At 44.4% G+C, this 72,089-nt stretch overlaps 1 long non-coding RNA gene across 3 annotated transcripts; it reads left to right on the top strand.

Annotated features, from left to right (window-relative positions):
* Window positions 1–55,019: 55,019 nt before the first annotated feature.
* LOC121486154 lies at window positions 55,020–66,014 on the top strand. 3 transcript variants are annotated; one of them, XR_005986556.1, is made up of 5 exons: window positions 55,020–55,139; window positions 59,501–59,563; window positions 64,217–64,278; window positions 65,461–65,675; window positions 65,769–66,014. It is a non-coding gene; the product is annotated as an uncharacterized LOC121486154 (long non-coding RNA). The 3 variants fall into 3 exon arrangements; XR_005986557.1 differs by having other exon boundaries at window positions 65,464–66,014; XR_005986555.1 differs by having other exon boundaries at window positions 65,461–66,014.
* Window positions 66,015–72,089: the final 6,075 nt, after the last annotated feature.

Raw genomic sequence — 72,089 nt, 5'->3', positions numbered from 1 at the left:
GGAACAGGCAGGGGGCAGGCATGAGGAAGGACCGGTATACCCGTGCCCGGGATACCTGCCCCTGGTGCTTTCATGTTTTCATGAAGCTTGTAAGCCGAGACTGACTTTTCATTTTTCTCCTTACTCTCAACGAGGCTTCCCTACCCTTAATACATTGTTCTCTCCAAGATACATCCTTCAAGGGCTAGAGTCTTGAGTGAGCATGTAATGAGAGCTGGCAGATTGGCTTCCCAAGATCGAAAATGCTTTGGAAGATGTTCAATCTTGGGCAACATTGCAGGAAGGAAGCTATCTGGATTTAGCAGAGCTGGATTCAAGTCTTTGTCCTACTTCGTCTTAAAAATTAACATACTTTATTTTTTACAGTAGTTTCAGGTTCACAGCAAAAGTGGGCAGAAGGGACAGAGATCACCCGTGTACTCTATGCATGAACAGCTTCCTCCACTGTGGACATCCCCCACCAGCGTGGTGCACTTGTTGTGACTGGTGAACCTACATCAACACGGCATTATCACTCAAGTCCATAAAAGACTGAAGAATTCACTGTTGTTGTTGCACATTGTTCAGGTTTGGACAAATGGATAACGTCTTGTATCCATCACTGACGGAGCATAAACGGTAATTTCACTGCCCTAAAAATCCTCTACAGTCCACCTGTTCATCCCTAAGTCTTCTCCAACCTCTGGCAAGTACTGACCTTATTGTTGCCTCCATACTCTTTGCCTTTTCCAGAATGTCCTATGTTCCAATGGCCTTACGTTTTTATGATGAGGCCGAACCATGTGCAATTGGCATTTAATATAGGTCAATGTTGGCAATTTCGTGCGGCTTCATCTAATAGTTGGGGGGATGCTGGATGTGTCACTGGGCATGTCCGGTGCCCTCCTGCCTGTGTCCGTGGGTCCCGCTGTGGAATCAAGCCCCTCCTGCCACCCCAGCACCCCTACTCGGTCCCCAGGTCCGGTGGTGTTTACCTCTGAAATCTCTGGAGCTGCGTTTGCTTTCTCCGTCTTCCTCATGTTGCCTCTGTCCAGACCCTCATCCTGTTCTGGTTGAGCTCTTGCAAACACCCCTGAGTGGCTTCCATGCCTCCTGCCACAAGCCGCGGTAATGTTTACGACCTAGCTCCAGACCAAGGTAGATCCCCGACGGATTATTCTGTGCTTGACAACTTCAACTTCATCGCCTTGCCGCCTTGCCCCTGCCCGCGACTCAAGGCTTCAGGGCGCGGCGGCGGGGCCACCAGCAGGGTCTTTCGATCAGGACCCTCCTTACAGCTCCTGCTCTGCCCCCTCGCGTCCGTCTGCAGATCTGGGCACTCAGACCCCACACCCTCCCCGCCTCCGCCACGCTCAGGGCCCTTAGGCACATTCTGCTGTCCCTGTCCTGACGCCCTGCCGTTTCTTCCCTTCAGCCTGAAAACAACCCTATTCATCACCCAGGGCTCAGCTCATCCCTCCTTGCGCTCCGCGCCCGGCCCGGGGCTCTCAGCATTTCTGCTGTCTGGGGGACTCCACCCTGTTCTTGGCCCTGAGCCAGGAGGGGGCTACTGTCTGGTTCACCTCCGCGCTCCCAGGACAAACACCCGTGATGCCTCCATAAGCAAGCCCCACGTGGACACGGGGAGCGCGCGGGTACCTGAGCGCGGAGGCAGGGGCCGCTTCCTCCTGAAGCAGAATTACAATGCCTGGACATCTGCTCTTCTCAAAGCCCCACCGTTTCAGACAACAGTCTTGGGGTTGGATTCTGAGAGTGTCACGTTAGACCAGGTCCGGTTAGCGAGCTGAACGCCTCAGGATCCCACGCGCCCTCGCTCCCAGCGGCGGAAGTGCGTGCCCGTGCGTACCCGCGTGCGCATGCGTGTGCGTGCCCTGCGTACCCGCGTGCCCGTGCGTGCCCGTGCGCGCGCATGCGCGTGTGGGGGGCGTGGCTGACGCGTAACCAGAGCTCCCGCTGGGCGGGTCAGCAGAGGCCCGGCGCTGGTACCGTGATGGCCGTTCCGTCCGCGCCATTCGGTGCTGCCTCCGATCCACTGTGGACCCCGCGCCCTCAGACCCAAAGCTGGCGGAGGAGTGAAAATGAGAAAGACATCAGATGGTCTGATTCGTCTGGTGACGGTGGAGTGGAGTGGACATCTCGAACGTCCTGCCGTCTTTCTCCCCGACCACAGTTTCTTCTGTTCTCCTCGGACATCTGGGAGCGGTCCCTAGAAACTACCACCTCTGCGCCTCGACCTATTTCCCCGGTCGTCGGGGCATTAAGGACTACGGGTCACCACACGGGCCAAAAGAGCCTCCCTCTGCTTTTGCTCGGAGGTGAGTGCGCGGACAAATGGGCTGACCTAAGCGCATGCGTGGTCGGCATCTCCCGCAGCAGCGGGACAGCGCCCCGTCGCGTGGGTTCGCAGCGACCGGAGACTCCGCGGGGGCTGAGGCCCTCGTGCGCCTGCGCCTCGTGCACCGCGTGCGCAGTGCTGTGGTGGAGCCCGGCTGGGATGTGGTCGGCAGGGCTTCCCGGCAGCGTGGGCTGGGGGGCGTCAGAGGAAGGCGGGGTCTAGACTCTGCCAGCGAGCGGGGCTCTTCCCAGCACGCCGGGCGCAGAGGCCTCAGCAGGCCGCCACCCTGCGACGGGATTCCAGTTTGTCGCTAACTTGGGGGACTCGGAGATGGTTACTTTTTATTTTTTTAAGAGGTTTTATTTATTCATGAGAGACACACATAGAGGTTTTTTTTTTTTTTTAATGTGTTGAAAATTTTATTAACGTTTAGTTTAAAAAGCTTTACACCCGTGCCAAGCCAATTCATAGAAGGTTCTCAAAGAAATTACCCATTAGGGTTTGGTCCTTTGTTTAGAAGTCGTGGGTCCTTGGTATTTTTTTGTTAAGCGGTTTAAGAATTCATTATCTTGGTCCAGGGCTGGTAATACTGCACCACTTTCTTCTTCCTCACAAAAATGGTTCTCGATAATGTTCAAAGCAGTCAGGGCAACCTGAGGATTCTCATGAAGTTGCAAAGCCTCAATTTTATCAATGCCACCAATTTCTTCTATCAGAAGACACAGATTTTCCTTCTCTGAAAGCTTCTCTGCTGCCTGGAGGATAAAAGAGATAACATCAAGGATGATGATAGCAATTTTGGTGTCTTGGACGGTAAGCAGATTCACCAGTGGCTCCAGGACTCCAGAGTGGACAAGGTGGATCAACTGGTCTGTGGTGCCTCCAGTTGTGAAGTCAGCCACGGTCCAAACAGCCTCTTTCTGGACTTTAAACTCTCCATTTTTTAGCAGAGCCACCAAGGGAGGCAGCATGCTGCAAGCGATCAGCCGCTGGATGTGTTGTCAGGCAGAGGGAGAAGCAGACTCCATGCAGGGAGCCGACATGGGACTCGATCCCGGGACCCCGTGATCACGCCCTGGACCAAAGGCAGACGCTCAACCACTGAGCCGCCCAGGTGCCCCAGATTATTTCTTTTTAAAATTTTGTCTTCACATGTTTGTAGGCTGTGTACAAGCTTATTTTTGGAGTCTTCACCCTATAATAAGTAAAAACGTGCCTATCTCCCACAGTAAAACACAACGCCCAGCACATCCTCACTCTTTCCTTCCCAACACGCAAATGAAAAGTTTTGTTTTATAGAATTCCATTTCTGATGTTGGATTTCATGTACATTTTTGTTAGAGCAATCTAAGTTGTTTCAAGGCAACCTAGCTGAGGTAGGTTGAGCCTTGCAAGGCATGTATAGCTAACAGTGGAGAAGAAAAGCACAAAAGTGGATGTTAGGGACTGAATTGCGTCCCCATGACCTTTAAGTGTTGAAGCTCTAGCCCCCAGTATGACTATCTCTGGGGATGGGGCTTTACAGGAGAAAATTAGAGTTAAATGAGGTGGTGAGGGTGAAGCCCTAATCCAACAGGACTGTGTCCTTCTAAGAAGAGGAAGAGACACCGGTGTGCTTTCTCTTTATGCACAGGCAAAGGAAAGGCTGTGTGAGAAGATGGCCACCTGCTCGCCAGGGAGAGAGGCCTCAGGAGAAACCAAACCTGTTAGCACCTTGATCTTGGCCTTCCAGCCAAAAGACCCTACAATGTAAGCCCTCCTGTATGCAATGTTTTGTGACAATAGCCCTGGCAGCCTGATACTGTTGAGTATTTTATGATCTTCTCTTGCTCTATGTTGATGGAAAGTGCTCTATGAACATTTTCTTATCTGATCCTGGGAGATAGTTCATTGAAATGGCAAAACTTTTTAAAGGGACCAAATGGAGAGACCTATTTCCAAGGATGCTTAAGACTTGCTGACTCGGCTAAACCTAGCAGACATGTCAGCTTGGAAGCAGCCTCCTCTGCTGTGAGCTCTTGCCTCCCGGGGAACAGCCACTTGGAGTTTTCTAGGCTGGAGGGTTCCCAGGTGTGCCTGATTTACCTGTGTGCCAATGTATCTGTGCACTGATGTACCTGCGGAGTGTTACTTTGTGCTGGTGGACCGGCCACATATGTATCTTCTGCTCTGATGGAGTGATTGTGGAGCTTCCCCAGCTACTTAATTCCTGCCTGTCATTGGTTTGGCATTTGAAAGTGAAATCGCAGACCTGGATGCTGGCCAGGCTTTGGAGCTTGCTCTCCCCATGTCTACCTTTCAGTTTATGTACCTGTTTGCTTACTTGTAAGTTGAAGTGCACCCTGCTGCATTTCACAAATAATCCAGCAAATCCTTGAGATTTATTTTAAGGATTGATTAGAAAAGTCAATGTTGTACACGAAGGATTAAAACAAGAAATATTTGGAATCTGCTTATGTATCTGTTATCTCAAAGCCAAGTCTTGATTCCTCCAAAAATATACTGCCACAAGCAAAAAAGACTATACACATTGTATAGTCTATATCATGGGAAGAACGCGGGGCTGGCCCTCAGAAGACCTAGATCCTGATCTGAATCTTGCTGCTTACCGATGGTGTCACCTCGAGTTAGAGAACCTTCTCAGGCCTTGGGTTGTGCTTGCTTGCTTTCTTTCTTTCTTTCTTTCTTTCTTTCTTTCTTTTTCTTTCTTTCTTTCTTTCTTTCTTCTTTCTCTTTCTTTCTTTCTTTCTTTCTTTCTTTCTTTCTTTCTTTCGTGAAACCATATAAAATAAATTTACCATCTTAACCATTTTAAAGTGTATAAGGTAGTAGTATCGCCTAGATGTATATTGTTGTGCAACAAATCTCTAGACCTTTCCATCTTGCAAAACTGAAGCTCTGTTCCTATTGAACACAAATCTCTACCCCCACTTCCCACCAGCCTCTGACAGACACTGTTCTACTTTTTTTTTTTTTTAAAGAGAGCTGGGTGGCAGGAGTAGAGAGATGGGGGAGATAGAGAATATCAAGCAGGCTCCACACCCAGTGCAGAGCCTAATGTGGGTCTCCATCTCTTGACTCTGGTATCATGACCTGAGCTGAAACCAAGAGTTGGATGCTTAACTGACTGAGCCACCCAGGCACCCCTCTACTTTTTCTGTTTCTAAGATTTTGACTGTTTGATGTTTTTTGGGTTTTGTTTCTGTTCATTTTCACACTCTTAACAATACCCATACACAAAAAAGAAAACCTCATTTTAACCTTTTCAGCTTCCAATCTATGAGGCTATGTTGTGTCAAGCCCTGAGAAACTGCTTTGAAAACTGGATAGCGCTTGGAATGCCAGGTATTATAGGAAATCAATAATCTTGATGTAAATCTGGCATTTGGCTTAATAAGTCTAACCATCTGGTTATTTTCAAATGTCCAGAATTTTGATGGTGTGCATACCGTAACAATTATGAGTAGAGCTACAAAAACTCATTGAAAAGCTATATTGTTCAGAAACCTTTTGGGTTTAAATACAGATGAGTTAATGCTGAGTGGGTAGTTATTACCTGGGTTAGTTCGTTGTCTCAGAGTATCCAAGTTCTGCCCTCAGGACGGTGTGGTTGAATCCTGCCATCCCTTCCCACAGCCAACTGGTTCCCAAGGACAAATGAGGATGTGCCTGTGTGGATGCAGGGAGAAAATGGGACAAATTTGAGAAATGGGACAACTTCCAGGTCTTTTTATAGTTCATTCTTTAAAATTCTGTTTTTTGTGTTTTGTAAAATACACAGTATATTGATACTTGGGTCCATGTAAGTAATTTATAAACAAATAAATACACATGCATTGAAGTGCATGTTCTTTTTTGTTTGCTTGGTTAGTTTGCTTTAAATTAAGGGCAGGCAGGTATAAAATGATTCAATCAGTAACTTACCTCTAATGTCAATCATTCAGGATTCTCTAGAAACAATAGAAGAGATACTCATTTATATATTTATAATTATTATATATTTATATAATTATATAAATAGTATATACATACATACACATATATAGGAAGAGATTTACTTTTTATTTTAAGAAATTGGCTTATGCAATTGTGAGGGCTGGCAAGTTTGAAATCTGTAGGGCAGGTTGAAAATTCAGGCAGGATTTCTTTCTTTTTTTTTCAGAGATAGAGGGAGAGAGTGCCCAAGTAAGGGGGGAGGGGCAGAAAGAGAGGGAGAGAGAAAGAATCGTAAGCAGGCTCCCTACCTAGTGTGGAGCTCCGCGTGGGGCTCCATCTCTCTGCCCTGAGCCCAAGTCAAGAATCGGACACTAACCAACTGAACTACCCAGACCCTCCAGCAGGCAGGATTTCTATGTTAACAGTACTGAAGCAGAATTTCTTCTCCAGGAAACCTTAGTTTTGCCACCAAGGCCTTCAACTGATTAGATGAGGCCCACCCACGATATCCAAGGTAATCCCCCTTACTTTAAGTCACCTTAATGTAGATGCTAACCACATGGACATGCTACCCTTACAGCAAAACCTAGGTTAGTGTCTGATTATAGAACTGGATACTGCAGCCTAGCCCAGTTGACCCATCACACTATCCTAATGCCAGGTTTCTTTTGATCTGGCACCAGTCTGTCCCTGCTCTAAATCCCCTCTGTGCCATTTCCAGATTCAGTTTACTACAGCACATCTCTCCTCTGCTTGATGTCAGTTATTGCTAGATGAAGGCCACATCCTTGGACTGGCAGCATTTGCTGTTCTGTAGACTATTGCACGGCCAACCCCTGCCTCCACTCCTAGCTTTTTGTTATGATGAACCATCTCATTCATATAATTCCTGCTCCCTAATACCTCTCACCCCATCCACCATCACACCTGGGTTTTGCTGACAGTGAGCCCTCTTGCGCATGACTAGGGGCATATCTCCCCCTTCCAGGTCAGCCTATCAAGATCCTGCTCCTTGGTCAACATGTCCAGTGTCCAACTCATTACCTTACCTCAAAATGTGTGTCTTTTATGCTATTTCTGGGGCCCAGCTAATGTATTCCTTCCCCGTGCATGGGCTAGGAATTTCAAATAAAAATTTAATAGATGGCAGACTGAGGGAAGATATTTCCAAAGCCAAAACAGTCGAGGGAATAATTTCTAGAATATACAAAGAAATCCATCAAACCAACGCACAAAGATAAGGAAAGCCAATAGAAAAATGGTCCAAAGATATCCCAAGGCAATTCACAGAAGAGGAAGCCCTTGTAGGCATCAAGTCTATGAACAAACGCTCATCAAGCTCACCACTAATCAAATAAGCAAAAATTAGAACAACACTGCAATACCACTTTATAACCATCCAGATGGCAAAAGTCAGAAAGGTAGGTCATACCTAATGTTAGGTAGGATATGAGTAATTTTGTGTCTTTCCTTGTCTCCACCCATCCCTCTGTGGGCTTGGGATTCATGAGACAACTTCACTGAGGCTTGTCTCTGAGCTCATACCTGCAAATCTAATGCATTTTTAGACATCGTTACTTTAAAATTCCATTGGTTTATTAAACACAACATGTTCAAAGCAGGACTTGAGCTGTGCTTCTCCAAACGTGATTCTTCTCCTCTGTTTGTAAAGGGCCACCTGTCACCCGCACATTTGCCTAAATCATTCCAATTCCTAATTCCTTCCTCCCCATTGTCCCTCATCTGTCACAAACTCCTTTATGTGAAGTTCACCACTTCAGTATATTTGACATCTGTCTCCCACATCCCATCCTTTCCAAATGCTACTCTAGCTCATCGTCATCTCTCACCTGGATTACTAAAATTGTTTCTGGTTTATTTCCCCTGCCTACAATCTTGCTAACTGATGTCATAATGAATGCTTTCTAGTTGACAACCACTTGGACATAGGACTGAGTAAGATGGACTCTCTGACCTCAAGGAATTCAAGGGAGGGAAGGACAGGAAGGACAAATACGCAAATCATTGCAATCCCCTTCCTGCCTCTGAGAAGCTTGTGGTGACAGAGAGGGTGACCTGTATTTACTATGGGAGCAAAGAGGAAGTGGACCCAGTGCTAGGGACAGCCCATCCTTTATAAGCCAGGCATCTGATCTTCCTAAAATGCAAGTCTGATTGTATGCCTCTGGCGTTAACACTCTCTCAGAAAGACAATTATCATATGGTTTCACTCATATGTGGAATACAAGAAACAGCACAGAGGATAAGAGGGGAAGGCGGGGAAAACTGAATAGAAAGTAATTAGAGAGGGAGACAAACAATGAAAGACTTAACTCTAGGAAACAAACTGAGGGTTGCTGGAGGACAGGTGTTGGGGGAGGGTAACTGAGTGATGGGCATTAAAGAGAGCACACTATGTGACGAGCACTGGGTGTTTTGTTGTTAAGATTTTATTTATTCATGAGAGAGACACACACACACAGAGGCAGAGGCAGAGACACAAGTAGAGGGAGAAGCAGGCTCCCTGCAGGGACCCCGATGCCGGACTCCACCCTGGGGCTCCAGGATCATGCCCTGGGCCAAAGGCAGATGCCCAACCGCTGAGCCATCCAGGCATCCCAGCACTGGGTGTTGTATGCAACTGATGAATTATTGAACTCTACATCTGAAACTAAGGATGTACTATAGGTTGGCTAATTGAATTCAAATTAACAAAAGAAAACAAAACAAAACACTCTCCCAAGGCTTTCTGCTGCTTCTAGGATGAAATCCTCAATGTGGTGTAAATCCACGCATGGGCAATCTTTGCCTACTTTCCAGCTCCTTTATGAACTCTCTGGCTGTGACAAACTATTCACATCACACACATAAACCATCCTTTCTTTTGCTACTTGGTGGGCCAACCTGTAGCACCCACCATAATTTGAGTAGTAATTTGGGTTGGTGAAAATTAGCTACGGTTCTGAAGAAGTTGCATATCAAATATCCATAGTCTCCCCCATCACTCCCGTGCTTAAAGATGAACAGCAATCATCCAACGGACATTATGTTCATCATATACAGGCAACGTGCGATGCATTCTGCTCAGCATTGTCGGGAGGCAAAGAGGAGTGACCATACTTAACCAGCTGCTCTCCTGCGTCCTTAACTCTACATGCCATCCTTGCTATGTACACAGCCAACCCCTGTCCCCATCCCAATGCTGATGTCCTAATGCAGACATACCCCCTGATTTAGCTTGGCATGATGTGTGGCATGGCCCAGGTACTCAATAAGTGTGCTAAGTTAATGAGAAATAGTTCTTGTTTCCTAGAAACTCATAATTCTCTATGGATTATGAAGTCAAGTACAAATTTTCCAGCAAAAATTTCAAACCCCAGGATGCCTGGATGGCTCAGTGGTTGAGCTTCTGCCTTCAGCTCAGGTCATAGTCCCGGGGTCCTGGGATCGAGTCCTGCATCAGGCTTCCCGCAGGGAGCCTGCTTCTCCCTCTGCCTGTGTCTCTGCCTCTCTTCTCTCTGTGTGTCTCTCATGGATAAATAAATAAAATCTTTTAAAAATAATTCAAACACTTCTAGACATAGTCCCCACCTTACCTCATCATCTTCTCTGCTTTGCTAACACAGATCTGTGTCAGCCAGCCCGATTCTTGATTATCATCAAATAGACCATGCTTATTCATTTATTTCAAAAGTGCTCATTGAGACGAATATTGAAGATGTATGTTGAGAACCTACCACATGCCAGGCCCAGGTCTAGATGCTCAGGATAAAATAATGAGAAATAATGAGAAAATCAGACATGATTCCTGCCCTACTGGCATGCATAGAACGAGAAGGAAGCTAACCTTAAGTAAATAATAATTCACATTGGGAAAGCTCTAAGCAGACAGCCCTATGAGAGAGCGTAATGGGGTTGTTCAGGCCGATCCCCTCTCTGGGATATTTACTGCCTCCTCTCTGCCCCCCTTAATACCACATCTCTCTTATCCATTTAAGCCCACAGCTCACTTAGGGGAAGTCTTCCCAGATTCCAACACCCCCCTTGACGTTTAACATGTGCATCCCCAGACAGGGGCAGGCCCTTCTGGCCAGCAAAGCTGCACTGAGCACCTGCCCTGGTGTCTGAGCCACAGTCATGGTAGAGTGCGGGCACTGGGCCTACAGTAATCCCATCATACAGGTGTTTCCCCAGTGTCAGAACCAGGCTCATAGGCCTACGGTGCAATTTCTGGGATCTAATGCACTTTCATATACTAAGGCAGCCCAGCCGAGCTGATTGCACAGCTTCTGCCCCCTTGCACCCCCGCTGACTTGTCCCTACCCCCAACCCACCTGTGTGTTGTCATGACTAATCTTTCTCTTCCCACCAATCTCAGCCTGAAGGGTTCCAGTTAACTTATATTTTACTCATTTGTAATGGTTTAAGTGTTCCTTGCTGATACTTAGGACAGGTCTCTCAATCTCCAAAGCCTAGCAGACCCCACCTGGGAATAGATCTGTTGGTTGGGTCTCTTTGGTAAGGCAGTGGGAAATTTTTCCATAACAACCAGTGTGCTAGGCCATCACAAACAAATATTTGGGAGCTGTAGGTGGAGGGGTCAGGAGGAAATTCGTGTTTGGGATACTATATATCACACTGCACATTGATCATTTCTAATTTTTATTTTTACTTTTTGACAGAGAGAGAGAGCATGAGCAGGGACAGGGCCAGAGGGAGAGGTAGAGAGAATCTTAAGTAGGCTCCACATCCAGCATGGAGCCCAATGTGGAGCTTGATTTCATGACCCCCCTGAGATCATGACTTGAGCTGAAATCAAGGGTAGGATGCTTAACCGACTCAGCCACCCAGGCACCCCTAATTATTTCTGATTTTAAGAATTCCTACAAGATAATATAATTATGTCCATTTTTACAGATGAGGGAAATTAGGACAGAGAAAAGAACAATAGTTTGGCTAAGTGCTAATTCTTGGAGGACGGTCATATATTTAGGCAAGTGATTTTGACACAGTAAAGGTTTGCGCAGAGTGAGAGTGCCCTGATTTGAGATTCCATCAGAAGCATTTGGAGGACTTATTCAACCACAGGATACTGGGCCCCACCCCAAGAGGTTCTGATTCAGTAGCCTAAGAATTTACATTTCCAGCAAGTTCTCTGCTGCTGCAGCTCCGGGGACCACACTTTGAGAACCACTGCTAAGAAACATGCTGTGAGTGCAGAGGAGACAGAAACTGCACTGCTTTGGGGGCATTTCAGGAGAGGCCTTGGCTTGGGCTGTGAAGGGTGTATGGGAGGCCACCAACCCACCCACACATCATCAAGCCCAACAGATGCAAGGCAAGCTCAGGTGCAGTGAGCAGTCCAACGGGCCATGCGTTAACTGGGACAGATCTGCAGAGCTTGCCCTGGCAGATGAGGAGCCTGGCAAGCCAGCTTGGGGCCAGACAGGGAGCCGTGCTAAGTTTGGACTTCATCCTCTGGGTACTGGGTTTTTAATCAGAAGAGTAATGCAATTCCCTTTGCCTAATTGTGCTCTAATTGTTCATTTATTAAAGATAAAAAGGCATTAATCATTAAGTGTGCCAAGTAATGCTAAGGGTAGAAAAATCTCACAGTCTGGAAGAGTCATACCCGCACGTGGAACCTTCCTGGCCCTTTGCAACAGCAGTGCACGCATGATCTCGCAGGCCTGATCTCACTCCCAGCAAACAGTTCTTGCAATGGATGCTCCCGCTATCCCATTTGAGGGATGGGGAAATCGAGGTTTACGGAGGCAAAGGCACACTACCTGAAGTGGCTGAGTAGGGATGCAGGTTTAAGTTTAAAGGATTGGTTTTGCCATTTCAACTCCAGTTTTCCATCCAGCATCCTTGAGGCTAAGGACTGTGTCTCTAAGTTCCCTTTCATCCCCAAACTTGTTGCACCTGATCCAGAGCTGCCCCCGCAGTGCTCGGGAAGGGTAGCCTGAGCTGGCCAGACAATCCTGCCCCCCACCGCCGGCCCCCCCACCGCAGGTGCCCTGACCTCCTCTCACAAAGGCACCAGGCAGGCAGGAGCTACAGCTTGTTATCGGGAGGATCTGTGGTCTTCAGAGTGCGGGAATGTCATCCCGAGGGGACAGGCAGGATCTATCACTGTCAAACCCGAAGGCCCTTTTTTATTCTTGCAAACTCAGGGTTTTTCAGATCTTTGAGGCTGATCAGAGATAGAGCACTACAATAGCGGACTTAAATCTCGGCAAGCGGGGAGGCGAGGCAAAGAGAGGTACCACGCTTAAAATAAAGTACACTGACTCTTTTTGGGAAGATAAAACATAACTCCTGGTGCACGCCACACAATAAAAGCCCTTGGAGAACAGAGAAGATCTTTGTCAGGGATTGTATCTCATTTAGCACCATTGTTTCACCGTGTTCCTTTCGGAGTGGAAGCGATTCATCTTGCTTTTGTTTCACCGCTGCCTTTTATTTTTCCCTTTCACAGAAATCTCTCTTCCATTAGCGGGCGAGCGCCTTTCCTTTCCCTGCTCTCCACAAACAGGACTTTCATCCTCAACGTGTTTATGCTCTGCTCTCGCAGGCCAATTCAATGATTTTCCTCCCCCATTTTGTCAAGGAGAGACTCAGACAATACAGACAAACCTGCTGTGAAGTGGGTTTGAAAAAATATTGTAATAATTCCATTCTTTGGTGTGTGTGTGTGTGTGTGTGTGTGTGCACGTGCACATGCGTGCGTGAAGCTACAAATACCAGAATCATTTATTCACTCAGGAGGCAATTGCAAGGATCTGCTAGCTGCTTTGCATGCATGAGGACAGCAAGTAACTGCTACACAAGGTAGTGACCGCACCAGGTGTGCAGCGAAAGAAGAGGCTACACAAAAAGAGGTTAATTGAAGGTGCAGGAGCTGAGGAGCAAACCAACCCCATGAGAGATGTCTCGGGGGCAAATGCAGATGCTCTGTTCTCTGTATTTGGAGACAGAAGGATACAATTCGTAGAAACATGTATACATCATTGTGCACTTTAGCAGAAGGCTTTCTGATACAACGGACTGAAATAACATGCACCTTATCACGTTATCTCCTTTGTCTCCAAGTAGCGTTGAGTAGGTAGGGTATGGGGAACCGGGGTTCATGGCCATTGAATGATGTTCAGAAATCTGCATTGCTCAGAAGCGCCAGAGCATGATTTCAATCTCAGATCTTTAGACAACGAAGGAGACTAGCCGGACTATGGACCTAGGCTGGCAGGTCAGTCTAGATTATCTCAGTGAAAAGTGAATGACATTTCCTGTATTTGAACTCTTCTAGAAGTTCCTTCCTAGTCCCTGACTCCTTCCCAGCCATCCACAGGGAATGCCTGGGCATCTGAGGGCCTCCTGGCGCGGACTCCGTGTTAAAGCAGCTTGGCAAGCCATGGCCTCCCACCCTCGGGGCTAAGTGGCATTGGGACAAAGCTGTTTGCTGCATTATGCTGAAAGATGGGGTGCTGCCAGCGTGCCGGGGAAGTGTGGGGCCACGTCTCCAATCAGAGGTGTCCAGGAAGCTCATCTGGCTCTCTCTGTTCAGGTCTCTTGGGCTGCCAACTTCCAGAACCTCAGGTAGAAAGTAGAGGGAAGCTATGTATCCTAGCAATGGTCTCCCCAAACCTGCCACACCTTCCCTTCCTCCTCTGGGCTTCCGGGTGCCACGCTCATCCGGTCTTCCTCCTTTCCTCCTGTACCTGTGTGTGCCTGATGTGTTCTTTCCTTTACCTCTGGACCTGCAGATCTCATTCCCCTGTGTTTTTGTCTAAGAATTTTACAGTTTTAGCTCTTACATCTTTGCCTTTGATCCAGTTTGAATTAAGTTTTGTACATGGTGTAAGGCAAGGGTCTAACATCCTTCTTTGACTTGTGAACATTCCATCTTCCCAGCACCATAAGTTACATAAACGTTTTCCCGTTGGATGGTCTTGGTATCATGTTGAAAACCATTTGCCCATCATGAGGGTTGATTTCTGGGCTTTCTATTCGTTTCCATTAGTCTCTATGTCTGTCTTTACCACCCATACATGTTTTTCACCCCTAGAAGATAAATTTCTTGAGGGCAGGTGTTAGGCCAGGCGTCCTGCAGCCCAGTCCCTGGTTCAGCGGGGGCTCAGCGAATTTCTGGCTGTGGTATGTGCCCTTTCTTCCATCCTACATGCATGGCTCCTACTCGGCCTATACCAGGCACACAACCCTCCCTGGGCAGCCACCTTTTCCTTTGACCTTGGGTCAGAGGGGCTCCCTCCTCTTGGTTTCTCCCAAAGTGATTCCCATATCTGCTGGGCTCATTTAACTGTATCTTGTCCCATTCTGATTCTACTTATAATTGGTGATTTCTTTTTTTTTTTTAATTTTTTTTATTTTTATTTATTTATGATAGTCACACAGAGAGAGAGAGAGAGAGGCAGAGACACAGGCAGAGGGAGAAGCAGGCTCCATGCACCGGGAGCCCGACGTGGGATTCGATCCCAGGTCTCCAGGATCGCGCCCTGGGCCAAAGGCAGGCGCTAAACCGCTGCGCCACCCAGGGATCCCTAATTGGTGATTTCTTTATTTGTTGTTCTTTTTTCCAGGTGTCATCTGCAGCCAACGTGTGTGGTGGCCACTGACATACCACTGCACATGTGTTCCTGTCCTCCTCAGAGCCAGGTACTGCAGTCCCTCCTGGACCCCTGTAGGGGAGGCACACCCACCTGCCTTCTGGAGTGGCCCTGCCTAACTTGAACTCCTGCATCTCAAGTGCAAGTGAAGACCAAGGACAGCTAAGTTTTGCTCTGCTCCGGCCTTGTGCGAGCTGCATCTAAAGGCCATCCTGGTTTTTGTTTTTGTTTCCAGTCTCATAAATAAGGCCTCGGTAATGGCAGGAAGGGAATCCAGAGGGCAGGAACACAGCATTACATCATCACATTACCTCCAGTGATGCATTTTCAAGGCCAACAAACTCAATTAGCTTGTTGGTAATAGCTGTACCAGCAGTGGGACTCCTACAGCCATTTGCTGGGTTCTGCGGAAGGGCACAGGACACAAACAACAGTGTGGCTCACCCTGCAGCGCCACCAGCAAAGCTCTGCCTCGGTGCCAAATGCAGATCACGTTAAATCATCCTTAACTGCTACTTGCAGATGTCTTTGGATTCACTTATATTTTGAGAAATAAAAGGCTGTTTGTTAACTGTGTCCTCATGATCTGGTACAGCCCTAATTCTTGGTCAACTTTGCCTTCTTCCTGTAAACCACCAGCCCCGAGACCCAGGGAGATTCTACAAGTCACTATGGAAATTGAGCAAGTGCCCTTACTCTGTCACTACGTCCATAGATTCATCATTCTCCGACACGTCAAAGACTCAGCCAAGCTTGCCTCTTGAGTAAGTTAGAGAAGGCAGAGAATTCTCACTCAGGAAGAGCAAGGAGGAAGGGCCCTTAGGATTCCTGAGGAGTCAAAATAATGTGATATTTTAGCCACAGCATCCTGAGGATGCGAATGTTTCGGTGGAACAGTCCTGAGGCTCTAACTGGTCTAACGCTGTAATTGTACAGATGGGAAACCAGCAAAGGAGGCTAAGTGATGCCCTTAGGCCACATGGCTGGTTAGCAGCCATGCAGAATTACTATAAATAGGACCACCACGCATGTGCTCACAGAAGGAATGGGCTTGCAAAGCCCCTTCAGGGGGAACTCTGTCCCCCTGAGATGAGTTGGATTTCAAAGCTATGCACAGTGGGTCTGCAGGAGCTCTTGACGTGATGCTTGGCTTTGGTCTGTAAATTCAAAAAGCCCTCTGGTTGGTGAACCTTACACTTTTAACACTGAGCTCCTTGTGCGTGGTGACAAGTTGCAGCATAGCTATCTCACATTAAATTGGAGGCATCAAACTTTCGCTGCAGGAAGGTGAAAACTGTACTTCTCTCAAAGCAGTCTGGGATCTCCGGGGCATCTTTTGCCCTAGGATTGGTTTCCCACCCCTCTTTTAGAAACAAGAAGAGCTGATCCAAGGCCCCACCTTCCAACCACAGCCGCTTCCGTGGAGAACTCATATAGAACACACGGGGGGGGGGGGGGGGGCGGCGCTCAGCACTATGTTCTCAATGCCTCATAAATCATGCATTTCCTTAAGAAGGATTTTAAGGGGGAGGAGGAATCCGCTGGGTAGAGCTTTCTCCTTCTTCCCTCGGGCGGACTAGCAATTGCTGTGTGTCTTGCACATCTTTTATCTATTTATGGCTCAGAGAAGCCACCAGAATGGGGATGCTGGTGACGTGTAACTCCCAAGGAGAAATCAGTCCAATTCATGAAGATTCCCCTTGTGCCCCCAGGATGTAGACATATTGTAGGATGCACTTTTGGGGGGGCTTGACTAAAATGTTGGCCAGGTTAGCAGACATGCCAAACAATAAAGGCAGTCACAATGCTTTTGCAGCCCTAGAACTCAGAATATTCCCCTGGATTTAGTGGAGCTCACATGGGTGTTGTGTCCTCCCTTATGCCTCCCTCCCTTCTTCCCTCTCTCTTTATCTTCACGACGAGGCCCCACGTGGTCCCCAGCAACACAGCAAATCAGGAGGCAGGCATGGGATCACATCTGGGCCGTCACTTGAAAGTTGAGTGACCTCACATACATTATAGGACCGCTCTGCCTTTCACAGATGAGAGATAACAACAGGATGGAGAAAAGATGGAATAAGATAATAGAGACAGAGTTCCTGAGGCAGCACATAACAGATTGTCGACTTTCTTTCATGCTTTATTCAATAACAATTCTCTGGGCACCTCCTTGGCCAGCCCCACTTCTAGATGACAGGGACACAGCACCAAATAAAACAGACATAACCCTGCTATTGTGGCACTGATGTCCTGGCCGAATGACAACTAGTAAGTATGATTCATAGGATGGGCCGCGGTGACAGTTGCCATGGAGAGGAGTCCAGTGGGGAATGGGTCAGGGATCATGGGCCTGGGGGCCTTTGAAATATGCCATGGGGGAAGGCCTCCCAAGAGGATGGTGTCACAGATATTGGGGAAAGGGTATCCCCAGCAGGGAGTGTGGTGCAATAGATGGTGATAATTTGTACACAAAGAAGAGCTGTGCCCATCTCATTGTCACACTCAGTATCACTAGGAACTCAAAGCCACATGGATCTAGATCAGGAGAACATAGAGGATGGATTTTGCCAGTTGGCAAGGAGAGACAAGGAAGACAGGCTGATGAGTGTCCATTGTTGAGTAGCATATGGTACTAGGAGGTCATACTGTGTTCCCAGTATTTGGCACATTGTATAATGCCTCAGGGGTGGATGGAGGGTTGGACACAGATTCCAAGGCAGCAGTGATCAGAGAGGTAGAGGCAGGCAATTGGACATCAGGCTCAAAAACCTTCTGTGCAGAATTCAAGCCCCGGGAGACAGAATTCTAGCAGAGGGGGGAAATCAGGTAAAGCCTGATTTCAGGATGTCTGGGGAAATAGATAAGGGAGCAAGAAGTGATCTGAGGCATAGGAAAATAAGACAATACACCTGCTATTGGAGTTGAGGTTCAAAGACAATCTAGTACTGGTAGAAAGTAGATCGGATGCTTCATAGGAAATGCATTGAGCAGTCCTTCCCAGAGGAAGCCCTGTCCCCTCCCAGAGGAAGCCCTGTCCCCCAGGTTTTGAGATGGGCATCTGTCATTGTGTCAAGCACATGGGAAGTGCTCTGTAAACTCAGCTTCAACCACCTCATGCAGTATTCAGGCCTGATGCCCTTCCTGTGTAGAAATTCTGGAGCCTAAAAGAAGAAGGAAAGAAAGAACGAAAGAACGAAAGAAAGAGAGAAAGAGAGAGAGAGAAATTCTGGAACTCTAACCCCAGTACGAATGAGCTCTGTGCCTCCATGGGCTCTTCTCTTTCTCCAGCCAAGGGAGGGCTTTTATGTGGAGATGGTGGCTGTGCCTGTCCACATGGGCTGGACACCTTAGGTATGTTGCTTTATCCCTACTTCTTCCGTGAACTGACTCTTAGGCCAGCCACATGCCTCCTTTCCAAGTTTCCTGGATTAAGAGCAATGAAAATGTAACCAGGAGAAATGTGATGGGACAATTAAGCATATGTGAGACAAGGTGGGAAGGACCTAGAGACTGCCTCTTTCCCCCCGTTCCTGACAGCAGGCAGCCATGCAGGTCCTCCTGGCCATCTCGAGCCCACACAGAACATAGTGCCCATTGGTACTGAGATGCATCCATGGCCACCAATGCCAGGCCAGTGTTCAATGACAAAGGAGGCCAAGTTCCATGAAAATTCACCCCTAGAGGCTCTTCACACTATGTGAATACAGGAGATGCTGGGAACATTCTTCACAAGACAAAGTATGGCTGGAGAAGGCTCTGGAAAGGAAACCAGTGAATGTCCAGATAGAGCAGTGGCTCGTAGGAGGAAAAACCAGCTAAATGGGGACTTTGGGTAAAGAGAATAGATAACAGATGTAGATAGGTTAAAAGGAACCAACTTTGCATCTGAGAATGAGATAAAAGATCTAGGGGTTTGAGTCATTTATGTCCCCAAGATCCTGGAGAACAAAGATAAGCAGGTCTGGATTGGTGATAAAGGAAATGAAGCATAGATGCTACAGATAATGGTAGGAGATGGTCATGGATGTCACTTTAGCAGAGGAGAGACAAGGGAGAAGGGGGTCTCCCCATGACTCTAGAGCAGGTGCCCCAGAGGGACAGAGCACCTTGGTGGGAGGAGGCTGAAATGCTGGGGGGACCAAAGGTCTTTATCTTGCAGGTCAACTACAAGGGTTGGCTGGGGACCATGCTTTTTTTTTTTTTTTTTTTTTTTTTTTTTCTGGAAAGCTGAAGGTGCTCAGCTGAGCTCAGCAGAGGATCACTGGGAACTGGTGACTCATCACATACTCTTGGTTCATGGAGATGAGGGCAGAAACTTCTGACTTATTCTTGTCATTGTTGTTGAGACCCATTGGACATATACTCTATCTCTTAAGAAGGACTTTGGGCAATGGTCATGCTTTGTTGATAAATCCAAGGTCTCTGCAGAGGAGATGGTCCTGCGTTGGTCCCAAAAGCTGAGGCATTGCCACTTCTGGAAACTACTGGCTGCAGCCAGAACTGCCCAGTGCTGATTGCCTGCCTTCTTGGACATGTTTCTGCATGCTACCTGTCGCTGGGGGGGCCCAACACTCTGCCTGCCTCTAGGTAATATTGTCTTCTCAGGGATCTCAAGGCAAAGAAAATTCTAGGAGTCAGGGTCCTGCTCTGCTAACTACCACCAGTCAGATACAACTCCAGTGGAGTAATTGCTTAGTAGAAGAGTTCAATGTAGACTTCAAGAGGTCATACTGGAATCAGGCATTCCAACAAATTTATATTTTATGTCTGCTATGTGTGGGCCCTTGTCTAGGCACTTGAAATAGGTCACTGAACAAAATTCAGCAAGAGCCACTACCTTGCAGAGCTTACATTCTAATAGACAATAAATGGTAAAGACATTATGTGGTGAAGATAGTAAGCTGAAAGGGAATAAGTTCCAGGGGGTAGGTAAACAAGAGGTAAGGGAATTCTGGGGGGGATTGCAATTTTAAATCAGGGTAGCCCTTGTGAGAAGGTGAGATTTGAGCAAAGACTTAAAAATAGGTAGGAAGTTAGCTATGGGAGTGCCAGGGAAAGCCCCCTAGGCAGAGGGAATAGCCAGTGCAAAGGCCCTGTGGCTGGAGCACGTCTGGCGTGGAACAACAAGAAAGGCAGTGTAGCTGGAGGAAGCATGAGGAGGGTAAAGACATGAGGCAGAGAAGTTATGGGGACCAGAGTCCAGCACGCTTTGGAGGACCTCGTAGGCCACCGTATAAATTTGCTTTTGCTGTAAGCAGGATAAGTGATTTTGAGCAGAGTGATCTTAAAAGAGTCACTCTGGCAGGTAGCCCCGGTGGCGCAGCAGTTTGGCGCCACCTGCAGCCTGGGGTGTGATCCTGGAGACCCGGGATCGAGTCCCACGTCAGGCTCCCTGCATGGAGCTTGCTTCTCCCTCTCCCTCTGCCTGTGTCTCTGCCCCTCTCTCTCTGAGTTTATGAATAAATAAATAAAATCTTTTAAAAAAAGTCACTCTGGCTAATGGGATGAGCATAGAATTGCATGTACAGGGGGTGGGGCAAAGTCCAAATAAGAGAAACAATCAGAGAGGTTCTCAGGGGACAAGACCACAGAAGGATTGCAGTAAATCTTGCTGCAGTGCCTGCTTGCTTATTTCTTGAGCAAGCAGAGGCAAAGATGGTCCATGGGCCAAGGCGGTCAGAGCTGAGGCACGTGGCCAGCCAGTGGATCAGTGGTCCTGGTCACAGCTTGTCACAGTCGGGAGATGCCGTGTGAAGCCAGGAGTTGAGACCTCAGAAGCGGATCAGGATGTGGAGTCCAAGGTGGGGCGGATGCTCAGAATCCACAACAGGTCTTCAGCAATGCCGGGGTGCCTGGGGGCGGGGGGCACTCACAGGTACGAAGCGGAGTCCTTTCTTTTAAAGCAGCAAGGCCAGGACCTTCCGTGTGGCTTTGGGGAAGTCACTTCCTCTCCGATTGATTTCTCAAGAGTGGAATTGGGCAAGTTGTAGGTATTACCTGTGAAAGCACCTGCAGATAGGCTTCACAGGGTGTAAAGTTGTGGTTCTCAAGCTTGCACGTGGAAATCACCAGGAGCCACTTAAAAGTACTGGTGCTGAGGCTTCCTCTCCAGAAGTTCTGGTTTAATTAGCCTGGGTGGGGCCTGGGCACTTTGTAAAGCTCCCCAGGTGCTCATCCACATTTTGCATCATCAATGCCCTTTAAACAATCCTTGTACCTGTTCCTAGACCCCTTGCCAGCATGGCTCCTGTGCATTCTGTCAGGGAGAGGCACTTAGCTACGACTGGGAAGGCGGAAGAGAAAGGAGGGGGCTATTCTAAGCAGCAGGGGCGGCAGGTGCATGGGCATCCGCAAACAGGAGATCCGGATTCTACCCTAGGGCTTCAGGTGCCTTCCTAAGATCACCTGGTGCGGTTTTACCAGCGGCCAAGATCACTGGGGGCTACTCCCCTGCTTGCCAATTTCCAAAGCAGTCTTCTGACTTGTACGTGGATCCTGCAGCCCTTCGAGTGGTTCAGCCCCTAACTTCATTTCAGCAGTGACTTTACTTGGAAAAGACACAGTGGCTTTTGTTCCCTGGCTGGGGCTCCAGAGGATTCTGTTGTGCAGCCTGGCCTGAGCACCATTATTGTCAACCTTTGGTAAACCTTTATGGCCAGGAGCTTTATCCTCCTGACCCTGACCTGCCCTGATGGGCAAGAGCGGCCCCATCACCTGTCACTTGTCAGAAGCCACCTTTGGTGGATTGTTTGGGGGTCACAGAGTCTTCCCCTTCACAAGGCAAGCCACTGACCCTCCCACCCAGAGGGAAGACAGTGTCTCTGCCTTCTTGAATATGGGCTGGCCTGGTGACTAGCATTGGCTCGTAAAACATGGCAGAAGTGTCATCGTGTGAGCCCCAGAGCCTGAGGCTGCAGAGAGCTTGAAGCTCCTGCCTTTGCCTCTTGGGACTCCGGATAAGAAACCCCCAGGCAGGAAGCCAGTCTAGCTTTCTGGCAAGAAACCTAATGGCCATGTATGAGCTTCCGTGGCTGCTGTCACAAGTTACCACAAGCTCTGTGGCTTAAAACAACACAGATCAATTTATAGGTATGGAAGCCAGAATCCCAAAATCAGTCTCCTTAGGCTAAAATCAAGGTGTTGGCAGACCTGCCAATATTCCTTCTGGAAGCTCTAGGGGAGAACACTGTCCTTGATTTTTTCCAGGTTCTAGAAGCTGCCTTGTTCCTTGGGTCATGGCCCCACACCACTCCATCCTATGCGTCGATCATCATATGTCCTTCACTGACTCTGACCTGCCTGCCTCCCCCTTATAAGGACCCTTATGATCACTTTGGGCCCACCTGGATAAACTGGGATAATCTCCCTATCTCTTAGTCTCATCTGAAGGAGCCTTTGTCGCCATGTAAGGTAACATATTCCCAGGTTTTGGGGATGAGGACATGGATGTTTTTAGAGGACCATTATTCTGCCAACCATGGGTGACCATGAAAATTTGCATTTGGACTAGAGAGAGCAAATGGACCAATGGCCCTATGTGCCATGCTCTGGAATCTACAGCCATGTTAGCACAGAGGTCATGCTTCTCCGGCTGTTCCCAGTGATTGAGTGTGGCAGGATACTAAGGCAGACTTATTCCTGAGAGACACGAGACTCTTCTGATGGGACCTTCCATGAGCTTCGTGGAAGCTTCCCTAGACTCTTGCTCTAAGTCCTGGCCTGCCCTACCTCCCCTTTCTCCTTTCTCTCCCATAGGCATTGACCAGCATCACAGGCTGATGGCTCTCCAGGCTTCTCTGCTTCCCTTCCCATTTCCCCCTCACAGAATTTTTCTCTAATAAACTTCTTGTATGTCAAATCCTGACTTGCTATCTGTTTGGAGGACCTGGACAGGAACACATCTCGCCGAGAGGTTTAAAATGCCCAGACGACAGCTGGTGCTCCCTGTCCAGCCTCTGAGTGAGGCCAGCACGGACCTTCTAGTCTTTCTGACACATCCGTAGGTCACAGCCCCACTGAGGCATGAGGAGCCAGCCAAGTAACCTCCCATCAATTGGACAGAAGTGTAATAGTTTTAAGTCACTATCTTTTGGGGATGCACAGAAGATTTAAAGAAAATAAGAACCAAAGTGAAAGTGGCAGAAAGCAGGATTTTATGGGATAAAGAGTAGTACAACGAGGCCACCTCATGCCAAGGTGGCTCTCAGCCAGTGTTCCCTGGGCCAAGTTGTCTTTCTGTGACCTACTTCTGTCTACTTGACCTTGCACTATGGATCCATCATATGGCCATGTTCACACTTTGATTCTGGCCTTCCTAAGTCCTACCTCTGGATTCTGGCCCTGCCTCTACCTGGGGTGTTTGGTGCCCACACATTCCCACCTTATCGATTACTCTCAGACTTGGGCTTTATGATGAAATTCTCACATTCTTGCTCCATCCTTTGCTGCCCATTCATCTGCTGCATCCAACCTGGCTCACCATCTCTCTGGTCTGGTGCTGGGCTTTCACCCTCTGGCTCCATCCTCTATCAGATGCCTAGGAAAATCTTAACATCAAGGAGTTGGCATCACGGCTGAGCTTTGGGGCTGGAACCTGGCTCAGCAGACTGGGGTCCTTTCCTTGTCAACATTGCACTGTCTTCTGCAATCTGAAGTCTGGCTTCTGATGCCCTCCTGGATCCCACTGTTCTTCCATGTGTTCTCTTGTGCTGACCTGTTTTCCAGCACATGAGGATATCACTGAGAATTTCAGCTTCTGCCAGCCAGTAACGTGCAACCTGACTCAGACGCCTCTCTCTGCCTGACCCCACTGCATTGCAGCCTTCCCCAAGTCAGCAGCTACTTCTTCCAAGGGATTACTCTGGTCTTTCCACTCCAGGGTGGATTATACCTACAACAGAAGTTATTAACTTGAGAATCCTTTGTATAGGAGGTTGTGCCTGAAACTGTTTTCAGGTGGCAGGAATGCACTTGATTTGTGGAGAGGCATTTTCTATTTGAGAAAATAAATTTAAATCCCTTTCTGCACTGTAGTAAGTAAACGGACTGTAGTATTGAAAAGCACTAGGAAAAACTAACTCTTAGGGGAAAAATGAATACTTTCCAATCATGGAAAAACAAAGGCACACAATGTCATGAATACAAGATACTCTTTTTTTGTTTTGCTTTCGGGAAATAAGATGTCCTAAGGATGCCAAGTAATGGGAAATCTATTAGTACCTGTCTTGACAGAAAGTGTTTTTTGGCCTTAAGCTCCCTTTACATATCTTTAGGGTATTTAAAGAGATGGTGTTGGGCAGCCCCAGTGGCTCAGCAGTTTAGCACTGCCTTCAGCCGGGGACAGGATCCTGGAGTCCTGGGATCCAGTCCCACATCAGGCTCCCTGCAGGGAGCCTGCTTCTCCTTCTGCATGTGTCTCTGCCTCTCTCTCTCTCTCTCATGAATAAATAAATAAAATCTTTAAAAAAAAAGAGAGAGAGATGGTGTTAAACAGGTCAGGTACTAAAATGTCTGCAGGACTCCCCTTTAAACTTTCCCAGTGCTCTTTAAGGAAAGTCTGTTATTGGCCAAGAGCCTTGTGCTGGGAGTGCTGCCTCATTTGAACTCTTCATGAACAGTCACTGACATGGGAACTCTTGTGTCTTTGCACGTGAGCTAGACAACTGTGCATGTAATGTAGAATACATGTGTTCCAGATGTGGTTGGTCATGTACATTTCAGAGCAGTCCCATACCCAATTATATTTCTTTGTATACCTCCACTCTCATGGAAACGCTGAATTTCTAGAAACAATGGTTGAATGAATCCAGTCTAAAAAAGCAAGTAACTGAGCAAGCTGAGATTTTCTGATAATATCCTATACGACCCCCTTGATCCTCAGTACATGTGAATGATAAAAGGGGCCATGCATGTTCTTTATCTACACACATAGCTGATTATTTTTCTGTGATGTAATTTTTAAGTGAAAAGTAATTAATTTAATATATGACCACAAAGAAATTTCAGGTTTTCACCTTTGCAAGACTGTACCATTTAGAAATGCTTTTGATTACAGGTAACATAGATCAGATTAATGGTAGGCTAAGCAAGAACGCCATTACATTTTTCATGTAACAGAAAGTTGCAGATAGTGCTTCCAGGGCAAGTTCATTGGCTCAGTGGTGTCAGGGTGCTGGGCTGACATCTCTGGATTCTCTTGGTTTTTCCTCATGGTTGGGAGATGGCTGCTGCAGTTCCAGGCATCAGGACCACACATGAGAATCTTAAGTAGAAAGAAGCATCAAAAAAAAATTAAAAAAATAAAAATAATTTAAAAATAAAAAGAAAGAAGTATCAAAAGCAAAAGTAAATTTTCCTCAAAAATTTCTTTTCTGCCTTTATCCTCTCCTTCTAAATCAGAGAAGAAAAATTTCTGAGAAGTCTTCCTTTTCTCTTTTATTTTTTTTATTTTTTTATTTTTTTTATTTTTTTTTCCTTTTCTCTTTTATTAAACAGATCTGTGTCACATGCTCATCTCTATAAGGGAAAGTTAGTAGGTTAAAATCTAGCAAAAAGAAAGGAAATCCCACTGATCCTAGCTGACCAATGCCGAACTGCATAAAAAGGACTCCAAAATAATGTAACCTCAAAAGTCTAGTAGTTGCACTACTACATAGAAACATTGTCTTCTTTCTCAAGTACAGATTCCCAGTTGAGCATTTCAGGATGACAGCCAGTTTTGTTCCACACAGTGACTGAGGAATCCAGGATGATAGCTTCCAAAGTTGCTCTGCACATCCCCTTCCCTGCCAGTGGGAAGGTGGAAAGATTAGAAACTCCAAGCCTGGGATTCTGTCTTCAGCAAGTGAGGTAGAAGTTGTATATATAACTTAAACTTGAGTTGAACTGGCAGGAGCATCATCACATAGGGGCAATGCAGCCAAACAGAGCCGAAAAATGCATTCCCAAGTTGGACTTGGGTCGGCCGCAGCTGCAGAAATAGATGAGCAGAATGGATTTGGGCTGCAATTTGCATCTCTATCATGCCAAGCCTGGCTTAGACAAATTGTGATCTGTTCCTTGTTCTGGCTGAGGGACATTCCTTCTTGAGATCAAAGGATGTAGTGCTGTTACCTACACTTAAAATGGAGGTTTTATTAAGGGGAGGGAAAGAAAAAGAGTGAGAATCGTCTATAGGTGAGGTGATAAATACTGCCCATCAGAGACTCTTCATGTAAGTAAAGGTCCACCTCAGGGCGGGGGGGGGGGGGAATGTTTGTGTTACCATTTGAGGGTTTGTTACTCTGAGTGTGACACATTTAATTCCTTGTCGATCTCCAGGACCAGACTGTGCTCTCTGGGGCAAGGACTTTGTTGGTGACATCACCTTATCCCGCCCACTGCCGGTGTTCAGAGTTTGCTAATGACCAGCAGTGATGAAGTTAAGGTTTTTCTACCATAACTCTCTGCTCTTGAACTACCCATATCTTTGGGAAACAAGATTCCGGGGCCAGAGCACTCCATGGCTTTAGGTATTGCTCACACTGATGGTTGAGGGCAGGGATAGAGAGGTAGCCTGATGAGCACACCTGATCATGCTAATTACAACATCAAGTTGGTATCAACATCCTCAGCCCGAATTACAAGCGCACCTCAGTGTACCAGGTTGGTTCCATGTTGTTGGAATTTTCTCTGCCTCCCACTCTCACAGCACTTGGTACATTGCTCTGTGTAATTCAGTCATGTGACAAAAATAAGTGTCCAAATACATCTCCCTTCTTCTTATTTGAGAATTTAGGAACTACAGGACAAGAAACATTTCTTAATCACATTATTCCCCAGCATCTTCCATATTGCCTGGCAAGATAGGAGTAATTTATATAAATGTTGAGAAAATTGAATGAAAGACTATTTTTCTCATACTGACTTAATATGTTTCGAATCTCCCCACAAAACTGGCCAGTTATATTTAAATGACCCACGGTGACTTCAGGGCAATAAGCAATACTACTGAGTCTATGGATTAGTATATATTTATTGTGTGTCTTTTATGTGCAAAAGGTCATCTGGTACACAGCTGAGAGTGTTTGAATGTGAATTTACTGTTTTGAACTCAGGTACTGTCTAATGCTCTTAATTATGGGAATACATTCAAACAAACCCTTTTTCTATTTAAAGTTGAATTTAGGGATTAGTGGGGTATTGAGGAGATTTCTACCAAGTAGCGAGCTTCCTATAATTAGACACATCGGAGTAGATGGCGATGAGCACCTGGACAGATGAGGGAGGTGAAAACCAATTGAAGGAAAAATCTATTCCACAACAAAGTTTCCATGATTGTAAGGAGTAAGGAGTAATCCGTTAGCTACTACCTTCCACAGGGCTTAAAGTTATCCTATCTTATTCTTTGGTAAAGAATCTTTGGTAAAGACTTTGACCATCATCCTTGACTTGGAATTTCAGGAGATTTTGATGATGTTGATGTAGTGTCATGAATTGCCAGTGCTCTAGACACTCATCATGATGACTTTCTGAGGAGACGTCCTGTCTGGGGCAAAACAAAGAAAGTGATGAATATTATCTGGGCTTGGACACTGGACCCCAAGACAGAGTTCTGGTAAGCTCTCCTGGATCACATGAAAAAGCATTTATCCTGGGGTGCCTGGGTGGCTCATAGGTTAAGCGTCTGTGTTTGGCTCTGGTCGTGATCCCAGGGTCCTGGGATTGAGCCCTTTATCGGGCTTCCTGCTCAGCGGGGAGTCTGCTTCTCTCTCTCCCTCTGCCTTTCCTCCTGCTTGTGCTGTCTCGCTCTCTGTCAAATAAATAAATAAAATCTTTTTAAAAAGCAGTTATCCTAAGTTCTTAGGCACAAGGGTCTTCAAATTAGAGCCCGGTGCCCTACACAGCTCAGTCCAAGTGAAGCATCAGTTCCAGGACATGGTCACTACATTTGCCAGTGCCTTCCCTACCTGGCTGCCACCTAGGAGAATAACAGGGTACACAGACTACCTGGGCTTGCTTTCAGCTGGACTCTTACCTAAAGGAAGAGTCTACCTTTCTTTCTAGGCTTAAGATTTGCAGAGCAGAGATAGGAGACAGTTGATAAAGGAGAATGCCAGAGAAAGAAAGTCATAGCCATGGAAATACATTTGCAAGGACCATCAGCAAATGTGGTCAGTCAATGCCCTGGAATAAGATTCATCAAGATTCCCTCCTCCACCCTGGATGGGGAATTGGGGGGAGGGGAGAGGGTATGACTTAGGCTCAAATCACGGGCCACATCTAATGAAGTAGAATGAAGTAGGAATAAATGTAAACTTCTCCACATAAGCTCTGAATACAGTTGCATAAATATCAAATTGGAGGCTTTGTCAAATTCAGGGGTTTTGATGGACTCACAGGGCTATCATTCTGGTGGCTCCATAGTGTACAGACCATTTTCACTTGCACTGTGCTGAATGGTACAGACCATTCAGTTTTGAATGATGTGTTTTAAAAGGAACCCAGACAACCTATAGATTGTTTAGAGGAAATTAAATGGTAGAGGAAATTAAATTAGAGAGTGGCTTTTTTTTTTTTTTTAATAGCTCCATTCTAAGATTTCAAGGGTCTGAAAATCTCATCTAAAGGCAGTTGGGTTTGTTGAAGTCCTACCATGTGCACCCTGGTGGATAGACGCTGTGTGTGCATTATCCACTTTGACCACTGTGGCCATTATCCCTATTGTATAGATAAGAACACCAGGACTTTGAGTCACTAGTTCTAGGTGGTTTTCCTGCAGTGCCACAGCTAATGAGCACCAGATCAGGATTTGCATCTCCATTCTGCCCAACTCAGAAGTGCATGCTGCTTCCATTACATCAAGCATTTAATATTCTGTGATTTTAAGATTCTGTGCTTTGGTGCTCCTTAAGAATGATTCCAAGGTACAGAGTTCCAAGACCCCATGGACCGGCTGGGAAAGTGCCATGGGTGGGAGGGCAGGAGGAAATATGAGGTGGTGGGAAGCACAGAGAAAATACAAAGGTGATCATTCACCAAACAAAGCTTTCCTGTTTATTTCTCTGCCTCTCTACCAGGCAGGCATGTGACCTGAGAACAATTCCCTTGTGAGCCAGGGTTTTTCTCATTTCCTGGCTCCTAATCTAATAGAAATGTCTAAACTAGTTGGCTGGCTCTGCCAGAGAGAGGGAAAAACAATCTAGGATCAATCACTGCATTTGAAACCGCATCTGCAGAAAAGATGTCAGGAAGGGGCAGGGCGGGGACAAAGCTCTGTTTAGCCCAGTGCTTCTCCTGGCAACCACTGGCCTATCTCTTGGTCTCTGGGCTGTACCCCCAAAAAGGTGTGGGGCAGAGTCTTCCAGAGGGGAGTCTGGCGAGGCTTTGCACCTCTGCTAGTTACCAGCTAATTTTCTGCCTTTCTCAAATGAATTTTTTTAAGTCTTATTTATTTATTTGAGAGAGGTGGGGAGGGGCAGAGAGAGAAGCGGAGGGAGTCTTAAGCAGACTCCATGCTGAGCTCAAGGCCTGACAGGGGACTCAATCTCATGACCCCAAGATCATGACCTAAGTTGAAACCAAGAGTCAAATGCTTAACCGACTGAGCCACCCAGGCACCCTGCCTTTCTTTATAACTTGTTTAAGTGCCAGTTTGCTTGTTGCCAACCATAGGGCTATAGCTTCAGTGTCTGGGATGCAGTCTAAAAGACTCTTTAAGGTATTAAAAAACCAATAATATACTAGTCAGAGTTTCCAGGAGCTTTCTGAAGCTTCAGTTATCCTTATTGGACAGTCAATGCAAACCCTTCCCCATTTGAGATCCATATTGTTGAGTCCTTAAAACACGTGGGCAAAGCAGTTTGTTTCCTTTTGTAATTTAAGGGACAGTATTGAGAACCAACTGGCATGTGGGTGGAACCTTACCCTGTCCCAGTTACAAATGAAAGCCACAGAATCTATTAGTGGCTAGCCACCTAACATGCTGGCCCAGTAGAAGCTGCTATGTCCACAGACAAGCCTGCCCTGTCCTTAGATGTTTAAGACTATCACATGCAATTATTAGCCAAACTATAAACTCTACTTAGGTTTCACCAGATTTCTCATAAATATCCTTCTTCTGTTCCAAGATCCAACTCCAGATTGCATTTAGCTAGTTTCATTAATTTAATTTTTCCCGCAGCTTTCTTGAAGTATATATGGTTATATAAGATGGTAACATTAGGGGAAACTTGGTGATGGGTCTACAGAAACTCTCGCCTAGGGCTGGGATTGGGGTGAGGATGGGAACATTGACTGCAAAGAAACATGAAGGAACATTCTGGGACGATAGGAACATTATACATTTTTATTATTATGCTGGCTACACAGATGTATACATTTGTCAAAACTCATCAAACTGTATATTTAAAATATGTATATTTAATTTATGTAAATTGTACCTCAAAAATTTGATATTTAAAAATTTGGTATTTTAAATTTTTTAAATCCTATACTTTTTGAAACATAAGATCACATCACTCCCATACATAAAATCTTCCAATGACTTCCCATTACACATGAAATAAATTCCAAACTTGGAAAAAAATTTAAAGTATAATAAATCAAATAGCCCTAATAAAATGGTGGTTAAAATCCTTAATATACAAAGAGTTGTCATCAATAAGAAAATGGGTCTCGGTCATGAATGGACAATTTATCAGGAAATAAAAATGAGTAATAACATTTGAAAAGAAGCTTAACCCTATTATTAATAAAATAATTTGTAACAAAAGATTATCGTGAAATGGTTTGTCGAAGGCTTGAAACAAATAGTAAGACTTCCTCAACATCCCTGCATTTTAGGAGCTTGCCGAGTCCCTTTCTATTAGGATTTTCTGTTTCTTGCTTCCTAGTCAATATCTCCAGTGAAATGAAGTGTCAAAGAAAAATTATGTTTCAGTAGATGTTACCGTGTTGCTTAGACTTTTTGGCAGAGACCACAAAGGCTGAGAACAGCATGAGAGGTGCCAAGTACATGAGTGTCTTTAATTAAGGTCCCAGACCACATGTAGGACATGGCAAGAGATTGTGAAACTGCTGCAGCTCATGATGGTCCCACAGTACAGGCTATGTAGGAATCGATTCAGGACAAAGTTGAGTGACTTCTTTGGAGAGAGTCATCAGTGTGTCCCATCTCCCATCCCCATGGGGGCCTCAGGACCCCACCTGCAGTCATGCCTTATGGCTCTGGAGTTGGGAACACAGGGAAGTAGATACTTGATCCACTGGGGCCCGAGAGGCTATGGGGCTGGGCTTGAACTCACATCGCCTCCCCAAAGGCAAAAACCGGACTGGACTGGAATGGTCTCTGTGTACAGGGTGGGCAGGGCAAAGCCTGGGGAGGTCTCTCTGTGCCAGATGGAGATGTGACAGGTGGACAGTAGAGACAGGTGACCCCAACAGAGGGCAGACTGCACGAGTGCATGAGGGAGCTGTGAGTAGCCAGGGGGAGGAGGCTTTGCCATTAAGGGATGTGCAGACAAGAGGGGTTCCTGGTGATGGGAAAGGTCTTAAGGGACCCCATGAGAAAGAATTGCCATATTCAGAAGGCTCAATGACAATCACAGTGGTATTCTTTTTTTTTCTTTTTAAAGATGTATTTATTTATTTATTTATTTATTTATTTATTTATTTATTTATTATTTATGATAGACACAGAGAGAGAGAGAGGCAGAGACACAGGAGGAGGGAGAAGCAGGCTCTATGCCGGGAGCCCAATGCGGGCCTTGATCCCGGGACTCCAGGATTGCGCCCTGGGCCAAAGGCAGGTGCCAAACCGCTGAGCCACCCAGGGGTCCCCCACAGTGGTATTCTTTAAATAAGAACTTCCCTGCCCCTTGCCTCTCCTCCTTAATCGTTTGTAATCCTGGCGGGACCCAAAGTACAGCCAGAAAGTGATGGGTTGAACAAGAGGGAAAGAGACAATCATCCACCTTGCCCCTGCCAGGTAAGGACTGATCTGGGGGAAGGAAGAAATTGTAAGTGAATGATGGTGTTTTAAAGACTGGCGTTTTAAAAAATACCTAGAAAACAAAATTCTTTGTTATCATGGATTTTTCTGGTTTGTTTATTTGGCTCGAAAATGATTGAGGGATGTCTGATTACCCCCGACTGACCTGAAAAGCTGAGATTTAACTAAAATTTCATATACCATGAGTGGAGACAGAAGACAAGGGTCAGAGTCGAAACTTGAAGTTCAGTGGCAGGTAGAATAATGTTGCTTTCTGTCTGCACTGCGTCTAGTTTAATGATGAAACCTAAAACGTAGGAGGCTTTAGAATGAAAAATAAAATAGAAAATAAGTGCATTATAAATCAAGAAACTACATTAATCATATAATTGGGGCGTAAGACATGCAGCTTTTATATATGAGAAAAACTGTTAGTACGGGCTCATGCCTCCCTCCTGCTTCCTGAGTCGTTGTGTGGATGAAATATTCTAAATGAACATTTAGGCCACCTTAGGCAGAATCTCATAATGTCCCTATTATACTCTCATAATGCCGAACACCACTGGAAATGTTCTGTTCACGGTGTTACATTCAATACCCTATCATTGATTTCTGTAAGAAATATAATAAGGTTTTTCACAGAACACAGCTATCAAAGCTTTGGTGTGTGCAAAAACACACCACAGCCATATTTTTTCTCCTTGTTGCCTAGAATTTCTAGAAAACTGTAGTCTTCCTATTTAATAAGAAATGCAGAATTCACCCCCCTGGTTGAAAGAAGCCATTTTGTCATGTCAAGCAATTTTGGGTGTCCTGGGTGTCATTATACAAATGGCAGAGATACTCCCATAGCCCACCCACCAAACTCTGTCCTGTAACAGATGAGATTCATCTCACCTTTTCTTCTTGTGCATACAGAGTTGGCCAGGGACAGTTTATGATTCCTGTATCTGTCAGGTGTCGCCCCTATGTGGTCAGCCCTTTCCTCCTCTTTCCCTTGCTATACGTGGTGTCTTTCAAAACTGTTTTCATGTGTGTCGACACTCTACCCATCAAGTTTAATTGCCTTCCCCTTGAATATGAGCTGGTCCTAGCAAATCACTTTTCACAACAGAACGTGACAGAAGTGATGAAATGTGACTTCCAGGACTAGGTCGTAAAAGGTGATACAGTGCCAGCCTAGACTGTCTCTTGGGACATTTGCTCTTGGAATCCAGCTACCATGGTGGATCCCAGGCCACATAGGAAAGCCACATGTGGATGTTCCAGCCAACAGCATGACTGAGGCCCCAGCTCAAAATCAGCATCAAGCACCACGCATGTGAATGAAGAAGCCTTCAACATCAATACAGCCCAGCCATGGTCTTAAGACAACCACATGAGAAACCTTAGGTGGGAACCACCCATTAAAATACAGTTCCAGGGGATCCCTGGGTGGCGCAGCGGTTTGGCGCCTGCCTTTGGCCCAGGGCGCGATCCTGGAGACCCGGGATCGAATCCCACATCGGGCTCCCGGTGCGTGGAGCCTGCTTCTCCCTCTGCCTCTCTCTCTCTCTCTCTCTCTGTCTCTCATGAATAAATAAATAAATAATCTTTAAAAAATAAAATAAAATAAAATAAAATAAAATAAAATAAAATACAGTTCCATTAGAGATACCAATATGTGATTGCTATTGTTTTATGCCACAAGGTGTAGTGTGGATTGTGATACAACTATAGATAATCAGAACATGATCAAAGCACTACTAAGGAAACGTTTAAAATATATGTTCTCTGTGAAATACTATTTCCATTCTGGGTTATATATTTTTTCATTTGTTTGTTTTTATTTTTATTTTAATTCCAGTTAGTTAACATATAGCGTTATATTAGTTTCATGTCATGCCCTGTGATTTAGAATCCAAATGGAAATAACTTTACACAAAGAGTGATTTCTTTTTTAATAGAAAAACATCGGGAAGAACCATTTCCATATTACTGAACACTTGGGCTGTACAATACTATGCCAAAGTCATATAATGTAATACTATGAAATGCAATAAAATACTATGAAGCCATTAGAATGTCTAGGATTTCCAGTCTAGACAAATACCATACTTGTAGCTCCCTGTGCTTCCATGCCAAATACAACAATAAATTCTGGAAATAATGCAAGCGTCAGCCAACCACAAGAAAACTCTGAAAGTTGGTAAGAGGAAGGCCTACTGGTTTGGGACCCCAACACTGGAGGGACAACACATTAGCGGGCTGTTGTATATCCCACGTCCACCCAACAGAAGGTAACCCAGACCTGCATTTCCCAACCTCCAACCTTGCATCATCTTTGGGAAGCCTACCTATCACACCAGGACAGAGGAGTATAACTACAATAAAATGAGTAAGTGGCCAAGGAAAGACCTCTCCTTTATTTTGGCCAGAGACTCCCCTCCCCAATATCTGGGGCAGGGAGATGAACCTGGCAAGAGGAATACACTATAACACACAGCCTGGTTCAGGAAGCCCTGCTGTCCCAAAGGCGCGAGTCTGTGTTTCACCATCCAGAGAGAACATGGCACCAGGAGGGGATTCTACCCAAATGCCTCTGGTCCAGGAATCTTTCTTTGGACCTCCATGAGAAGGAAAGGGTCCCACCACAAATGCTGGGCCATGGAAGGCTCTGAAGTAGATAATCTCAACAGCTTTATAATCATTAAAGAAGTTGAATTTTTAAATTTAAAAGCCCCGCCCCAATTTAAACCACAATGAAAAAAAAAAAACTACAATGAGATATCACTACCCATCTCTCAGAATAATCAAAATAAAAAACAGTGCCAAATGCTGGTAAGAATGTGGAGAGACTGTGTCACCCGGTCATTGTTGGTGGGCATGTAAAATGATAGAGCCACTGTAGAAAACAATTTTGTGCTTTCTTATAAAGTTAAACATGCAAGTATTGCATGATCCCACAATTGTGCTCTTTTTTTTGTGTGTGTGCTCTCCACACACACACAAAAAAAAACTGTACAGAGAAGGTTTATTAGGAATAGCCCCAAACGGGATATAGCTCAGATGTTCTTCAACAGGTGCATGATTAAATGAACTGAGATAAAGATGATATAGATATAGATGATATAGATATAGATTATACAATGCCATTTGTATAATGAACTTTGAAACGACAAAATTGAGAAATGGAGAACAGATTAGTGGATGGCAGGAGTTAAGGATTGGGTGGGATAAGAAGGGAGCATGGTGTGGTTACCACAGGGCAACACAGGGGATCCTTGTGGTAATGGAAATACTCAGTTATCAATTGTATTGGATACAGGAATCTACACATCTGATAAAATTGCGTAAGACTAAATACACACACACAAATGAGCTATAACTAAAACTGGGGAAGTCTGAGTAAGATCAGGGGATCATCTCAATGTCAATGTCAATGTTATTTTGGTTGTGATATTGTACTACCAGCTTCTATGTTTTGCCAGCTTCTATCATTGGGGGAAACTGGGCTGAGTACTCTATATTTTTCCTTACAACTATATGTGAATCTATAATTATCTCAGTAAAACTTTTAATTAAAAAGTATGTTTATGAAGAGGCTGCGATAGTATGCAATAAATTGTTTATAACATAAACTACAGGCTGTACAAAATTAAAAGAGTCATAAAATTTATATACAGCCCAGTTCTGGCAAGTAGATTCAAATGAAGCAAAAATCAAGAGCCTATAAAATTTAAAATTAAAAGAGAAATGGGAAATCCAAAGGAAAACAAAAAACACTGTGTTCAAATTTTATTTCCCAAATTTTCTATAATGAGCACATGATACTTGTATGATAGAAGAAATAAACTTTCTTAAAATAGACATTTTTTGTCCACTCATAGATTTTTAGTATTTATCAACACCATTAAAGACCTACATTTCTCAATAAATGCTGCTGGAATCTCAATCTGAATGGTACATCTGTATTTTGACAAAAGCAGCAGAAGTCTTCAAAAGCCGAGTTTCAATGAAAAATAATTAGACATCAGCAAGGGAGTTCAGGAGAAGAACAAATGAAAGTGGTGGGCAGATTCCTACCCCGTTCTGGGTCCTTTAAACTTGTGGCATATTGAGATCACCCACTCTGCTGTTGCTTGGGGCTGCTCACATGCCTCAACGGTGGATTCCTCTCCTCTTCCACCGCTAATGGACTGCAGGCTTGGCTTGAAATTATTCAACTGTAAAGACGCAATTTCAAATTGGGCTGCCTGTTTCAGTATGCACAAATTTCTCCACAACAGGGAGATTTCTCTGGGGAAATTTTGGAAGCAAGTAGAGATGCTGAAAGAGTTTGGAGAAGATTGTTTTCTGCATGGACAGTTCTGAGGGCAATTAAGTTGTACCCCAAATTCAGCAGGCTAGAAAATATTTGGGGAGAGATTAGGATCCCTTGTGCAACAGGAAGAAGAGTGTTTCATTTCCAAATGAAGGAAAACTATCACTGAATTACAAAAGCAGAAGGCATCTGAGAGACTACCCCCACCATGTTGAACAACATCAGGTGGCCCCATTTACATTTAGCTTATAGATATGGTAACCCCAAGAGTTATCAGTGTACAGTTTGCACGACTGTATTCATTGATTCCACTAAATCCAGTCATTACCATCACTATCCTTCCACCAGCTTGCACTGAGATATAGTCCCTTAGAGAGAAGGAAGCGAGGCCTACAGAAGGGAAAGAGGTTATCCAAGGTCACACAACTAACCACAGAACCTGGATGCTTGAATTTTAGACCAATACTCTTTCCTCTCTACAATACTTCCTGGAAGAAATGTTTTTACTCAAAAAATTTTTTTCCTAAAAGTATGTTTCAAATCTACATGGCTGGAACCTAAAGTGGGTTTTCATAATGTTGAAACAAGAGTCAAATTGAGTGCAGATTGTAAGTACAGTTTTCTCATATGAAATGAGGATACCAATAATACCTGCCTTTTAGGATTGTCTGGGGGAATAAATGAGTTATATACACGTAGAACACTTAGATCACTGCCTGTCATAAAGAAGGTACTATATAAGTTTTAGATGTTATTATTATCATCAGCAAGTGTTTCCATATGCTATTAATAAATAAAATGTAGGCCCCTCAGAAAATATGTACTCTTTATTTTTGCTTCCACAGGACCTGGCATGGCTTTGAGGATGTGTTCCATTAATGTTGTTTGATAATCGCTGGATGGGTGGATGGATGAATGGATGAAAGGATGGATAAAGGGATAGAATGGGTGGATGCAAAGATGGATGGATGGATGGATGGATGGATGGATGGATGGATGGAAGGATGAAGAAAAGGGTAGATTGATGAATAGAAAGATGGGTGGGGCAGCTCAGGTGGCTCAGCTGTTTAGCATTGCCTTCAGCCCAAGGGCCTGATCCTGGAGACCTGGGATCGAGTCCCTCGTCAGGCTCCCTGCGTGGAGCCTGATTCTCCCTCTGCCTATGTCTCTGTCTGTCTCTGTCTCTGTCTCTGTCTCTCTCTCTCTCTCTCTCTGTGTGTGTGTCTCATGAATAAATAAATAAAATCTTAAAAAAAAAAGAAAGATGGAATAAATAAATAAATAAACAGATGAATAAATTCAAGTTCATATAATTAAGCAACCCGTTAACTCCATAGAATGAGGCTTTCTCATCAGATACTTTTTGCATGGATGATAAAGACATGAAATTGGTCCCAGATGATGTATTAGAGTTTTGGAGTCATTGAATTCTAGAACTGTTAGGTCTTCAACAACTCTTTTTGAGCTTTTTCTGACCCAGTACAAGAAATCATATGAGCAGTTCCCTGAGCAGACAGCTCTAGTTTGAAAGCTATATGGGAGAGAGAGCTGATTCCCTGGCAGGCTAACAATTCTGTGACTATATCCTAAGTCCACCTTGTTACTTCTGTGCATCTGGACCTCATAGTGACACCAAGATTTGTAATCTCCCTACTACAATTTTCTTTTCTTCACTCATTTGACAAATATTGAGAGAGCATAAGATGATTAAAATGTAGATATGGTTCCTACTGCCCTGGAGATCACTTCATGGAAGAGACAGAAGAGAAAATAATTAGCTGAACATAGGACACACTATGGAAAGTGCTCTAGAGGAAAGGCACCAGGTGGGGCCCCTGGGTCTGCCCTGAGCTGCATGAGAAGGAAACTTCTAGAAGGGGTTACTGCTCTTCAATGCTGAAGAGTCTGCTAATAGTGTAGAAAGAGAACTGTCAGGGCCACACACAAATTCAATGATAGCTGAATTGTCACCTCAGGGAGATGAGAAAGACAGTATCAGCCAAGTTTCTGCTCCCAGATCCTGAGATATTCTATAAAGAAGTATCGAAAAATGAAGCAGGCAGACCAGGTCACAGATCATCCAAGTTGGAACAGACCTTGTAGATCACCTGGACCACACTACTTCTCCTCTAGCACACACCCACACATCTATACCCCAAAACCAGCCTCAGCAAGAGAAAGTGGGCAAGCGTCATGTGTCCTGACTTTCAGCTCTTGGATTCCAGGACACAGCTCTTTTTCGTGCCAACCTGCCTCAGAGGCTGTTCCCTCTTTAACCACTGTTGCTAGATCCTTCTAATTTTCCTGACTTCAGAACATAGTGCTTGGAGCTCAGTCCTCTCCTCTCTTCTTTCCTATCCTCATTCCCTAATATATATTATATATTATACCTGAAGTCTTTACGTACCTTATATGAATTGGTGGATTCAAAATTCGTGATTTCAACGCAACCCCTCCCCTAAACTCCATGTGCACTCAACATTACCAAGTACATTTAAAAGGATCGAATGCCAAAAATCAGCTCCTGCTGAATTTTGTTCCCAAACTTAATTCCTGCCTCAGTCTATGCAATCTTAGGCAATGTCGCTCCAGCCCTACAGTTGTCTAGGTCAATAACCCTGAGAAAGCCCTTGGTTTCTGTCTTTCACTTTGTATAATTAATAGATTAGCAAATCCTGCCTATTTTATGTGCAAATATATTTAGAATCCCAATCTCCACCATCCAAGACCAAGTCATCAGTACCTCTCTCAACTGACCCTCCTGCTTTGACTCTTGTCTTCCTGTGGTCTATGCCCTTGTAGCATGATCTAGCTACTGCTACTCCCTAACCTCATCTCTCACCACTCTCTGGCTTTTCTCACTCTAATCAACCACATCAACAACCTTTTAACTCCTCCCAGGACCCATGGGTTGTGCTCCCATCCCAGGACCTTGTCACTGACCTCTTTCTCTCTAAAATGCTGTTCTCACCTTCAGTAGATCTCTTTTACTCTCAGGATTCCATCTTGCACTTTTCCCTGCCTTCCCTCTGCTTGTGTGGTTGAGATAAAGAAGCCAATGGGGTAGGTAATGCCAGGGCTTTCTCCCCTCTGGAGATCAGGAAGTTGGCCATGAAAGGGCAATCTTCCATCATAAGAAAGAATACTACGTTATCCTCAGGTTGTGTCTGGGAACCAGAATGTTCTATAAGACTGTTTTGTCACAAGGAGCTCTGAAATACAGTCCATAAGGGGTATATAAACTTACCAGAACTTTTTATCTCCTGTGTTTTCATTGTTCATATCTTTTGAGCTCTGAAACCCAAGCTGGAGAGGCATTTCTTGTTTTTATGCTTTGTTATGGTTGTGAATAAACTTTATCTCACATTTTGGATTCCTGAGCATCTCAAAGCTGGGGCTTCACAGCTTTATAATCTCTCACATTTCTTTTTTCCTTTTATTTTTATTATTTTTTCCAATATCTCCAATTTCTACCACCAAACATGATATAGAAGAGGCTCATGCTAATAGTTAATATTTATGGGGCACTTATGATGTGCTAATTGTATAGGCTGTTGGCAAAAATGGCTGGGATAATTTCCTTCCTGTGTGTGTTCCCCCTCGGCAGTGTGAATCTGCAGCTCTCCCATCAAGTGGTAGAACCACTTTCCTTGACCATTGAATCTGAGCTGGCCTTGTGGCTTACTTTGACCAACAGAGAGTGGCAGAAGTACCAACATCACGCCAGCATCATGCATAGGCCTCAAGAGGCCTTGCACGTATTTGCCGAGTCCCTTGGAGCTCTGCCCAGTTGCCAGTGGAACAAGCCCAGGCTGGCCTGCTGGAGGGAGAGAGACCAGATAGAGCAGCTGAGGCCATTCCAGACCAGCCAGCCCCAGCCGGCCTGGCAGCTGGCTGCAGATACATGAGAAAGCCTCGCCAAGGCCAAGAAAATGACACAGTAGATCCTCATCCAAATTGTCAACTCACAGAACTGTGAAGCAAATCATTGGTTGTTGTTTGAAGTCAGGTATTGGCAAACTATGGCCCATCGGCCAAATCTGGCCTGCGTCCTGGTTTTGTAAATATAGTTTTATTGGAGCACAGCCTCACTCAGTTGTTTATGCATTGTCTATAGCTATTGTCACATTATGAAAGCAGAACTGGGTAGGTACAACAGCCCTTGAAATATTTACTATCTGTCCCTTTACAAAACTAGTTTGCAAACCTGTTTTAAGTCACGAAGTTTAGGGGTGGTTTGTTATATCCAGAGACTAAGCCATGCATTTTAAATTATTATATGTTTTCATTGCAACCCAGGGAGGGTTAACCATGCCCATTTTACAGATGAGGAAACAGAGGCACTGTGAGAAAGAGTATTTGTACATGACGGAGTCAGGAAAATAACACAGTCTGGCTTCACAGATGTGTGACCTTAGCATATAACTGAATAAGTATTGTTGGGTAGATGGATGAGTGTCTGAGGCAATATATAGCTGAATAAACATGCCAGGTCAGTTCCTTCAAGGAGGGAATGGAGATGATAATGAGCTTGGTGTCAGTGCTGTGCTACTAGTGGGCTAATTTGAACTCCTCACAGAAAGGATTAGGGATGCCCACATCTAGACCTTTAGAGTTCCTGATAAGTCTTGCACATGTGCCCCTAGTGGATATCTCAGAAGCATCACTGAAATACATTGGCAGGGGCAGGGGTGGGAAAGAAGGGGTGAGAGGATGGAAAGAAAGGCTTAGAAAAGGAAGAGAAAGCCATCCAAATCCTATTGAGAAAAGAGCTCTTTATTATGGTTTTGGTATCCATCTGATGTTTGTATTTGATATCTGATATCCATAAGTCAATCACTAATATCTGAATTGATGGTAGAGTCAGTCTAGAATTAATCTGTTCTCAGGAAGATTCGAAGGCTCACCAGGGGTCATTTTTCAACAGGGCAAGGAGACCCCCAACCTATCTTAGATCAAAGTTGAGATCTTTACTGGCCCAGGATCCTCTGGAGCAGATGAGGCAGCTTATTGATTGGTACCCTTCACAGGAGCATTGAGCAGCCTCCCCAGTTCACTTCTTTCTTAAGAACAGGAACATGCAGGCAGCACAACTCCCCGTCTCTGATGGAACAGAGATCTCCCCTGACTTTCTCAGCATCCTCCCCCACCCCCAAATACGCTGATACTCTTCAATAACCCACATTGACTTTGGGAGGAGAAAAAAAATGTAATTGTTAAAGCATAAATCCTTTTAAATGCTAAGATCAAAAGGAAGGTTTCCATCCAATGACACATAATTAAACATGCAGACGTTCCCAACTTTGATTCATGAATGCTTATGCACTTCTAAATTGTTGCCAGGGAGATCAGAGCCTGAGAAAATTAAAACCATTATGCCTCAAAAGGATACATGATTTTCACAGCTTTCTAACGTGATTTCCTGTTGTGCGGAACTTTGTGTTTTCCCATTCTCTCCTCCCCACCTCTGTAACGATGTTCAGGGCTAACCACAAGCAGCTTTGCAAACGCCCTTTGCTTGAGAATTCCCAACGCCCAGCACGATGTGAGCACAGAGCCTGGCCACAACGCTGGGCATTTTCCTATTGCTTTATATTTGACCAGAGGGGTGAATTCCTGTCTTATAGTCCATGAGGCTGGTCTCAGACTCTTGGATGATGGGAATGGCAACATGGTATAAAGTCCTCAGACATGGTGTATTAGTCAGGGTTCTATAGAGGAACAGAACCAAAACGATCCATATCCATATCTGTATCCTTATTGTTTATCTATATAAAGAGAACTGTGATGAGAATTGGCTCATGCCATTATAAAGACCGAGACATCCCAAGATACCCAGATCAGCCAAGAGTGTAGTTCAGTCTGAGTCCGAAGGCTCTAGATCCGAGGAAGCAGATGATGTAGATTCCAGTCTGGGTCTGAAAGCTTATGAATAAGGAAAGCTAAAGGCAGAGAATTTAATACCCAGCCTGACAACCAGGCAGGAAGAGCCAAACTCTTCCTTTCTCCACCTCTTTGTTCTATCCAGGCCCTCAAAGGACAGGATGATGCCCATCCACACTGGGGAAGGCAAATTACTTCACTGAGTCTACCGATTCAAGGGCCAATTTCATCCAGAAGCACCCTCACAGACACACTAAAAAATAATGGTTAGTCAAATATCTGGGCACCCTATGACCCAGTCAAGTTGACACATAAAATTAACTACCACATGGAGTGTCTCAGTTTATATCAGAGTTGTCTGAACAATTAAATTTTCTCTGCTTCAATGTCTTCTGTTGGGTTCCCCCAGAAGTAGACCCTGAGACAAGTATTTGAGTGCAGAAAAGTACAGGAAACACCACCGGGGTTTGAAGACTTGAAACAGGAAAGGGCAAACGGCTGCAATAAAGGTGTATCATCAAGCTAGAGAATGCCTCCTGGATGCGGTGATTACGTGTCTGTTTCAAGGAACAAGTAAAATGGTGGGAAGTTGCCAAGATTGAAAGAGCCCCAGGGGAGAAAGAACCAGGAAGCCTCAAAGCATTTTTTGCTTACTCATGACTTTCAACTGTCCTTCAAGCAGGCAGACACACTATTCAGGCCAAGCAAAGTAGAGAGGCATAGAGGACCTGCTGGCTCTTACAGGAAGCGTGCTGGGGCCCTGGCGGCTCAGGCTGGTGTCGTGGAAGGAGGACAAGTCTAAGTGACCCCTTTATTGCTTGGCCCTTACATGGTCAGCAGGCAGCTGGTCCATAATCAACAAGGTCAACAGGTGCAGTTCAGGGAAGCATCCATGACCAGGAGATAGATGATACTCAGAATCAGAAGGCAGCAGGATCCTGATTGTCACAGGTGGTTTGGGAACAGAATCCAGGTCCCTGGGGAAGAGGTTGGACTGTGAATAGCAAATATCACAGAGAAGGCTGCCATGCAGGCAGAACACACATTGCTGGCAGATGCCTGTGGGGCTGAGCAGGGAAGCTGAGCAAGAAGCTTGTGTGCATGGCTGGACTGGTGAGTTCCAGTGAGTACAGGATACCTGGGGCTCACTCCAGTGCTCCAGGCACCTGGCAACGGCATCTTGGTACATTCCCTTCTCTCGCTGCAGGGCTCAGGTGGTGGATACTCTGCCTGCCTCACTTGGGATCATCACAGGGACCAATCAAGCCTGAGACTCTAGGGAAGGGACCAAAGGCTCCAGGTGGGAGGTTGAAGACTATGAGATTATACCATCCTTTTTATGGAATTGTGAAAAAATTAGGTCATCCTCTGGCAGGGCACATTTCTGCCAAATACTGGCAGCAAAGCCAGCAACACCAACCAACCCAACATGTTCTCTTCGAGAGGTGACTGTGGTTACTTTCTATCCTGGACCTGAGAGATGAGATATTAAATAAACACGTTGCCAAATAATGATTTTGTTGTAGCATTTTATTGATAACTAGAAAAGACTAGCTCACGTACCCTCTGTTCGATCCAGCAGGCTGCCCAACTCCCCACTTCCCACAGGTAATTACCTGCTCCTAATTGGGTCTGAAAGCAGTGCGTTTGTATTTAAAGGTAGGAGTACATCACACTTTGTATTTTTCCAGCCACCACATGGATGAGATTTCAGTGCTCCATGGAGCCCTGTCTTAAAGAGCCAGCTGACAGAGCCAGATGACTTCTTCATGAGACCCAGGACCTTTGCTTAAGCTGCGTTCTTGGACAAACACATCACTTCTCAGAGCCTGTGTCTCTTCATTTATAAATGGAAAGGAATGATGTGATGTTTAAATGAGGTTGGGGACATAAAAGCAGCTGTCCCAGTGTCTGACACACATGAGGTGCTCACTGAATTGGAATCTTTCAATCTTTTCAACCACGTGGAAAGATATGGTTCTAAATATCTACTTCTCATAGCTCTGGTGTGTGTTATAAATAGTCTCATCACGATTACTACATCTACACATAGGTTTAATAGTTTAGTTGTTTTATTTTTTGCATTTGATTTTTTATTTAAGTATAATTAATGTATAGTATTATATTAGTTTCGGGTGTACAATACAGTGATTCAATGATTCTGTACATTACTTGATGCGCATCATGATAAGTGAACTCCCCTTTATTTCACCCATCCCTCCTACCAGCTTTTTCTCCATATTTGAGTCTGTTTTTTTTTGTTTGTTTGTGTCTTTTTTCCCTTGTTTGTGTGTTTTGTTTCTTAAATTCCATTGTTGGTGGAAATGCAAACGTTATGAAGTATAGAGTTTCCTCAAAAAATTAAAAATGGAATTACCATATGATATAGTCATTCTAGTACTATGTATTTACCCAAAGAAAATGAAACTCTATTTTGAAAAGATGTATGCATCCCTATGTATTGTAACATTGTTTATAATAGCCAAATTATAGGAGAAGCCCAAGTGTCCATCAGTGGATAAAGAAGATGCAGTATATAGATGATGGAATATTACTCAACCATAAAAAAGGGAATGAGAACTTACCATTTGCAACAATATGGATGGGCCTAGAGGGTAGGAGGCTAAGTGAAACAACATGTGTGATTTTTCACTTCAGCTCTGTCAGGTCATCAGGATGGGTGAAATCATTCTCAGTTTACAAATGGGGAAATTGAGGTCAACAAAGGGGATGTGGCCTGTCAAAGGTCATGTCCCTTAACTAGATGGCAGTGTCGGGGTTTGTTGCAACTGAGACTAAAAAGATATTGAGGCTTAGGGCAGAGAAAGTCAGGGAAAGCTGGCAAGGACATTCAGGTGGACTGACAGGTATAGTTCTCAGCCATTCCTTGAGCAGGCAAGGAGGAGCACAAGCATATTCTGGCTCTCAGGAAGTGAACTGAAAGATACATAGGTTGGCTGGGGTACTGCACGGAGCTGACCTTCCCAATATATGTGCTCTGGAGAAACCCAGCAAACTGAGGGCCTAGCTACAGTGAGGTGGGTACAGAGATGCATCACCATCTAACTTCAGTGAGAGCACCCTGGACATAGTAATTTCGAGAAGAGGCAGGATGGGCCAGCTGATTGCTGCATGCTCATTGAGATAGCAGAGTTGGGACTAACATGAAGCAAAGACGAACACGACCTCTCACTGAGGTTGGCTCTGTTTGAGGATGTCGTCTCATTCACCTGACACATACATGAAAGTTTTCTCAAAGACAGTGTAAGAAAGAGGCTTCTGACGGTGCCTGCCTGGACCTGATGCATTTTGCTAGTCGGCCTCCCTTCTCCTGTGGCTTCCCTGCTCTGCTGGCCCACTTTGGTAGTAGATCTTACTTCCTACTCTCTGGTGTGTTCTTATGTAATGCAGGAGATAGATTTAGAGTAAGCATGGCTTTGGTCCCAACCTCAAAATAGAGGAATGGAGGTGTGTTTATTGCCAATACCTGACTTTCCTGCTGACATTTCATGCTTCCAAGACACTTGCTCATCTTGGAACCCCAGTACCTGCCATTGCGCCTGTAACATGGCAGCTCCTTATTTGAATGAACTGTATTTTAGCAAACAGAGAAATGTGTAAAGAAAGTCAGGGTGACAGAAAATAGAATATGCAATAAATGATGAGAACAAGGAAAGCTTCTCCAGTTACATAGTTAATAAGGTTGAATGTGGATCTAATTCTGCTTTCCTGGTGAAATCACAGCATGAGTGCATGGATGGATGGATGGATGGATGGATGGATAGATGAATGAATGAATGAATGAATGAATGAATGAATGAATAAATGAACAAATGAGTAATCAAGTGAATGGATGAATCTGGCATCTCACAAATCACTAGACTTTAAGTTTCACGAGGACAAGGAATGGGATTCATGTTGCTTATTGCTGAATTCCACACCCGGTACATGATGGACTTTCAATACCTTTTGCTGAATGAATGAAAGATTCATCTCTGTCTTAGCAACGTTGACCTTCTCCCTTTCTATTGATTCCCACAATGTTTGATCCTGGAGAGACTTCAGAGATGCATAGGTCCCAGGTCATTATCTTAGAGACAGGAAAATGGTCCAGTGAAGGCAATGACCTCACGAACACAATGCTGAGTAGGGACCAGAATGCAGGGATTCTGGCTTCCAATTCAGCCTCTTGACTCACTACCTGCCCCATCTTCACGAAGCTTAACCTAGCAGTGGATCAGACATCCAGAATCACATTCACTCAGAGACCTGCCCGTGCCAGAGCAGTGAAATTCCCAGAGCACTAAACTCAAGCTAATCTGTTTCTGCTTCTCAGCCAGTGGGACACTCAGGCCCTGGAGCAGGTGCAGAGCAAGGCGATGGCAGGAGCAGGGATTTGAGCTTGGATGGCCTTTGTCCCTGGGCAGTCCTACCCGGAAGGCTGACGGCTCACACTCCTGGGGGCCCCAGGAGCCTTTGTTTCACCTGTTCTGCCCTTCAGAGGCTTTTCCTCATTTTGAGCTTCCTGGGCACACATCCTTTGCCCTTCCCACAGGCAGCTGCAGCGGAAGGGAATGCACACACCACTTGGCTGCCTCCCCGAGGGGGAGAGGATAGTAACACAAATGCGGGCGTTAGAATACCTGCATTTGAAATCAGCTCTGCCACTTCCTGGCAACAAAACCAGGCCAAGTTACAGATCTTCTCAGGCCTCGGTTTCTCTTCTATAATAAGGGTTACAGGAATAAAAAAAAACACACAAAACATTTGAACGTATGAAGCACAGTGCCTGACATGTGGTAAGTGTCAGAAAGTGTCAGAAACTACAGGTGATACTCAGATGGAGGGATGACTCAGGCCAGAGCTTAGAGTCCCTGCAATGAGATTCCCAGCTTCAGATCCTGCCTTGGCTCCCTATGAGCTGTGTGCCCTGGAGCTAGCTATTCAATCTCTCTGTGTCTCAATATCCTTATCAATAGATGAGAATGATAATGGGGTTATTTCATTGGGTTTGTGGCAGATCCAAATGCATTAATTCACAGAAAGCACTTAAAACCGTTTCTGGCACAGGGGAAGCGCTAAACAAACATCCCACTCTTTCCATTATCTAGCTTTAAAAGTGACTTTAGGAGAGCCAGATTCTTTCAACTGAAAGCCTTTAAGATGCAGAGATTCATGCAGGCACTGAGACGCTGGTGCTAACACTGAGTTCATTGGCTGGTAATCTCATTGGTTTGTCCTTGCTGTTTCCAAGCAGAGCCCACAGCCAGCAGAGCACAGTGCTTGTAGGATGCTCACGAGCCAGGCTTGCTGGGCAGTGACTTCTCCACTGTATACTCTAAATGGCTTCCAGCAGCGAAATTACATTTGTATTGATCTAAAGAACATTTTATTGATCAAAAGCAGAGAAAGAAACCTTTGAAACATAAACCCATTATTTTAACAATTTGTTGCCCAGAAAGAGGCAAAGGCTGTTTTTATTTTCCATTATGGCATGTTCCAGTACATGTAGATGGTCCAGAGACCTACCCTCCATGGCAATCTTATCACTGACCACCTCTCTGGTCTCCAACTTCTGATCCCCATCTTTCTCTTCCATGTCTGTGTCCCCTCTCTCCTTGATTTCACTGGCTGAGCCAAAACACAGCTATCCTCCTCAGTACCCCTGGATCATTCTGAGTGGCTGAGGGTGATAATGAAGGCTCCTGATTGCCAGAGCCTCCATCAGAAGCACTCACAGACTGTCCTGTCAGGTGTGAAGCACAAATTCATCTGAAGTTACTGTTCTCCACTGTTCCTGTTATGGAAACCCAAATCCAGCTGCCAATAGGTCAAAAAGCCAATACTCAAGAGATGAGTTTGATTGGAAAGGCATATGAGCTTTATTTAGGAGGCTGGCCATCTGGGGAGAAGCCAGACTCTTGTCCAAAGGCCAACTCTACAGCTTCAGCCAGTTTGAGGAGTTTTTAAAGGACTGTAGGACAATTAATCAGAAAGTAAGTACAGAGGTCCCTAATGTTTTTTGGTTATATGCAGACTCAATGGTACCAACTACAGACATTATCTCAGTGCTTGAAGGTTGTGCAAGAGGGTCTGATGATGTGCAAAAAGACTCTGTTCTTTTTTTTTTTTTTTTAAAGAATGCATGATCTATAGATATATAAACAAAGGCTTAGTTAATCAACAGCATAGGCTGAGGGAGCCTGCTAAAGCTTGAAGACTACCAGGTTGGCCAGAAGGGCCAAGGCAGCTTCACCCCCATGCCTGTTTCTGGATCTGACTTCATTAACCTTCATTAAACTAAATTAACATTGGTGTAAGCTATACAGGAAACTCAGGGCCAGTAGGTAGAAAATACTCAGAAAGGAGTAGTCACTAAGGCAATTTCTAGAATGATTTATTAAACTCAAAGGGTTTGAACCCTGTGTCTGACCTCCTAGAGTATCCAAAGGTTTACTCCCACTTCCTGCCCTAAGTGGGCTGATCATGCAGCCTGAGAGTGGAGAAGCCCACACTGAGGGTTGAATCACAGAAGGCAGGATTTATTAGGATTTATAAAACTGGCATAAGAATTCAATGAGGAAAGAATAGTCTCTTCAACAAATGGTGCTGGGACAACATGATATTCACATGCCAAAGAATGAAGTTGGGTCCCCAACCTCACACCATATACAAAAATTACCTTGTAAAGGATCAAAGACCTAAATGTAAGAGCTAAAACTACAGAATTCTTAGAAGAAAATACAGGTGCAAATTTTCATGACCTTGGAAGAGCAATGGTTTCTTAAATATAACACCCAAAGCACAAACAACCAAAGGGAAAAAAAATTGGACTTCATCAAAATTAAAGACATTTGTACTTCAGAGGATACCTACAGAATGGAAGAAAATGTACTCAAATCATACATCTGATAAGAGTCTGGTACACAGGATATAATAGAACTCTTACAGCTCAAAAATAAAAAGACAAATAACTCAATTTACAAATAGGTCAAGGACCTGAATAGACATTTCTCCAAAGCAGATATGCAACTGGATAATAAACACATGAAAGGATGCCCAACATCATTAGTCATTAGGGAAATGTAAGCCAAAACCACAATGAGATACCACTTCACAAAAAGGCAGAAACTACAAGTGTTGGTGAGAATATGGAAAAACTAGAATTCTCATACATTGTTGAATGTATTACATTGTGAATGTATAATGGTGCAGCCACTTTTGGAAAAAAGTTTAGCTGTTTCTTAAAAAGTTAAACACAGTGTTAATCACATAGAATGGCAATTCTGCTCTGACTTAAAATATGTTCACACAAAACCTTGTCACACAAATGGTCCAATCAGCATGACTCATAATACACAAAAGGTGAAACCAACCTAAATGTCCATCAACTGAAGAATAGATAAATGTAACATGACATTTCATATAAGACAGTATTATTTAATAATATTTATTTATTGAATATTTATTTAATAAAAAAGAAATACTGATACCATAACATAGATAAACCTTGAAAACATTATGCTAAATGAAAGAAGCCAGACATAATAGGCTACATAGTCTATGATTTCATTTGTATGAAATGTACAGAATATGGCAATTCTTAGAGACAGAAAGTAGATCAGTGATTGCAAGGGGATGGGGGAGGTAAGGATAGTGAGCAACAGCTCAATGAGGACATGTTTCCTTTTGGTGTGATGAATCAAAAAGGATGAATTTTACAGCATGTGAATGATATTAGAGTTTTTAAAAATTGAGCGACATAGACCCGGGATGCTTTGGGTGATAGGATGAAGGAGGAAGCAGTTTGGCCAGGACACAGCTGACAGTGGAGTCATTCCCTGTGATCTCACCCTAAGGGCAGCAGACTCCAAGATGACTCTTGTGACCGAGAGCACAGGGAGGCCATCACTCTTGGCCAAAAGGGGTTCTCGCAGCCCAAAGCTGCCGAGTCCTCCATGCGCTTTTTACCTTCTGTTTTCGAGTTTCCATTCCTCTTGGAGAAGAGAGGCAGAAACTGTTGACAAGTCTGGAAATTGGAAATGTAAATGAAAAAGGGATCCTCCCGGGAGAGTCTGGATACGCTGCCTCCCCAGCTCAATCACATTGTGCCACAGAGGCTCCCAGCTCAGGGACCCGGCAGCAAGAGCAGCTGAAATGGTTCACCATCCATCTCTCAGACAAGACTAGTCGCCCCGGGTGCTATGCCAGAAGGAAGCAATAGTGGCTGTCTCTTAAGGTACAATGGCCAGCAAGTTAATCGAAAAGCCCCTGTCTCTACTACCTGTATGTGGAACAGAGATCAAGGTTAGCACAATGTTTTTGAGCCTGATTGGTAGGTTGTTGTGGTTTGGACCACCTCTCAAGAATCAATGGAATGGGCTGGCTCCATTTATGCAGGCATAGGGTGAGTCCTGCAGGTACCCTCTGGGTGGCGGGGTGCAGATTGGACACGTTCCTGGAGACCATGTGGACAGGCATCTTCATCTTGCAGATGTTCAGAGAGGCTGTGTGACTTGGCTAGAGTGCCAAAGCTTATTGCTAGCAGATCTCAGGCAGGAAGCCAGATGGCCTGTTCCCACATTTATTGTTAAACAACTTGGTCCACTTTTCCTCTCAAATGACAGATTTAATGACACTTGGTCTTTTGGCTATGTCACCCTGGAACTCCAGAGAATCTCTCTCCTTCCTCCTCTTCCTCCTTTCCCTCGGTTCCCTTCCTCTCTCCTTCTTCTTTCTCCTCTCCCACCACTTCTTCTTTTCCTCCTCCTGTCTTTCTTCCCTTCCCTCACTTCCTTTCACTTCTGACAGAATTAAGTAAAATATATGTAGAGGCACCACATCAAGTTCCAGAAATGAAGATTTTCCACCATTCTATACCACTGAACATATTTCACTTGTTTTCATAAATTTCTAGAAAATTTGACAGACAAATCTATATAGAATTTCTCCATGAAACTCCATAGACAAATCAGTATTACTACAATCACCATCTGGGATTTACTAAACCCCTACTGAATGTCAGGTGAGCAAAAATTTCCATAGCCAGGGGGTCTTAGGTAATCCCGAATCACTGCATTTGAGTTAAATTCAACGATTAAGGAAAACACTCTCACTGCTTCTCACTAGAGGACTAGAGCTAGAGTAGGACTCAGGTAGGACAGAGACTGGAACTATTGAGTGACGAATATGAATCATTGTCACCTGCAGACTTCAGACGCACATAGTTCTGGGAAGATGCTGTTAAAGATGTTTGCTTGTTTCCATGTGTCCATGGAAACCCAGAGTCCTGGGCTTGATGTCTGGATAAGATTCTAGGTAACCTCAAGTGTTCTCCCCTCGTTTCCTAACCTCTTGCTTTTCTCTCAATTTCCCACTGCAGAGCCATTTCCTTTGCCCCGTCCAAAGTGCCTTATAAAGTCTTCCTGATTCTCTAAGGGAAATGGGGTCATTCCCATTTCTTTTGCAACTTCATTGCAACTTTTGCATTCTTTTGCAACTTCATTGCATTGTGCCCTCTTCTTTGGGAAGTCTACAGAGGAGAAATATGGGCAAATCCCAGAGCTTGAAGGATTCTTACAGACTTAACACAATCTGCCTATTTGCCAGGATGGGAAGCTGAGGCACAGGAAGGCTCAGAGTGTGCAGAGAATTTGGCTTTCAGTGAAATGAAGCCTTAGTGAAAAGCCATTGAGCAGTGAGAGGACCCCCTTGTAGGGCTTGTAGATGGCCACACGTCAAGAAGAGGCTTGTAGGTAGCCACACAGGGCTTGGAAAGGGCAGGGGGGACGAGTGGAGACATGATAGCAGCAGCTCTGTCTAACCCATCAGTGTTTTCCAATAGCGACATGGAGTTGTTTCAGGACCCAGGCTAGCTGTGAGTCCCAGGTGGAGTGAGGTGGATATGGCCAGTTGTCAGGTCAGGACCCTGGGCTCCAGAGAGTGCCTGGCACCTGTTCCCTCCTCTTGGCCCTTCTTAGGCTGGAAGCCCTTGTGTAGGGGCTCTGAATCCTATCAGACCTGCATGGACTGAGTCCTGGTCTGTGCTACCCCAGGATTTGTGCGAGCTCTTTCTCCAAACCCTTTTCCAGAAATTTGGGAGCCCTAGACTCCTCTCTTTCTTCTGTCTTATACCCAAGCAACCAGGACAATAGAATAAGGACCATTCAGGATACGTAACAAGGCACAGAAGAACGCTATGGTCTCAATCCTGTCTACCCACTCATCCCTCTGGCTTCAAATATTTTTCAGTTATTTTGCTCTCACCACACCATGCTCTCACAAGTCCCCATACTTTTGTCTGGCTGACAATGGTTTGCCCCTTCTGGTGCCCCATCTATGACCTGCAGACCTTAAACGTGTTAGTGTGTCCCATAGCCTTGCAACTGCCAGGATTTGCGTCTGTGCCTGAAGACTTTCACTGTGCCAGGCCACTCTGTCCATGCACAGTAGGCTGAAATGCTGAGCACTTCCCCATCAGAACAAGAATTCAATTTTGACTCGGGTGCATATGTACCCCAACTCCGGTGAGATAATTCTGAGACATGTGTTTGGCACCTGTTCCCTCAGTTTCTGCCTTAATAATACATCCTTATGGGTTGTTTATTCTTCCTTTTATCTATCCCCTGCTCTCTTTCTGGTATTCATGCATCTTCCAAATAAACTTCTTGCCCTAGGGGTTGCCTGGGTGGCTCAGTCTGTCAAGCATCTGCCTTCAGCTTAGATCATGATCCTGGGGTCCTGAGACTCAGCTCTGAGTCCAGCTCCCTGCTCAGCAGGAAGCCTGCTTCTCCCTCTGCCCTTCCCCCTGCCCCTGTGTGCCCTCTCTCCCTCTTTCTCAAATTAATAAAATCTGTAAGTAAATAATAAACAAAAAAACCCAAACTTCTCCCCCCAAGTCTTTGTTTCAATTCTATTTGTAGGGTGACTCCAATCTCAGATACAAACTAAGGATCTCATACTTTAAGTCTCTACCAAAATATTGTCTTCTTCAAAGATTTTTCCAGGCAGTAAAGGGTTCTGTCCTCCCTATGCCAGGCCCCTGTATGCATAGCTCCATCAGGGTACTCATTATATTGTTTTCTAGATGACTGTTTACCCGACCATTTCACCCCACTATACTTCACCCCTGGAAGACAAAGACTGTGAGTGACCCTTATTTCTATCCATAGCATCCTTCCACCACCTCCTGTAAAGTGGGTACCAGTGATGAGTTTGTGGTCATTACCAAATAGTTGGCAGGCATCATGGGTCCGAGGAAAGAGCAATGAACATGGAGTCAAGAGACTGGGTTGGGGTCACTCTCTATCAAGATATTGCTTGTGTGACCAGAGGCAAGCTCCATAAACTTCCAGGGACTCTGATTCCTTAGTGTGGGAGATATAGGTTAGAGGCAAAGTTTCTATGGTGGCCTTCTCCCTACTCCCCCCCCCCAAGATTTTATTTATTTATTCATGGGAGACACACAGAGAGGCAGAGATGTAGGCAAAGGGAGAAGCAGGCTCCCTGTAGGGAGCCTGATGGGGGACTCAATCCCAGGACCCCGGAATCATGCCCTGAGCCAAAGTCAGATGCTCAACCACTGAGCCTCCTCCATACTTAATAGAAGGTACAAAGAGCTTTCTATTTGACACACCACCAAAGACACCACTAACCTCCAGCTAGGTGTCCACCCTGAGGACCGACTGACCACACACTACCACCCATATTAGCTCTTCTTCCCCTAGGATGTTGAAAGGAAGAACCTAAAATCCCCAGAGCTGGGTCCAAAAGTCTCCCAACGGTAACGGCTTCATGCTCCAATGAAGTCACAAAATGTGGTGTAACTTCCCTCTCATGTAACTCTCAGCAGCAATGGAAGGAGAGCTACTCTCTCCCATCCTCCTCCTCCTTCTTTAGTCATGACTCATTAATCGCCACTGGTGAATGAGTTTTATTCTAATTTTCACAATCTAATTCAGAGCTGTTTTGAGCTAAAGATCAGGATATAGGTTTTTGGCTTAGCTAATGAAATATCTAATGAATTTGCATTAGTGACAATTACAGACAGGACACTTAGGAGGGAAGGGCCAATTGCAGTGCTCAGCTGATGCCACTTGCTAAGGACTCCTTTATAGGGAAAAGCATGGTCTTGGTGCTCGCATCTCTAATTGACAATGCTGTTCTGGAGACTTCCACCAGAAGAAGGGGATTGAACAAGAAGCAATTGCCTTTCTCTTCCTTTCTTTCCTGCTGTGGTTCTGCCTTCAAACCAAACCATGATGTGAAAGTGTGCTTTGTACATGTGAAAGTTCCCTCCTTGGGACACCTGGATGGCTCAGTTGGTGAGTGTCCGCCTTGGGCTCAGGTCATGATGCCAGGGTCCTGGGATCGAGTTCCACATGGGGCTCCCTGCAGGGAGCCTGATTTTCCCTCTGCTTGTGTCTTCGCCTCTCTTTCTGTGTCTCCTGTGAATAAATAAATAAAATCTTTTAAAAAGTTCCTCCTCAAAAGAGGATGAATTTATACACTTGCATGGCAGTGAGAGGATCTTAATAATCAAAAACAAAAAAAACTCCACAATCCATTCTGGATCTAGAATAATTATCCACCAGAGAGGGAAGATTCCTTCCCTATTCCTCCTTTAACCAGGCAGGAATCTAAGGCAAACAATGACCCCAGGAAGCCAGTGAACATTTGAAATACAGTCTCAGAATCCTTGCTCCCCCTCTGTGAGGCGGGGTCTGTGACTGCGTATGGCTTTTCTATGGCCCCCACAGTCTCCTATCCTTGCCTCATATGGCCAAAACATCAGTTGAAGCTGGCAAAACCTGGAAGAGAAAAGTTTTTTAAAACCAGTGAGCTTAATCATTTGGTGTTGACAGTTTTTATGGCCTCTGTTGCAATGCAAGCTAGCTGGTCCAAGCAGAGTCTAAGGCAGCAGGTCTAAACAAGTTAAGGCACAGGCTTCCCCCAATTCCGCTGAATGCACACCAACACTCCTGCTCCTCTGTGGCTCTCATCTCCCTGCTATTGCCCCAAAGAGCTGGTGGTAGAAAGAGGGGCATCTTCTGTAGTCCCCGAGAGAGATGCAGTCACCACTTTTGGGTATGTGAGTTGTGCTTTAAATCTATTTTCTCTTCTTCCTTCTTCTTCCCCTTCCATAATTTATTTTGACTTGGTTTTCAGGTCATCTCAATTGACCTCCTTGGGTCTTTTTCTGGCTTTGTGACTGGGCAATCTTCCACACTGGAAGGTGAAAAATGCTTCCTTTAATCTTCTGTGGGTTCCTCAATCTTTGTCTTTCGGAGTGTCTGGTTTGGGCCAGTTCTTTCTAGGAGTTTGACAGCTTTATGCACCAGCTAATGTTTCTCATGTAACCTCGGGTGCTTTTTCATGGTCAGAGGGAAGCTCTCTTGAATTTAAGAGGTCGAGATGGTGGAACGAGGGATCTGGTACAAGGGTGAAAGTAAAAATTATTACTCCCTTCAAGAAGCTGTCGTATATTTTTTCAGCCCCTGGTGACCATGGCGGTGAGGAGGACTATGCCTTATGCATCTCTGCTGCCCCAACACTTAGCATAGCACTTGGGATACACAGTTGGGGCCAGAAATGTGTGTGAAATGAATAAATGGGTGAATGAATGAATTTCAGGCTGCCTTCTCCATGGTAAGAAAGCTAAAGAAAGGACACTCTCAAAACTGAAGTCTTAGGGGACCTAGGCACCGCAGCTGGTTAAGTGTCCAACTCTTAATTTCACCCCTCAGGTCATGATCTCAGGGTCACAGGATCAGCATGGAGTCTGCTGGTCCCTCTCCCTCTGCTTCTCTCCACTCACACACTCTTTCTCTCTCTCTCTTAAATTAAAAATAATATCTTAAAAAAAAAACCTGAGGTCCCATCCCTAGGGAAACACAGTTTTAGAGTCTGGGATATGGAGACCAAATTTGGGATTGATATGGTCAATGACCTTAGGCCATTCTGTGCAAGAAGGATGTTGACTGCCAATGCAAATGCCATACCCTAAAAACATGCCAAAGCTTTGCCTGCAGAATGCCCCTTGCTCTTTCAAATGTACACTTCATTTCAAAGGAATAGAATGGGCATTAGAAAACAGGAGTCATCATGGAATGTCCCACTGGAAGGGGACACACTGGTCTAGGCACTGAGAGATAGGAGGTACCACATCAGCCATCCTGAATCCAATGATAAGTTTGACCAAACTGTGGAGTGGCCTGAGGCAGCTCTGAGTGTGTGTCCAGCCAGGCCGAGCCTTGGAAAAGAAAGAGAAAAACTGAGGGACAGGGCAGAGAAATAGAAGTACCTCTTCTTGCTCAGGAACAGTCAGGGAGAGGGGTGAGATATGGTGTGCCTTCAGACGAGGCAGGGATGCCATCTCAGATGTGTAAGGCACTGACTAGGGCAGTAGTCAAAGAGTGCTGGCTATAAAATCAAACAGGCCTGGCTTCTCAGCTGACCAGCAGCACAGTCTACTCAAAGAACCTCTTGGAGCCTTCCTTACCTCGTCTGTAAAATGAGGCTAATAATAATAATAATAATTAGCTCATGGGACTGTACGGAGGAATAAATTAGATACTTGACAAATTCCTTAAATCTGGAAGGATTGCCGGGAAGCAGCCTAAGCACAGGGGATTGACAATAAGACAGACAAGCCTCTGCTCTCCTGACATTCCCATTTCAGGGGGAGGCAGCACTGCGGAGCTCACACAAAGGGACAAGCAGACTGCAAGTTAAAACAAATGCTGTGATAAAATTTGAAAGGGCTGATGTGGTAAGGACTCCTGACTCCAGGGTGGAAGGAAGAGGCTGTGTCAGCCAGCCAAGGTCTCTCTGAGAATGTGACAGATGAGCTGTCACCTACTTGAGAAAAAGGAGCCTGCCAGGTGAAGCTCTGAGGGCAGAACGTTCCAGGCCAAGGGAATAGCACGTGCAACCCACTGAGGTAGAGCAGAGCTCAGCGCATTTCCTCCTGGATACACAGAATGCCCAAGTGTGGCCCTGGCATGGTGAGAGAGCTGGAGAGAGGGTCGAGGAGACAACGGTGTGATCTGGCTTATGTTTTTAAAAGATCACTCCAGATTGCAAGTGTATGGGTGTGCAATAGCTCACATCCCGTGTCACTCTCACATTCTTCATGGAGACTACAGAAGTGTTTGTAAGGTTTAGCGACGTCTGACACATCATACATGTTATAAAAGGCTTTTATAAAGTATGTAGTATGTGTTTGGCTACTTCTTAAAGATAGAAATCCAAAGATAATTAAGATAAGAGACTGCCTTTAGCAGTTCAACGTCTAGCAAGGACACACCAATAGATGATTCTAAACCACAGACCTGTGTGTACTCAAGAGTGTGGGTTGGAGCAGGGTGGGAAGGAGCTGACCAGAGGGTGAGGGAGAAAGGTGGTTCCAGCAGGAAGGGGAACAGTGTGATGTATGCAGGTGGTAGGTGGTGCTGAGGGAGGCTGGAAACCAGGTGGGACTCACCTAATGAAGCATTTTTGTGAGCCCAGAGAATGAGCAGAACTATGTCCTATTGGTGACAGGGGGTCGTTGTAGAGATTTTGACCAATGGGTACCTTGCCAATGACTGTCATTTTGGGGTACATTCCCCCCGCCCCTGGAGGGGCTGGAGGGTGATTCAAGGAAGGGGGAAAAGAAGCAGAGCAACCTTGCAAGTTAGTTGGCTCGTACCATTCCTGATGACGGAAGGGAGGAGGGGGTCAGATCAGATAGATCATGGGAAAGAGATGATAAGCAGGCAATAATAAATATAATATATAAATAATAATATAAATAATAATAAATATTTTGGAGGGAAAAAATAAACTGCACTTGACACAGAGTAAACAATAAACATTTTTAAAATAAATAGGTTGGGTTGCAAGGAGGGAGTGGCAGTAACATCTTTGTTGCTTGTCACCAGCAGTGAGCCTAGCTGAACAGCGCTCACGTTCAAAGCCACGGGGACTGGCTAAGGGGTCATCGGGAAATGTCCGCCACCAAGGTCCCCTTACGCTGCTAGTAGGTTGGTGGTGGTGGCTGTAGTCTATCTTCTCCTCTGTAGAGCATGCAGCCTCATCCTGGCCTCCAGAAAGGATTGTGACCTTTCCTGGCACAGATAATGACCAGGTGGGGACCAGGTGATTGCTAAGGCCCCATCGCAACCTTGGCACTGCAGCAAGTTTGCCACAAATGGATATGGACCATGAAATGATGACCGATGGCTCTTTCAGCAGTTCCCGGCTCTGCTGGCCATTGGCCACCTGTTCCAGCTGAGTTCAGCTGTCTTAATGACACTCCATCTCCCACACATGTATCTGAGAAGTGTCCTCTATACTCGCTCCTCTCTGTCCAGCACAGACATCTGAGCTGAAGTAATCTAGATGGGGAGGGGGCATCCCCCACCTGCTCGGCTGTGTGTGAGGAGGATGGGGTGTATCTCAGGAAGACAGCGACACATTGCGGAGGCTCTCCCTGGGTCTCTGAGTCCTTTGACCTTTTTTGGGTTATCAGATGGCTGAAAAGACGCATTTTTCTCTGCATTGAAAAATATAGTTATATCCTTGGCTAGATTCCCATTAGCTCAGGGCCTGGGAGGAGCAGCCTGAGGTCTGGGTCATCCCTGCAGGTGTTGGGGAGATGATCCCAACTGCACTCCTCACCTCCCACCCCTACCATGGCCTTGGCCCCTTCTTCACATTCTGCAGGTATGCTCAACAACCCACCTTGACGATTCCTCGGGGATAGCAAACTGAAGCTGGCACTCTTTCATTTTGCCTTTATTTTTTTCCCCTTTCTTTCCGAAACAAATGACTTTATAACGGCAAAGAAGATGAGAAAGGCCTTATCTCAGAATAAAGAATACTAATTGCGACAGAAAATATTAAGCAATGCTTCACCAAAGCGTATATCATAATGGCTAAATATTCCACTTTCCTTATAACCAGTGAAGACTCCATCACAGATGCTGAGCATTCAGGGTCCTTTTCCCACTGTTGCTGAAAGACCCTAGCATCCCACGGAAGAGAGTCAGGGCTGGGCGAGAGGCTCAGTGCAGTGGGTGGGGACCACACAGAATCATAAAGAAGTTTAAGATTCCCCAACTGTTACATCTAACACAACCACAGTACAATGATCAAAATTCAGGATGTTCACATTGCTCCGATGCCCTTTATAGACCTTATTCTCATTTTCCCAGGTGTTCCTTTTCTGGTCCTCCATCTAGAGCCACACATCTAGGACCTCATCTAGGGCCACCCATTCTCTTTAGTGGTCTACTTATTCTCATTCCATTGTTCAGGCTCTTTTATTATTCTGTTACTATTGTTGTTACTGTTCTCCTGAAATCTTCAGTCTCCTTTATTATCAAATAAACTAGATTGTTTTACAGAATTTTCCTTCTAGCCTTTATATGCTATGAATTCAATCTTTCTTCCTGTTTCCCCAGGTGATAATTATGCAGTATTTTGCCAGCGTTTGTATGGGGTACACTGATCTGAGCTTCTGAAAGGTAAGCTCCTGATAAAGTCTCCCCTGCCTGGTAGAGCCTTTGAATCTAAGTGCAGGAGTTAGCTTAAAGCGATGGTATGGGAATGAACATCTGGCCTTAGCTGGCTGAACTCCAGCTGAGCTGATGATCCCCAAATATCACTAGTTTTTACCCAGATAAATAGGTGCCAGGGAGGAGCTACACCCTGCAGGGGTAGCATTGGGAGAGCAACTCGGAAGGGGAGAGAGTGAGGGGACAGAGTGTGGAGTTTCAGCCGGGATCTGCTCCCCACACCCACCGCCTGGCTCCAGGCTGTATTTGCTGCCCAAGGGTGCCTTTTCAGAATTAGTACAAAGGTGTGAGTGGCAGCTCCGCTCAGGCAGGTGCACTCATCCCAGAGCAACGCATCAGCAGGCCCGCCAGTTTCACACAGAAGCCACCGAGGCAGTGTGAATGATTCAGAGGAAATGTGGCGCCACTGCTAAGAAGGCTCTGGAAGTGGGGAGGCAGGTGCGGCCACCTGGAATGCTCTCATCACCCAGAAGCGGGGGCGAACATGGCAGTGGTCACACAGGCATTTCCTCAATCAGGAGGGGCACACACACACACACACACACACACACATCCCTCTCACTGTAGAGAATGCTTTATTTGGTGCTTTTACTTCGTTAATGTTTAGTTTTCACTGTAAAAGCCGTAACTTCTCATTAAAGACAAATTTGAAGGTAAGTAAGGTGATGCGCAGAACAAAAATAAATAATTTTTGCTGTACCCACCACAGGTGAGGACTACTGATATCTGTTTGTATTTCGTGCTCAGCTTCTTAATAGAACCTGTCAATATTACAGACAGTTTTCTTATCACTATGATTGTGGGGCACCTGGGTGGCTCAGTGGTTGAGGATCTGCCTTTGGCTCAGGTTGTGATCCTGGGGTCCTGGGATTGAGTCCTGCATCGGGCTCCCTGCAGGGAGCCTGCTTCTCCCTCTGCCTGTGTCTCTGCCTCTTTCTCTGTGTCTCTCATTAATAAATAAATAGGATCTTTAAAAGATCCCAAACTTTGCTATGATTGTATATCATCCTGCTTTTAAACTTTCATTAAATGATAGATGTTTGATATTACTACATCAATCAATGTATTACATCAGCTATATATTATTTCCTTGATTTAAATGTCTGTGTTATGTTTCACTGAATCATTTTACTACAGGTTGTGTAACCTTTGCATTATAGCTGGGCATTCATGGGATATTTAACTCATATCATTAAAAATTATAGCTTCCCTCTAATTTAGGATTATTCTCTTAGAATTCTAGAAATGTGACAACTTTATTAGAGGCCATGAAGAACTACAGTTTACCTTTTTACTGTTCCATTCACTCCCTTCATTCATAAGTTCATTCTTTTTTGCATATCTGAATTTTTACTGGGTTCCAACCATGTTCCAGATGCTGTCTTGGGAACTGGGTATTAATTAGGGAAAGAAAAAAAATCACAATTCCATTTTTTATGGCTGACTAATATTCCATTGTGTGTATATGTGTACATGTGCGTGTATGTATGCATGTATAGTATGTGTGTGCTATATATATCAGATCTGGTCATTTTCAAAAACATGGGTGGACCTAGAGGGTATGATGCTAAGTGAAAAAGTTGGTCAGAGAAAGACAAATACCATATGACATCACTCATAAGTGGAATTCAAGAAACAGAAGAACAAAGAAAAACAAAGAAATACACAAAAAACAGACTTTAAATGCAGAGAACAAACAGGTGGTTGCTAGAGAGGAGGGGGGTGGGGAGTGGGAGAAACAGATAAAGGGGATTAAGAGTACACTTATCTTGATAAGCACTGAAAAATGTATAGAATTGTTGAGTCACTACATTGTACCCTTGATACTAATGTAACATCCTACGTTAATTATACTTCAATAAAAAGGGTCACAATCTCTCTATGAACATTGTAAATCCAAATAGCTGAAACTGCAGTCAAGTAATCAAACACACACATGTATAGCTTAAAATGGTGATAAGTGCTATGCATTAAAAAAAAGCAGGATGCTCTGAGAAAGCACAGTAGAGGAGTTCAAGTGAGATGGGAAGTAGAGCAGGGAAAGCTTCTCTATGGACCTCAGCTAAAACCCAGGAGTGAAGTAGGACTTCGATCCACTAAGAATGCAGCAAGGTATTGTCCACATAGAGGACACAGCATGTGCAAAGGCCTAGAGCACAAACAGAGGATGGTATGTCAAGAACTGAAAGGAAACCATTGTTCCCAGAGAACAATGAGTGAGAAGAGTGACCCCCAAGATGAGGATGGACAGAATAATTTGTAATAAATAACTTAGGGACATGTAGTTTTATCATAAATGTGGTGGGACGCTGGAAAACCATCAGAAGGAAAATAACATGATAGGATATGCTTTTTTTCTTCAAGGGTTGGGTGGCAGGTTGGGAGGATTGGAGATAATCACTACATGGTGTGGGGTTTCCTTTCAGAGGAGTGAAACAACGTTCTAGAATGGATGGTAGCAATGGACGCACAACTCTGCGAAGTTACTAAAAATCTTTGGATCGTACACTTTAAATGGGTGAACGGTATCGCATGTGAGCTCCACCTCAGTAAAGCTGGTATGTGAGGCTGGTCTCAGTGTGGATGACGCACTGTGGCCAACAAGAGTGGGGCAAGTAAGCAATCTGTAAGAAGCCAGGACATGGTGGATGGGGTCTTCCAGGCTCATGGCCACTCAGAAGGCAGCTATGGACAGATTCCGGACATGCATTGGACTTACATTTACTTCTTAGATAGACTATAAGCTTCTCAAGCTTAGAGATTCTTTTGTTAAATACACTCTTTCCCCCAGCTTTATTGAGGTGCAATTGACAAGTAAAATTGTAACATATTTATTTTATTTTTTTAAGATTTTATTTATTTGTTCATGAGAGACACAGAGAGAGAGAGGCAGAAACACATGCAGAGGGAGAAGCAGGCTTCATGCAGGGAGCCCGATGTGGGACTCGATCCCACGATCCCGGGATCACGCCCTAAGCCAAAGGCAGATGTTCAACCGCTGAGCCTCCCAGGTGCCCCCAAATTGTAACATGTTTGAAGGGTACAACCTGATGATCAGACACACATACACACTGTGGAAGGATTCCCATGATCATGTTAATTAACACAACCATCGACTTACATAATTACTTTTTTTGTGAGAATACTTAATATCTATAAATTTCAATTTTACAATTATGTATCATGAACCATAGTTATCATGCTGTGCATTAGATCCTCATTCATCTTAAAACTGAAAGTTTATATCCACTTACCAACCTCTTCCTACCTCTCCTACCCTACCAGGGCCTGGCAACAACCATTCTGTTCTATTTCTACGAGTTCAACTTTTTGTGGGGAGATGGTGATTCCACACACAAGGGATATCAGGATATCATGCACTATTGGTCTTTCTTTGTCTGGATTATTTCACTTAGCATAATTTCCACTAGCTTCACCCACATTGTCATAAAGGGCAGAATTTTCTTCCTTTTTAGGGCTGAATAATATTCCATTGTATATAGGTATACCACATTTTCTTCATAAATTCACCTGCTGATGGACACTTAGATTGTTTCCATATCTTGGCTATTGTGAATTGTGCTGCAGTGAACAGGGGAGTATAAATACCTCTTCAATGTTGTGAATTCATTCCCTTTGGATATATACCCAGTAGTGGAATTGCTTAGATCATAGGGTGGTTCTATTTTTAATTTTTTGAGGAATCTCTGTGCCGTTTTTCACAGTGATTTCACCAGTTTGCATTCCCACCAGCACTGAACAAGGGTTCCCTCTCTCTGTATCATTGCCAACATTTATTATCTCTTATTTTTTGATAACAGCTATTCTTAAATGCAACATGGTATCTCCTTGTGGTTTTGATTTGCATTTCCCTGATGACAAGTTATGAGTATCTTTTCACATACCTGTTGGCCATCTAGGTATGTTCTTTGAGGAAAAAAAATGTCTACTCAGGCCCTCGCTCCACCTCGCTCCATTTTTTTTGTAACTGGGTTGTTTAGCCAAAATGCTAAGTGAGATCGAATAATTGCTTAGACAATGGGAGGGCAAAGGAGAGAGAAGAAAGTATTTGGAGGGGTTGGGGGAGACAGTGAGTGGCTGGGAGAGAGTGGGATGATGCCAAGGGATGGAGAGTATGGAGAGTACTGTGAAAAGCTGGAGGAAACAACACTACCCACACTTCAATCAGGACGCTTTGGAAAGTATTTTTTTGGTTGTGAGATAGACAGCCATCAACAAAAGTGACTATCTACCCAAGTCCCCTAGCTATTTATTAAAAACTGTGCTTTTACCATGTTCTTCTGGGACACTCAGGAACACTGTATTTTTTATCCACCTGTTCTGGGCTGATTGCAGGCACAGCCCTATATGTTCATATCTTCCTTGATCCATGTCCTGTGATGTCCCTCTCACACTGACTCTGGGCCTGCTCAGGCTTGCTCTATTGGCTTCTAATTGCCACTGTCACAATCACCTGAGGTTGGTGGCTCAAAGGGACATAAATTATCATCTTGCAGTTCTGGAGGCTAGATCAAGTTGTTGGCAGAGCTTTATTCCTTTCTGCAGGCTCTAGGGTATAATCCATTTCCTTGACTTTTCCAGTTCCTGGATGCTTGTCTGGATCCCTTGGCTCATGTCTCCTTCCATCAACAAAGCCATCAATGGTAGGTCTGATCTTTCTCATGTCGTCATCCCCCCATTTCTCACTGTTCTGCCCCTCTCTTTCCCAATTAAAGACCTATGTGATTACACAGGGCCCACTTGGATACTCCATGATAATCTCCTTATGTTAAGACCAGCTGATTAACACCCTCAATTCCCCCTTGCCATGTAACACACCATTTTAACACATTTCAGAAATTAAGACATGGACTACTTTAGGGAGCCATTATCCTACCTACTTCCAGCCTCCAAAGGTTCAACTCCCACATACAAAACACATTCGCCCTTCCCCAAAGCTCTGAACCCATTACAGTTGCTTTGGCTAACGAGCCAGTAGGAAATGTGATGCAACAGAAATACTGAGATGCATCTGCACAAGGTTGCAGCAACTTGTTCTCTTGCTATGCTGAGAAGTCTGAGCTGCCTGCTAGCTGATGAGAGAGTCATGGCCAAGTCATCCAGAAGCAGAATCTGAACCAAGTATGTGAGTCAGGCCAGTGAAATCCAGAGTTAATTGCCAATTCACAGAACTGTGAACTAAGCCTTGGGGTGGTTTGCTATGTAGCAACACATAACTGAGATATTCCCTCATGGGTAGGTGGGCTCATGTGATTAATTTTGATCAATGTACAAAAGTGATATACATCATTTCTAGGCCTGACCCCTAAAATCTTCTGCAAGAGAATCTACTTGCTTCCTCTTGGCCATAAGCCCAGATAGCAGAAGGATGTAAGGAGGCTCTAGGAGACAGCAGGCAATCCAAATGGAAGGTGTATGAGTCAGAGTCACTACCTAGAGGGTAGCTGTTCAGAGAGCCACCAACTAGGAATATCCTCACTGGACTTTGAGGGAATGAACGGATCGGTGCTTAGGTAAATTTTTACATTGAGTCGCTGAGATATTTGTGGGGTTTTCTTGTTTTTGATTTGTTTTCATTTTTGTCATAGCAACCAGCATTAATGAATCTACTGTTTGGTATTGCTACCTAATATTTGGAACTAGATAAATAGATATGTATCGTGCATGTCCTGATACATCAAACCCATTGACTAGATAGTGGGAAAGGCAATATGTTGATAAATGGGTGAACTGGGGAGAGAATATGAACACATTTTAATGCCTGCTAAGGCATTTAGTTATTGTGTTTTAAGCAATAAAATGCTAATAGCCTTTTTTTTTTCCAGCAGGACAGTGACAAGATGAACAAGGACTGCCAAATACTTCTCTCTCTCTCTCTGCCCACACTTTGCTACCTAACATCATGCTGTGATCACCGGTGGTGTTTCATAAATAACTCCTTACAGAAAGGCAGGATGGAGCCGTGTGGAATGGTGCTGTCAGTACCTTCATCGTTCTGCTGTTCTTAGCAGCTGTGTGATTTTCAATCTTTATTAATTACGTATGTTGCTTTGAGCTATGGTGTTGGAAATTCTTACCTGAATTTGGTTCACTGTCTGTAGCTTTACTCTGCCCCCTTTTAACCCTCTTCAAGGGATGCACCTGTTCTCTGCCTGTCTTTGGAAGGACTCCCTGAAATAGCTCCAGACTCTGAAATGCATCTCTATTGATTCCTGGAGAATTCAATCAGCAGAAAGTCAGCCTAGATCTGATGTGAAGTTTGCATGCTCCCTTCTCCCTTCTGGAATCATGGACACATCATCTCTTAAGGATTACTTATTAAAATGTAAGGTTCAGGGGTGCCTGGTGGCTCAGTGGGTTAAGTATCAGATTCTTGGTTTAGGCTCAAGTCATGACCTTGGGGGCTTGAGATAGAGCCCCAAGTTGGGCTCCATGCTTAGTGCAGTCTGCTTGTTCCTCTCCCTCTGCTCCTCACTTCCCTCCCCAGAATAAATAAATAAATAAATAAATAAATAAATAAAATCTTTAAATAAATCAAAATGCAAGAGGAAGGTCTGTGAAGTGCCAGTAATCTTTGTTTTCTCTTTTTTCTTTTTTTTACTATAAGTCTCTGTGCCTACTTTATCCCATTGGATGAGAATCAGGCTACCCTCCCATCCATTCCCCTCTTCATGATCCCTCCTCCCTTCTTCATGAACATTGAGTCTTGCTGAAATTGCCAGGTCCAGGTTGTTTAAGATATATTTATTCTGCCATTTAGCTAAAGAGAAGGTACTCAAGGTAAGCACTTTTATATTATAGGGTTCCGCTCATGTTGTCTCTGATCAAGAAATTAGTAGACTGACCCTTTGTTAAGATTAGCTCTCATGTTAATGGCTTGTCCACTTAACTAACCAGTGGTCACCAACTTGATTTAAGGATGCTAATGAATTAAAAATATTATCAGAAAACAATAATTAACCTTGAGTATAAAAGTATTAACCAGAGACAATCAATCACTCTCCTAGCCTTAGTAAACACTTAGAACATATTAACTGTCCCTAAAGGAGTAATTAAAGAACTTACCTCTTCTGTTGCAAACATGAAGAGGAAAGGGTCAAGCACAACATGCACATCTGGTGGTTGTGGATGAACATTAGCAAAATGGTTGACATTGGATGTTGCACTCACAGAGCCAGATGCTCCCTGATAAGTGAATCTACAGCACGTCGGGGTCCCGGGATTGAGCCCCACATCAGGCTCCCTGCTCAGGGGTGGAGAGTCTGCTTCTCCCTCTCTCTCTGCCTGCCTCTCCCCCTGCTTGTGAATATGCAGTCTCCCTCTCTCTGTCAAATAAGTATATGAAATATTTTTAAAAAATAGTTTGTTCCCATTTATTGCAAAGCAGTATTCCATTGTAAGGATAAATCACAGCTTGTTTCATCCATTCACCTGTTGTTGGATTCAAGTTATTGGCTATTGTAAATAAAGCTGTTATAAACATTTGCATACAAATCTTCATATGGTTTTACTTCCCTTGGATAAATATCTATCAGTCATATGGCATGTGTATTTTTCACTTTTTAAAGAAACTGCCCAACTGCCTTCCACAGTGGTTCTGCCATTTTGCATCCCAAGCGGAAGTTTATGAAAGTCTCAGAATCTCAGAATCTTTGAAATTGAATTTAATATTCAATTTTATTCAATTCAATTAATATTCAATTAATATTATGTTTATTTGGAAGTACTCATTTCTCTTGGGAAGGGTCCATTGCCTAAATATTTGCAGCCAACGTATTTCCAACATGATGTTTACATTTTAGTTATTGTCTGTGTTTTTATTTTTTTACCATTGCTTATGCCCATTTGGTCATAATTTAAGAAAAATAACAGCTATTTATTTCTAGTTTTTCCACTTGGTAAAATAAATCTATTAAATAAATAAATCCGTGTGAAAGGTTTTCCTCCTCTCGTTATATCTTTTATCCTCAATTTTCATGATGCAAATGTCTTCCAAAGCTTCACCTAAATTTTCTGTCTCTGTATTTATTATGGAGCTTCATTTTTATTTCTGCTGTCCTAGTGCTTTTTGAGGCTGCCTGGAAAACCTACCTCCCCAACCCCCACTGACCCCACAACTAGCCATGCTTACCTCAGGCCAAGAGCAAGTCTGGCAGAGAGATGATTTCAAATCTCTGAATGTTTGGTCTGGGTGGCCAAGCACATCTCTACCTGCTATATAAATAAAATGCATGAGCCAACTATTACCTTGAATGAACCTAAGGATGCCTCCTCTGGGTTTGGGGTAGGGAACAACCTTGGTTTGCTAAAATTTTTTGTGGTTTCCTGACATTGGTTAGGGATGGGCATTGGAGGAGGGGTAGTATTCCATAGGACCTCATTTGAACTTTCTCATATTTTTTTTAAAGAATTTATTTTTTTATTCGTGAGAGACACAGAGAAAGAGAGAGAGGCAGAGACACAGGCAGAGGGAGAAGCAGGCTCCATGCAGGGAACTTGAGGCGGGACTCAATCCCGGGACTCCAGGATCACGCCCTGGGCCAAAGGCAGGCACTAAACTGCTGAGCCACCCAGGCATCCCTTTCTCATAATATTAATGTGAGAAAAACCTAGCCTGACAATAGCAAATATATCTACATGTGTGTACACACAGACACACACACATGCTCATATATGGCCAGTGAGTGTATTATTTGGTATAATAACATACATTAGACAATATGTATGTAATATCTATTATTATTTGGTATAATAATAGTGTTTACTATATTTGCTTATTTTTAAAAAAGATTTTATTTATTTATTTATTTATTTGAGAGAGAGACAGGTAGTGAGAGAGAGCACAAGTGAGTAGGAGAGAGAGAGAAGCAGGCTCCCCACTGATCAGGGAGCCCAATGCAGGGCTTCATCTCAGGACTCTGGGGACCTGAGCTGGAGACAGATGCTTAACTGACTGAGCCACCTAGAGGCCCCTATATTTGCTTCTTTTATTTGACACATATATATTGGTGTACAAAGAATATATGTTTGCATCCAACACTTTGGTAAGTCCACTAAAATGAATAGTATGGGGTGCATCAGGTCAAAAAACTTGTTTCTCCTGAAGGTTTGAAGGAAACTTAAGATATTTTTGGAAGGATAGTCTGGAAGAACCATTGAAACCAGTTATTCCATGGTCCTACCATTCTACCACTTTGGAAAAGAGTTGGGCATTATCTACTGATCATGAATATATTTACACCCTATGAACCAGCAGTTTCACTCCTGGATAACAAATGTACACACTCAGGCACACATGTGTGTGGGGGTTGATGTACATGCTCAATAGAGATACGCTTGCATGCACCAACAGATGAATGTAAGAATGTTCATAGCAGCATTTGGGGTTATAAACCCAAACTGTAAACAATCCAAAAGTCTATCAACATTAGAATGAACAAATTCATCACAGAATATTTATACAGTAGAATTCCACACAGCAATGAAATAAATGATGGGTTGCTACATAAATGAATCTTCCATACGTCATGTTGGGCAAAATAAACCAGATACAGAAAACACATGTGTGACTCTATATTAAGTTTAAGAAATAGGCAAACTAATTCATTATGTTTGAATATGCATGCTTGAGTAGTAAGGCTATAAAAAAAAGGCAAGAAAGTTATTAGGATACTGGATATCCTAGTTAGGATATTGGTTACTCTTCTGGAGAAAGGAAGGGGTGGTAGTTACACAAAGGAACATGGGAAATTTCTGAGGTGCTGGCTGTTAGATCATGCTTTTGAGGAGTTTGCATTTTGACAAGTCATTGTTATATAGATTTCTTTTGTGTAGTTTCCCACATAAAATGTACATTTAATAAATTTATTAAAAGAGAGATTAAAAAAATAACAACCTCTTCAGCCATTGTCCATGGCAGTTGGCCCATGCACTGGCAAGAGATGCCATTTCTTTCTCTTGCTGGCTGCTGCCCATGCTGACACCCGCTGGTCTAGTCACCTCTGATTCCTCTACAAGCTCCCCTCAGTACTGAGTAGCCCCAGATCTCTATCTTAGATTTCCTTTTAAGGAAAGGAAATGTTCTGTCATCTCACTCATACTCACCTGTCTTTCTAGGTGCTTCGTCTTTGGTTTACTTCCTCTCATACCAGTGCCAATGGTTTCCCGCAGCTGTCACTACTACAGCAGGAGAAGTTTCTACAGAAATTCCTGGAGCTGGGGTGCCTGGGTGGCTCCATGGTTGAGCATCTGCCTTCGGCTCAGGTCGTGATCCTGGGGTCCTGGGATTGAGTCCCGCATCAGGTTCCCTGAAGGGAGCCTGCTTCTCCTTCTGCCTGTGTCTCTGCCTCTTTCTCTGTGTGTGTCTCTCATGAATAAATAAATAAAATCTTAAAAAAAAAAAAAAGAAATTTCTGGAGCCATGGTCTCACCCTCCCCATGTTCTTTATTCCCAGAGACTACACACTCAACTATCATCCATTGGCCTGATGTCCCCCTGGGAGCCAGCCCGAGAGACAGTATGCACCCTGTTATCCCAAACAGTCCTTTCCTTTATGCCAGCCTTCCAGTATCTCTTCTTGATGTGCCCTCAGGGCAAGAGACTTTGGAGAGGGATCAGAAAGCGAAGAAGACCACACTACACTGATTAATTGGCTTTAAATTAAAAACAACAAGCCACCATCTTCCAAGTGAACTTACCCAGATATGTCCTGGTTCTTAAACAAATGATTGACCGTGTCCCCAGAAAGTGTACTCATTGACAGTGGTTTGAGGATAGAATGGGAATAAACGATTATTGATTTCTTACTCTGTGTCAAATATGGTGTTAAACTCTCATGCAGTCCCACCCTACAGGGTACATGTCCTTACCTCCAGTTCTCAGGTGAGAAAACAGACCCAGAAAAGGTCATTGGCTTGTCCTTGTTCACTCACATAGAGAATGAGAGACTCAGGATTGAAACTCTCCTGCACTTGGCTTCAAAACAAAGGCTCTTTCCCTGCCATGATGGTTAGAGCTCCTGGACAGGATGATATATAGGGCAGACCTGGCAAAATGAATATGTTACATAGTAAACATCAGGCGAGTCAGATATTTGTCAAAGCAAATGAATTCTAATGTGAGGTGAGAGAGGAGAGAGCTTCCTGCCTGTTACCTTCATACTACCCTTGAGTGAACAAACTAATTATTGGTCGAGGCAAAATCATGGTGCCTGGATAACTCATTAGCTCTTATTTGTTTAAAGTCTGATGGTGTATGACAAAAGGATCTGTTCCAGATGTCAAAGCAGCACAATAGGGTTTAACAGCCTGTGAGTTAGGAAGGGGAGGAAATCGCAAGAGGTCACTGAGGCAGAGAGAGGCTGGTGGGAGCTGGGTCAACATGGCAGCAAGTCCCCACCTGTCCTCCAGGGAAGTCTCCACTCTCTGACCCACCTAATCCATAAAGTCTTTGTCTACAATTCTGAACGTTAATGACTTTTCCAGTTTCTGAACTTAAGCTATTTGAAAGGATTATTGAGATAAATTCCTTTTGGGGTTTGGTGCTGGAAAAACATTTAATCTGAAAAATATATATATATATATATATATGTATAATCACATGATATACTTAATTTGACACATTTTGCTTTTTCCGCTGGTTGTCAGGAAGCTCAGACTTTAATTTCCTACTCAAGCACAGAGCTCTATGGAGCCTAACTTCCTCATAAAATTAATTGCCCACTCTGTTCCATACCTTGTTTTATCACTATTTAAATGACCCTCTATTTGTTGCATGAATCTTTATCCACTTTACCTTTGTTTCATTTTTTCCCCTTAGGTTAAAGAACAAAAATTTAACTGAGTAAATTCAAAGATCTAACTGGCTTTATTAAAAGATTCATGAATCAAGAATCAGCTTACAAATAGAAGAGAGCTCCAAGGACTTGTATAAAATGGAAGGTTTTTATAGGAAGGAAGGGGGACAAGAAATTATTAGCAAAAGAAGAGTTTGTTTCAGGGGCACCTGGGTGGCTCACTGCTTGAGTGTCTGCCTTCAACTCAGGGTATATCCCGGGGTCCTGGGATCAGGGTCCCTGCAGGGAGCCTGCTTCTCCCTCTGCCTGTGTCTCTGTCTCTCCTTCTGTGTCCCTCATGAATAAATAAATAAAATCTTCTAAAAAGGAAAAGTTTGTTTTAGGCAAGACCACCAGCTCTGGGGGAAGGGGACGGGGACTTGTTAGATGAATTATTTTATCTTCCTTTAGAGGGGGGATCCCACGTGATGGATGACCTCGCTGGTGCAGACCAGAAAATTCCTGACCGACCAGTTCAGACAACATTTGGGGGGAAGGTTGCAATTGCACTCAGGTTAGGCATTTAGCCCCAGATTGGTGATTGTGTCCTGGCATAAGTGACTCCATTTTCGGCCTATGGACCTTCTTTGTAACATTTGGCAATGATTACTTCCTGGAGT

This window comes from Vulpes lagopus, chromosome 3 (assembly GCF_018345385.1).
Source record: "Vulpes lagopus strain Blue_001 chromosome 3, ASM1834538v1, whole genome shotgun sequence".
NCBI classification, from domain to species: Eukaryota; Metazoa; Chordata; class Mammalia; order Carnivora; family Canidae; genus Vulpes; species Vulpes lagopus.
The sequence above is the reverse complement of the archived record's forward strand: the minus strand, read 5'-3'. Positions and strand labels throughout refer to the sequence as shown.